Here is a 72,089-nt window from a genome sequence, read left to right as displayed (position 1 = left end):
AACAATCCATCAAAAAATTCTTAAAATTGGTTAATTCAGGATAGTTGCAGGATAGAAGATCAACATAAAAAATCAGTCGCATTTCTATATGTCAACAGTAAACAATCTAAAAAAAATCAAGAAAGTAATCCCTTATACAAGAGCTACAAGGATTGGAAAAATCAATATTGTTAAAATGTCCATACTGCCTAAAGGAATCTACAAATTTAATGCAACCTCTATCAAAACACCAAAGACATTCTTCACAAAAGTAGAAAAACAACCCTAAAATTCACACAGACACACAAAAGACCCAGGATAGTAACAGTCATAGCTATTCTGATAAAAGAAAAAAAACTGGAGTAATTGCATTACATTATTTAAAATTGTACTACAGAGCTATAGTAACCAAAACGGTATGGTGCCAGCATGAAAACAGACACATAGACCAATGTAAAAGAATGGAGAACCCAGAAACAAATCCACACATCTGCAGTGAACTCATTTTTGACAAAGATGCCAAGAAGATATATTGAGGAGAAAAAAAATAGTCTCTTCAATAAATGGTGTCAGAAAAAAAATGGATATTCATATGCAGAAAAATGAAACTAGACCCCTACCTATCACCACACACAAAAATCAAACCAATATGAACTAAAGACTTAAATACCAGGCCTCAAAATATGAAATTACTAAATGAAAACATTGGGAAACTCGCCAGGTCATTGGAATGGGCAAATACTTTTTGAGTAATACAGCACAAATAAGCAATTGAAGCAAAAATGGACAAATGGTATAATATAAAGTTAAAAAGCTTCTGCACAGCAAAGGAAACAATCAACAAAGTGAAGAGACAACCAAGAGAATGGGTGAAAATATCTGCAAACTATATCCATCTGACAAGGGATTAATATCAAGGATGTATGAGGAACTCAACTCTATAGAAAAAAATCTAATAATCTAATTTTTAAAATGGCAAAAGATCGGAATAGACATTTCTCAAAAGAAGACATGTGATATGGTTTGCATCTGTGTCCCCAAAAAATCTCATGTCAGTAGGTAATCCTTAATATTTGAGATGGGTCCTAGGAGGAGGTGACTGAATCTTGGGGGTGGATCTTCCATGAATGGCTTACCACCATTTCCTTGGTGCTGTTCTTATGATAGAGCTCTCATGAGATCTGGCTGTTTGAAAATGTGTAGCACGTCCCCCACCCCCTTAATCCTACCCTGGCCATATGATGTCTGCTTTCCCCCTTCTGCCATAATGGTAAGTTTCCTGAGGCCTCCCCAGAAGTCGAGCAGATGCTGGCATTATACTTTCTGTGGAACCATGAGTCAATTAAACACATTTTCTTTATAAATTACCCAGTCTCTGGTACTTTTGTATAGCAGTGGAAGAATAGACTAAAATAGATAATTAATGGGGCATTGATATAAAGATATCGGAAAATGTGGAAGCAGCACATGTGGGTAACAGGCAGAGGTCAGAACAGTTTGGATGGCTCAGAAAAAGACAGGAAGATGAGGGAAGGTTTGGAACTTCCTAGAGACTGGTTGAATGATTATGACCTAAATGGTGATGGTGATATGGGCAGTGAAGGCCAGGCTGAAGAGGTAGGTCTCAGATGGAAAAGAGGAATCTATTGGGAATTGAAGCAGTGGTCACTTTTGTTACGCTTAGCAAAGAGATTCACTGCATTGTGTCCCTGCTGTAATGGCCCATGGAATTTTGAAATTTGAAGTGATAATTTAGGGTATCCAGTAGAATAAATTTCTAAGCCGCAAACTGTGCAAGAAGTAACTTGGCTGCTTCTAGTGGCCTATGCTATACTTTTGAGCAAAGAAATGATCTGAAATTGAAACTTATATTTAAAAAGGAAGCAGAGCATAAAAGTTCTGAATATTTTAAGCCTGACCATGTAATAGAAAGGAAAAGTCAATTTTCAGAGGAGGAATTCAAGAAGGCTGCAGAGATTTGCATAAGTAAAAAGGAGGTAAGTGCTAATAGCCAAGACAATGGGGAAAAGGCCTGGAAGGTATTTCAGAGACCTTTGCAGCAGCCCCTCCCACCAGAGACCAGGAGGCCTGGAAGGAAAGAATGGTTTCATGAGCCAGGCTCAGGGACTCATTGTCCTATGCAGCCTTGGGGCATTGTTCCCCATATCCCAGTTGCTCTAGCTCTAGCCATGGCTCAAAGGGGCCCTGGTACAGCTCAGGCTGCTGCTTCAGAGAGTGAAAGCCATAAGCCTTGGTGGCTTCCATGTGGTGTTAAGCCAGTGGGTGCAGAGTGAAAGAATTGAGGCTTGGGTGTGTTTGCCTAGATTTCGGAGGATGTAAGGAAAATCCTGGATGTCTAGGCAGGAGGCTGCTTCAGGAAAGGAGCACTCATGGGGAAACTCTGGTAGGGAAATGTGAAGGAAAAACGTAGGGCTTGAGCACCTACAAAAGTCCCCACTGGGGCACTCCCTAGTGTAGCTGTGGGAAGAGGGCCACCCTCCTCCAGCCTCCAGAATGTTACATCCACTGGCTTGCAACGTGTGCCTGGAAAAGCTGAAGGCACTGAACACCAGCCCATGAGAGCCACTTCAGGGAATGAACCCTGCAAAATCACAGGTTCAGATCTGTTCCAGGCCTTGGGACCCCACCCTTAGGATCACTGTGGCTAGGATGTTAGACATGGAGTCAAATAAGATTATTTTGAAGCTTTAAGATTTAATTACTGCCCTGCTGGATTTTGGATTTGAATGGGACCTGTTGCTCCCTTTTTTTTTTTTTTTTTTTTTTTTTTTTTTTTTTTTTTTGGTTTATTTCTCCCTTTTGGAATGGGAATAATTACCCAATGCTTGTACCCCCATTGCAACACATTTTTTATTTTCCAGGCTCATAGGCAGCAGGGACTAGCCTTGTCTCAGATGAGGCTTTGAACTTTGTACTTTTGATTTAATGTTGAAATGAGGTAAGACTTTGGGGGATTATTAAGAAGGGATAATTATATTTTGCAATTTAAAAAGGACATGAGATTTTGGGGTCCAGTGGAGAAATCATAAGGTTTAGATCTGAGTCCCCAGCCAAATCTCATGTCAAAATGTAATCCCCAATACTGAAGGTAGGGCCTTGGATCAGGTGATTGAATCACAGGGTGGATCCTTCATGAATGGCTTAGCACCGTTTCCTTGGTGCTGTTCTCATGATAGAGTTCTCATGAGATCTGGTTGCTTGAAAGTGTGTAGCACCTCCCCACAACTTGCTCCTACTGTGGCCATGTGATGTGTGTGCTCTATCTTCACCTTCTGCCACAATTGTAAGGTTCTTGAGGCCTCCCCAGAAGCCAAGCAGATGTCAGCATCATGCTTGCTGTACATCTTGTGGAACCATGAGCCAATTAAACCTCTTTTCTTCATAAATTACCCAGTCTCAGATGATTCTTTATAGCAGTTCAAGAATGGACTAATAGAACATACAAATGGCAAACCAATATGTGAAAATGTGCTCAATAGCAGAGAAATGCAAATCAAAACTGCAATGAGATATTATCTCATCTCAGCTAATGTGACTTTTATCCAAAAGGCAGAATATAACAAATGCTGGCAAGGATGTGGAAAAAAGGAAACCCTAATACACTGTTGGTGGGAATGTACTTTAGTACAATAACTATGGAGAATAGTTTTAGTTTGCTCAAAAAACTAAAAATAGAGCTATGATATTATCTGGCAATCCGACTGCTAGGTATGTATCCAAAAGAAGGAAATCACTATATCAAAGAGATATCTGCACTCTCACGTTTATTGCAGCACTATTTACAATAGCCCAGATTTGGAAGCAACCTAAATGTCTATCAGCAGAAGAATGGATAAAGAAAATGTGGTACATATGCACAATGGAGTACTATTTAGCGATAAAAAGATTGAGATCCTGTCATTTGCAACAACTTAGATAGAACTAGAGGTCATTGTGTTAAGTGAAATAAGCCAGGCAAAGAAATACAAACTTTGAATGTTCTCACTTATTTGTGGGGGGTAAACATTAGAACAATAGAACTCATGGAGATAGAGAGTAAAACAAAAGGGAAGGGTTTTGAGGTGGGGTGGGTAGTGGGGATGGTTAGTGGTTACAAAAATATAATTTAGATAGTATGGATAGGATCCAAAATTTGGTAGCACAACAGGGTGACTGCAGTCAACAATGGCTTAAAGAGTATAATTGGATTGTTCGTAACACAAAGAAAGAATAAATGTTTTAGGTGATCAATATCCCATTTACTCTGATGTGATTATTATGCATTGTTTGCCTGTGTCAAAACATTTTATGTACCTCATATATTAACATACCTATTATGTATGCACAAAAATTTATAAAAAGAACTGAAAAGTAAGAAACAGACACATTTTTGGACCATAAAATCAAGCCTTCTCTGCTGTTTCTCAGAAAAATTGGAAAAGGAAACTAGGTTGTGATTAGTCTACCTGGTCAGATTAGTGAGGTTACTTGGGGAAAGGAATGCTAAGACTAGGTTATTACGGTATTAAAGGGAAAAGTAACCACTGAAGGTCAGAGATGTTGGAAAATCTTTGTTTTTTAGTAGTAGTTAATTATTCAAAAAATGGAATGAGAAAGAAGCATGGTTTTGTGAACCTCCTGCTAACTAGCTTTTCTGTGACTTTGGACAGGAATTAGATGCAATGAGCCCAAGATTTCTCACTATGCAATGAGGAAATAGGTAATCTTTAACATTCTGTTGCTGTCAGCATTGCTAAAATAAATATTTGTTCTTAAGATGACCATTCTGAAGGGAACAACTCCTGTGTGTATGCTTTAATACATTTTTAAAAAAATGTAATTCTAATATTGCATAGCTCAAATATGTGCCTATATAGCACTTGCACAATTTTATGTTCGTTTTTTTACTTTAGCTGCACATAATTTTCTCCTTGACCCGTATATATCCACCATAATTCTAACACGTTTCTTTTTCTCCCACTTTGTTTTCTTTTGATCACAACTGTAAGTTCTGATCATGATATCAAGTTTAGAATGATATCAATGATGGACCACATATAAATGGTGGACCCATAAATTTATAATGGAACTGAAAAATTCCTATCACCTAATAAAGTCACAGCCATCCAAACATCGTAGCACAACACACTACTCATCTGTGTGTAATCTGTTTGCTGGTGTAAACAAACCTACTGCATTTCCAGTTATAGAAAAGTACAGCACATACAATTACATACAGTACATAATACTTGACAATGATAATAAATGACTGTTACTGGTTTGTATACTTACTACATTTCCTATCATTATTTTAGAATTTATTGCTTCTACTTATTAAAAAATAACTACAGAACAGCCTCAGACATGTCCTTCAGGAAGTATTGTCATAGGAGGTAACAGCTCCATGTATAGTATTGTCTCTGAAGACCTTCCAGCGGGACAAGATGTGGAGGTGGACGACAGTGATATTGATGACCCTGACCCTGTGTACCGAGGCTAGTGTGTGTGTTTGTGTCATAGTTTTTAACAAAAACAACTTTAAAAAGTAAAAAATGAAAATAAAACATTTAAAAATAGAAAAGGTTTAAAGAATAAGGATATAAAGACAAGAATTTTGTCTACTGTGCAATGTGTTTGTGTTTTTAGCTAACTGCGATTATGAGTGAAGATATTTATAAAAATTAAAAATTTTTAAGTCAACAGTTACAGTAAGCTAGGGTTAATTTACCATTGAAGAAAGAAAGTTTTTTTTATATATATAAATTTAGTGTAGCCTGATTGTACAGTGTTTATAAAGTCTACAGGAATGTACAGCAATGTCCTAGGTCCTCACATTCACTCACTAAGCACTCACTAACTCACCCAGAGTGACTTCCCATCTGCAAGCTCCATTCACGTTAAGTGTCCCACACAAGTGTACCATGTTGCCATCTGTTATGCTGTATTTTCCTCTACCTTTTGTGTGTTTCAATATATGTAAATACATAACTATCTGTTTTATTACAATTGCCTACAGTATTCAGTACAGTAACATGCTGTATAGGTTTGTAACCTAGGAGTAATGGACTATACCGTATATCCTAGGTGTGTAGAACACTATACTATCTAGGTTTGTGTAAGTATACTCTATGATGTTCACAGAACAACAAAATCACCTAACACTAGAAAGTATGCCTGTTTTTAAGCATACATACATATATTTCCATATTCTGTGACATTTTTCATTAAACAATTTATCCTAGATATCTTTCAGTGTCAGTATAGATCTACATTATTACTTTACATGGTCTTCAAATTATTCAAACTTATGAATAAACTGTAACTTATAAACTGAGTTTTCTATTGCTGGACACTTACATTGTTTTCAATATTTCAGTATTATAAGCAATACTGAAATGAACAGTATTAAAATTGTTTTTTCTTCACTATTATTTCCTTAGGACAAACTCCTTGAACATTTGTTGGTTCAAAGAGTATGCACATTTTTCAGGTTTTTGTTAAGTATCATTAAACAGTACTCCAGCTATGTGTACTCTTTTACCTTTCCACTTGCAGTATGTGACAGTGCATTGTCATTTTAATTTTTATTTTCTTATTACTAGCACAGGTAATTTTTTTTAAATTTTTCTGAATTACCTATTCCTTTCTTTTACAAGTAGTTTTATATTTATACGTTTTTTTTACAAATGGTGTTAGTATGGTCTTTACTTGCAAATATCAAAACAGATCCTGAAATTGAATGAGGAATGTAACTCAGTCTCTTTTACCTTTCTTTAGGTATAAGTTACCATTAAGAAAACTATCACAAAGCAAGTTGCAAGATACAGAAGACAGGCCAAGTAAAGAAACTTAAACATCAAGAAATTTTGATATATTTTTTAAAAAGTGCCTAATTCATTTTTACTGGCTATAAATACACAAACACTTTGTGGGAGCTATATTTAATACCAAATACATGATTCTTCTCCAAAAAAAAACGATTCTCTCTTTTTGCATATAAATGTTACTCTAATTAAAGTTTGCCAATACCATTTGTGATCTCGTTTCCTCATAAAAATATCTTGAAATAAAAATCAAACTGCTGGGTTAATACTTCTTCAAAACTGTACCTTAATACATAGCATTTGTTTTGTTGGTTCTTGTAAAGTTACTTCATCAGTAATAATTATACAGGAGGAAATACTTACACTATCCTTACAAACCTAATTGCAGCCTTTGAAAAGACTCCTTTCTAAAACTGTTGTTCAGAAAATCAACCAGGGATTTCTCTATGCTAGAGAAATTTTCTGAAGACTTTCCCATGTACTGCTTAAAGGTTGTTCCTTTATTATAAACTGAAACAAGTCAGGGTTTATTTTTCTAAAGCTTCATCATCTAGGTAGATTTTTTAAAACAGCCATGTTCTTTCCCTAGGACTTCAGACTACTTAAATACAGACTACTTAAATACTACTTAAATACATAGAAGAATTTCAATTAATTGACAACCTGCTGACACAATTATTACACTGTGAAAACACATTTCTTCCAATATTCACAGTTATATTACATTTGTTGAAATGCTTTCTTTGTACCCCGAAGCCAGGAAAAAAATTAACAAAATAATAAATAGATGTGATTTATTTTTCCTCGGGCATTTTTTTCATTTACTTTTCAATAAAAAGACTGGAGAATTATATTAAAACTTGAATTACACCTAAATTATTCTGAGTAATGCATCCTATTCCCAGAGTCCTTGTTTTCTATTAGATTAAAGAAACTGTTTTGTTTAATGCAAGCCAGGCTGGTGTGAGTTAATACCAATTCCAGCAGGTCAGCATTATAATATTTGGCCTGAAGTTGTAAACAGTGGTAATAGTTTAAGGAAAATATTTTGAGAAAGACCTCTACTTTCCTCAAATGTCATTTCTCCCTGGGTACAGTGCAAATATTTTAAATAGGTGCCATTTGGTATGTCATTCATTCCCTTTCACCTTTTGTGTCCTCTTAAACTTCCGCAAGCAATGAAAACAGAACCCTAGGACGCTGCTAGTAGGAATGTAACTTAGTACAATCACTATGGAGAACACGTTGGATATTTGTCAAAAAACTAAAAATAAAACTACTATACAATCCAGCAATCCCTCTGCTAGGTATATATCCAAAAGAAAGGAAATCAATATATCAAAAAAATATCTGCACTCCCATACTTACTGCAGCACTATTGACAACAGACCAGATTTGGACACAACCTAAGTGTCCATCAACAGATGAATGGAAAAAGAAAATGTGGTACATATATACAATGAAGTACTATTCAGTCATTAAAAAGAATGAGATCCTGTTATTTGCAACAACATGGGTGGAACTGTAGGTCATTATGTAAAGTGAAATAAGGCAGGCACTGAAAGACAAACTTCGTATGTTCTTAGTTGTGAAAGCTAAAAATTAAAACAATTGAACCCATGGAAATAAAGAATAGAAGAATGATTACCAGTGGCTGGGAAGGGTCAGGGAGGGGCACAGGAGAGTAAGGATAATTAATGGGTAAAAAAATAGATAGCATTAATAAAATCTAATATTTGATAGCACAACAGGGTGACTACGGTCAACAATAATTTATTATACATTTAAAAAATAAAGGATTATAATTAAACTTTTTGTAGCACAAAGGATAAATACTTGAGGTGTTCAATACTCCATTTATACTGATGTGATGCTTATGCACACCTGTATCAAAGCATCTCATGTATCCCATAAATATATACACCTGCTATGTTCCAACAAAAATTAAAAATTTTTAAAAAGGCAACGATTTTGCCCCAGAAAAATGGATTTCCTGATAAAAATATATTTTTTCAAAACCAATTCAATAAATTACTGACTGGTCTCTGAATCCCCTATTAATACTCTGGCCAAAACTAAAAGAGGTTTTGAGGAAAGCATTCCAAACTGGAAATAGTTTTAAAATTCCTATCTTATATTTTCACTGGTGTTATCAATGAAATATAAACATAGAAATAGGGGTCTAGGGTTCTAGAAAGGGTTCCATTATATTCCATATAACTAAGGAAAAAAAGTGTATATACTAGACTTTCACAGGCGACAGATTATGTAGAGTACTGGCCCTTTGAAGGAACAGATAAAAATTCAAAGTGACACTGAAAGAGTGAAGATGTCGTGATGATACAAAAAGGTAAGTGTTTACCAGAAACCAATGAAGAGCTATTGATTAAGGGAGAGAAAAACAGGAAAGGGCAGGAATAATTAAATGAAATACATGAATATCAGGGGAACCTGCCCCTGATAGGTAACAGGGGTTCTTTTCCATTTCCCTAAGCATCGGCTGGTCTGAGAAATAAAGGGAAAGAGTACAAGAGAGAGAAATTTTAAATCTGGGTGTTGGTGTCCATGGGAGACATCACATGTCGGCAGGTTCCATGATGCTCCCTGAGCCGTAAAACAAGCAAGTTTTTATTAGCGATTTTCAAAAAGGGAGGGAGTGTACGAATAGGGTGTGGGTCACAGAGATCACGTGCTTCACCAGGTAATAAAATATTACAAAGCAAATGGAGGCAGGGCGAGATCACAGGACCACAGGATGGGGCAAAATTAAAATTGCTAATGAAGTTTTGGGCACGCATTGTCATTGATAACATCTTATCAGGAGACAGGGTTTGAGAGCAGACAACCTGTCTGACCAAAATTTATTAGGTGGGAATTTCCTCATCCTAATAAGCCTGGGAGCACTACAGGAGACCAGGGCTTATTTCATCCCTTCGTCTTTGACCGTAAAAGACAGCAGCACCCAAAGGGGCCATTTCAGAGGCCTACACTCAGGGGCCATTCTAAGCTATAAATCTTGACAAAGTTACCCAGACATGAGCTACAAGTGGATTCAGGGGGGTACTACTTAATTTTCCTCTTTAGATGGGCACCTCAACCCCTTGCCTTCATTTTGTACTTATTTCTTCTCTGCTCCTTCCGTTGGCCCTATCTAGTCCTGAGTAAAGACAAGGAAGGTACTTTTCTAAGTGGTATAGCACGGTGAAGAGGTGGTATTACATAGCAGTTAAGAATAGGAACTCAAGCCAGACTGCCAAGTTTAAAGCCTGGCTTTGCCACTTACCAGTTGTATGAACTTGGGAAAATTACTTAATCTGTACATACCTGGTGTACTGTAAACACTATATAACCATTTGCTCTTGATACTGTTAAACTTTCATACGTTACAAAGGAAAACCTTGCAATTCTTTTTCTTTTTTTTTGTCCCTGTGGGCAGTTCTGGCCACCAGCAGCGCTACTACTCCCTTTCCACCTGGTTTTATTTCCTATTGAATGGTCACAGATTAGTGGTTAACACAACGGGATATACCACTCAGCAATTAAAAAAAAACAACATCAACCTATTGATACCGGTACAATTTGGATGAATCTCAAGATTATTATACTGAATGAAAACAGGACAATTTCAAAAGGTTACTTATTGTATAATTCCATTTACATAACCATCTATATTATTTTATCATTTAAATAATGAGAACAAATCAGTGGTCACCAGGAATCAGAGAAAGAAAGTACGAGGTAAGTATAAGGGAGCATCTTTGTGGTAATGAAAAAGTTCTGAACCTTGGTTGTAGTGGTAGTTACATAAATCCATGTATGTGATAAAATTGCTTAGAAATACACTCACACGCACATGCACACAAGAGTGCATGTAAAATCTAGTGCAATCTGAATAAGGTCTGCAGATTGTACCAATGTTAAAATATTTCCTGGTTTGGGTATTGCACTATAGTTGTGTAAAATGTTACCATTAGGGGCAGCTGGATGAAGGGTACACAGGACCTTTCTGTTCTATATTTGCAACTATCTGTAAGTATTTAATTGTCTCAAAATAAAAAGTTAAGAAAAATTAGTGATTAAGAATGCTTTTACTTGTGAGTAAACCTGGGCTAATTTACCTATTTGGCCAAAGTCAGTATTCACCAAGCTAGTGTTTCTGGAACACTATTTAGTTAGGAGAGTGGTTGTTAGTTGTGCTGGCGAGAAAGTTTTCTGAGATCAATACAGTTAGAGAATACTACATACTTCCAACTTGAGATTCCCCTCAGTGTTGCTCTATGGCTGTCCATCTTGGCTGTGCCTCAGAGTCACCTGAATAAAAAATTAAAGAATAAAGGATCTTCAATGAATCAAAGAAATAGCCACAACCCTACACTGCACATTGAAAATAATATCTTCCAGTTACAGTGAAATTTGGACCAAAGCAATGCAGGAATCTGAGTCAATGTTTGCTTCCATAGATTTCAAGCAGGGCGTAGGTTCTCTTAAGTGTTCAAGCCCTGATGATTTGATTCAGGGCTGTGTCACACAGTGAAAGCAATAGGAATGACCTCCTAGGAAAACAGTCCTATAACACAGAAGCGGAGATGGAGGAAAGGGGAAATTATACCAAAATATCACCTTCATTTCCCGAGATCCTCCACAGGAAATATACAGGCAACACACAGTTACACAGATGTTGGCCAGTGAGTCAAAAACAAATTAACTAAACAAGATCACATTGTACACCTCTAACTCAAGGCATTTCACTGAGTCATATTGACCTAAAGCTCATTCCACAGATTGCAGTGAGCTGTGGAATGAGCTTCCTCCCCTAAATTAAGAGGAGAAATAACCTCAGTGGAAGACAATTTCGACAATTTAGAGTGAGATGATAGTGAGACAAACCTGAATTAAAGCTTCTGAGATGCCAAAGTTCATTTCCTCCCACCTCTTCGCATATTGCACTTCAGCAAACAGTTACTTCCATTCAAAGCTGAAAAAAATGACACAATGCCTAATCATAGATGATTTAAAAGTAACCAGCAAAACAGCATAGACAAAGGACAAACAAGTGGGGGAAAAACTAAAAACAAGTTTTTGAAAATGATTCAGATGTCATTTAACAAATAAACTTCAAAATTCTGTTGAAGGATATAAAAAAGACAATCAAATGGAAAAGCACACCTTGACCTTGGATAAGAAGACTGAATAATATGAAGTTCCTGAATCTCTGTAAGTTGGTCTATAAATTCAGAACGTACCAATCTAAATATCAGTGGGTTTTGATGGGAGAGGGGATTGAAAAAAAGTAATACTGCAAATCATATGGGGAAAAAAATAGGTGAAAATATCCAAGAAAATCTTAAAAACTAGTTTTATAAGAAACTATTCTTACTAGATATTGAAATGTATACGAACAAATTTATGTTTAAAAAGATTTACACTGCTACAAGAATAACCCTCTGAACAAGAGTCCAAAAATAGGCCCAAACACATACAATAATAAATTAGGTAATAAAGGCAGCAATTAATTATATTGGATATTCAATATTAAATAAACGGTGTTGAAAAAACTGGTGAGTTGTGTTGAGAGAAAAAAATAGTGGTGTAGTTATCTTAATCTTCATGTCAAAATTATTCCAGAAAGATTAAGGCTTTAAATAGAACTATAAGAGTATTGGAAGAAACATCAGTAATTTTAAACAATGATCTTGGCACAGAAAGATTTTTCTGATCAAAATACCCCAATTCCATAATGGGAAAAAAGATAAATATGACTATTAAAACTTCTGTAGGAAAAAATCTAATAACAAGCTGAAAAAGCAATGTTTGTAACATATGCAACATTTTTTCTTAATTCGGTGCTTACAATTACTAATCACATATAAAAAGATGACTATAACCTAAATGACATTATAAGGAACTGATGAAATAAATTATAGGCTATCTATTTGATGTACATTATATAATGTATACATGCTTCGAAACATCACACTGCACCCCATAAATATGTACAATTACTGCCCAGATTGAAGATGGCCAAATAGGAACATCTCCCTTCTGCAGCTCCTAGCGAGTTCAGCGCAAAAGGCGGGTGATTTCTGCATTTCCGATTGAGGTACCCGGTTCATCGCATTGGGACTGGTTAGACAGAGGGTGCAGCCCATGGAGGGCAAGCAGAAGCAGGGTGAGGGATCACCTCACTGGAAAGCACAAGGGGTCAGGGAACTCCCTCCCCTAGACAAGGGAAGCCGTGAGGAACTGTGCCGTGAGGAACTGTGCCGTGAGGAATGGTGCATTCTAGCCCAGACACTATGCTTTTCCCATGGTCTTCACAATCCACGGATCAGGAGATTCCTTCCAGTGCTTATGCCACCAGGGCCCTGGGTTTCAAGCACAAAAGTGGGCAGCCATTTGGGCAGACACCAAGCTAGCTGCAGGACTTTATTTATTTTTCATGCCCCAGTGGTGCCCGGAATGCCAGCGAGACAGAACTGTTCACTCCCCTGGAAGGGGGCCTGAAGCCAGGGAGCCAAGTGGTCTAGCTCAGTGGATCCCACCCCCATGGAGCCAAGCAAGCTAAGATTCACTGGCTTGGAATTCTGGCTGCCAGCACAGCAGTCTAAAGTCGACCTGGGAAATTCGAGCTTGGTGGGGGGAGGGGTGTCCACCATTACTGAGGCTTGAGTAGGCAGTTTTCCCCTCACAGTGTAAACAAAGCCACTGGGACGTTCCAACTAGGCGGAGTCCACCAGAGCTCAGCAAAGTCGCTGTAGCCAGACTGCCTCTTGAGATTCCTCCTCTCTGGCCAGGGCATCTCTGAAAGAAAGGCAGCAGCCCCGGTCGGGGCTTATAGATAAACCTCCCATCTCCCTGGGACAGAGCACCTGGGGTAAGGGGCAGCTGTGGGTGCAACTTGAGCAGACTTAAACGTTCCTGCCTGCCAGCTCTGAAAACAGCAGTGGATCTCCCTGCTGAGTGATCAAGCCCTACTAAGGGACAGACTGCCTCCTCAAGTGGGTCCCTGACCCCAGTGCCTCCTATGGGGAGACTCTTCCCACCAGGGTTCGAGAGATACCTCATACAGGAGAGCTCCAGCTGGCATCTGGCAGGTGCCCCTCTGGGACAAAGATTCCAGAGGAAGGAACGGGCAGCAATCTTTGCTGTTCTGCAGCCTCTGGTGGTGATACCCAGGCAAACAGGCTCTGGAGTGGACCTCCAGCAAAATCCAGCAGACCTGCAGCACAGGGCCCTAACTATTAGTAGGGAAACTAGCAAACAGAAAGGAGTAGCATCACCATCAACAAAAAGGACAATCAAACAGAAACCCATCCAAAGGTCACCAACATCAATGACCAAAGATAGATAAATCCACGAAGATGAAGAAAAAGCAGCGCAAAAAGGCTGGAAACTCCAAAAACCAGAACGCTTCTTATCCTCCAAAGGATCACAACTCCTCACCGGCAAGGGAACAAAACTGGACGTAGAATAAGTATGACAAATTGACAGAAGTAGGCTTCAGAAGGTGGGTAATAACAAATTCCTACGAGCTAAGAAGCACGTTCTAACCCAATGCAAGGAAGCTAAGAACCTTGCAAAAATGTTAGAGGAATTGCTAACTAGAATCATCAGTTTAGAGAAGAATATAAATGACCTGATGCAGCTGAAAAACACAGCATGAGAACTTCGTGAAGCATACACAAGTATCAATAGCCTAATCAATCAAGCAGATTAACATTTTAATATTAAAGGATATCAGAGATTGAAGATCAACTTAATGAAATAAAGTATGAAGACAAGATTAGAGAAAAAAGAATGAAAAGGAACAAACAAAGCCTCCAAGAAATATGGGACTATGTGAAAGACCAAACCGATGTTTGATTGATGTACCTGAAAGTGATGGGGAGAAAGGAACCAAGTTGGAAAACACTCTTCAAGATATTATCTAGCAGAACTTCCCCAACCTAGCAAGACAGGCCAACATTCAAATTCAGGAAGTACAGAGAACACCACAAAGATACTCCTCGAGAACAACCCCAAGACACATAAATCATCAGATTCACTGAGATTGAAATGAAGGAAAAAATGTTAAGGGCAGCCAGAGAGAAAGGTCTGGTTACCCACAAAGGGAAACCCATCAGGCTAACAGCAGATCTCTCTGCAGAAACCCTACAAGCCAGAAGAGAATAGGGACTGATAGTCAACATTCTTAAATAAAGGAATTTTCAACCCAGAATTTCATATCCAGCCAAAATAAGCTTCATAAATGAGGGAGAAATAACGTCCTTTACAGACAAGCAAATGCTGAGAGATTTTGTCCAATTGGATAAAGAGCCAAAACCCATCAGTGTGTTGTATTCTGGAGACCCGTCTCACATGCAAAGACAAACATAGGCTGAAAATAAAGGGATGGAGGAATATTTGCGAAGCAAATGGAAAGCAAAAAATAAAAAATAAAAAAAATAAAAAAGCGGGGGTTGCAATCCTAGTGTCTGATAAGACAGGCTTTAAACCAACAAAGATAAAAAAAGACAAAGTAGGGCATTACATAATGGTAAAGGGATCAATGCAACAAGAAGAGCTAACCATCCTAAATATATATGTACCCAATACAGGAGCACCCAGATTCATAAAGCAAGTTCTCAGAGACCTACAAAGATGCTTATACTACCACACAATAATAGTGGGAGACTTTAACAATCCACTGTCAATATTAGACAGATCAATGAGACAGAAAATTAACAAGGATATTAAGGACTTGAAATCACCTCTGGACCAAGAGGACCTAATAGACATCTACAGAACTCTCCACCCCAAATCAACAGAATATACTTTATTCTCAGCACCACATCACACTTATTCTAAAATTGACCACATAATTGGAAGTAAAACACTTCTCAGCAAATGCAAACGAATGGAAATCATAACAGTCTCTCAGACCACAGTACAATCAAATTAGAACTCAGGATGAAGAAACTCACTCAAAACCGCACAACTACATGGAAACTGAACAACTGCTCATGAATGACTACTGGGTAAATAACGAAATTAAGGCAGAAATAAAGATGTTCTTTGAAACCAATGAGAACAAAGACACAACGTACCAGAATCTCAGGGGCACAGCTAAAGTAGTGTTTAGAGGGAAATTTATAGCACTAAATGCCCACAGGAGAAAGCAGGAAAGATCTAAAATTGACACGCTAACATCACAACTAAAAGAACTAGAGAAGCAAGAGCAAACAAATTCAAAAGCTAGCAGAAGACAAGAAATAACTAAGATCAGAGCAGAACTGAAGGAAATAGAGACATGAAAAACCCTTCAAAAAGTCAACGAATCCAGGAACTGATTTTTTTGAAAAGATTAATAAAATAGACCACTAGACAGACTAATAAAAAAGGAAACAGAGAAGAATCAAATAGACACAATAAAAAATGATAAAGGGGATGTCACCACTGATCCCACAGAAATAGAAACTACCATCAGAGAATACTATAAACACCTCTATGCAAATAAACTAGAAAATCTAGAAGAAATGGATAAATTCCTGTACACACACACCCTCCCAGACTAAACCAGGAAGAAGTTGAATTCCTGAATAGATCAAAAACAAGTTCTGAAATTGAGGCAGTAATTAATAGCCTACCAACCAAAAACAAGCCCAGGACCAGACAGATTCATAGTTGAATTCTGCCAGATGTACAAAGAGGAGCTGGTATCATTCCTTCTGAAACTATTCCAAACAATAGAAAAACAAGGACTCCTCCTTAACTCAATTTATGAGGCCAATATCATCCTGATACCAAAACCTTGCAGAGACACAACAAAAAAAGAAAATTTCAGGTCAATATCCCTGATGAACACCAATGCGAAAATCCTCAATAAAATACTGGCAAACCAAATCCAGCAGTACATCAAAAAGCTTATCCACCACCATCAAGTCAGCTTCATCCCTGGGATGCAAGGCTAGTTCAACATATGCAAATCAATAAATGTAATCCATCATAAACAAAACCAATGGCAAAAAACACATTATTATCTTAATAGATGCAGAAAAGGGCTTCAATAAAATTCAACACAACTTCATGCTAAAAACTCAATAAACTAGGTATTGATGGAACGTGTCTCAAAATAATAAGAGCTATTTATGAGAAACCCACAGCCAACATCATACTGAATGGGCAAAAGCTGGAAGGATTCTCTTTGAAAACTGGTGCAAGACAAGGATGCCCTCTCTCACCACTCCTATTCAACATAGTATTGAAAGTTCTGGCCAGGGCAATCAGGTAAGAGAAAGAAATAAATGGTATTCAAATAGGAAGCGAGGAAGTCAAATTGTCTCTGTTTGCAGATGACATGATCATATATTTAGAAAACCACATTGTCTGAGTCTAAGTCTCCTTAAGCTGATAAGCAACTTCAGCAAAGTCTCAGGATACAAAATCAATGTGCAAACATCACAAGCATTCCTATACACCAATAATAGACAAATAGAGGGCTAAATCATGAGTGAACTCCCATTTACAATTGCTACAAAAAGAATAAAATACCTAGGAATCCAACTTACAAGGGATGTGAAGGACCTCTTCAAGGAGAACTACAAACCACTGCTCAAGGAAATAAGAGAGGACACAAACAAATAGAAAAGCATTCAATGCTAATGGATAGGAAGAATCAATATCATGAAAATGGCCATGCTTCCCAAATAATTTATAGATTCAATGCTATTCCCATCAAGATACCATTGACTTTCTTTACAGATAGAAAAATCTACTTTAAATTTCATATTGAACCAAAAAAGAGCCTGTATAGCCAAGACAATCCTAAGCAAAAAGAACAAAGCTGGAGGCATCACTTTACCTGACTTCAAACTATTCTACAAGGCTACAGTAACCAAAACAGCATGGTACTAGTACCAACACAGATATATAGACCAATGGAACAGAATAGAGGCTTCAGAAATAACACCACACATCTACAACAATGTGATCTTTGACAAGCTTGACAAAAAACAAACAACGGGGAAATGATTCCCTATTTAATAAATGGTGTTGGGAAAACTGGCTAGCCATATGCAGAAAACTGTAACTGGACCTGTTCCTTATGCCTTATACAAAAATTAATTCAAGATGGATTAAAGACTTAAGCATAAGACCTAAAACCTTAAAAACCTTATAAGAAAATCTAAGCAATATCATTCAGGACCTAGGCATGGGCAAAGACTTTATGACTAAAACACCAAAAGTGATGGCAACAAAAGCCAAAATAGACAGACGGGATCTAATCAAGCTAAAGAGTTTCTGTACAGCAAAAGAAAATGTCATCAGCAGGAACCAGTAACCTACAGAATGGGATAAAATTTTTGCAATCTATCCATCTGACAAAGGGCTAATATCCAGAATCTACAAAGAACTTAAACAAATTTACAAGGAAAAAAAAAAAAAAAAACATCAAAAAGTGGGCAAAGTATATGAACAGACACTAGTCAAAAGAAGACATTTATGTGGCCAACAAACATGAAAATAAAAGGGCATCATCATTGGTCAGTAGAGAAATGCAAATCAAAACCAGAGATACCATCTCATGCCAGTTAGAATGGCGGTCATTAAAATGTCAGGAAAAAACAGATGCTGGAAAGGATGTGGAGAAATAGGAACAACTTTAGGCTGTTGGTGGGAGTGTAAATTAGTTCAACCATTGTGGAAGACAGTGTGGTGATTCCTCAAGGATCTGAACCAGCAATCCCATTACTGGGTATATACCCAAAGGATTATAAATCATTCTACCATAAAGACACATGCACACGTATGTTTATTGCAGCACCGTTCACAATAGCAAATACTTGGAACCAACCCAAATGCCCATCAGAGTGGATAAAGCAGTGTGGCACATAAACACCATGGAATACCATGCAGCCATAAAAAGGATGAGTTCACATCCTTTGCAGGGACACTGATGAAGCTTGAAACCATCATTCTCAGCAAACTAACACAGGAACAGAAAACCAAACAGCACATGTTCTCACTCATAAGCAGGAGTTGAACGATGAGAACACACGGACACAGGGAGGGGAACATTACACACCAGGACATGTCAAGAGGTGGAGGACTAGGGGAGAGACAGCATTAGGAGAAATTCCTAATGTAGACGATGGGTTAATGGGTGCAAAAAACCACCATGGCACGTGTATACTTACGTAACAAACCTGCACATTCTGCACATGTATCCCAGAACTTAAAGTGTAATTACAGAAAGAATATAAATATAAAAAATGTACAATTATTACACATCAATTACAAATCAAATACAACTAAAAAGAGTGAAGATTTACATGCACTGATGTAGATAGTACTTCAAAATATAAGAAATGAAATACGAAAAGTATAAAATAGTAGTTATCATGTTTAAAGACATATACATAGATATGTTTTCATATAAAATGTCAAATTTCAAGTAAAGTTTTAAATTATTTTGTACTTTTCAAAATATCTTCCAAATTTTCTATAGTGAACACATTTTATAATCAGAAGATGTAATAAAACAATATGATAGCTTTTAGTGAAGCACAATGCAAAGAAAATATGGTTAATCATCTTCAAACTAAGGTGATTAAGCATAATAATTTAAAAATGACAAATATAATTGAAGAGTAAAAGATGAATGAAAAATCACTTGCAAACAGTAACTTTTAATGACACTACTATGGGAAGCAATAGTCTAAGTATTATTATTTTTTCTTTATAAATTTGTGTCATGCAAAATTCAAAACTATAAATAATCTAGGAGAATTTATGTCAATGGGTTTCTGAAAATTCTTAGCTCTATGTTGCTTTATTTAAGAGGTATTTTGTAATGTACCACTGCATAATAAATAAGTCTATTTGTATAGCAAAATAATGCATGTACACCTGGTACAAGATGACTTAAACCCTTCCTACTTCTGAGCTGGAGGCAAACATACACTTGGATTCATTCTTCAAGTGTATTTTTCCTCAAGTAAATATTAGCTTTACTGAAAATTTCGGATAATTTTTACTGTTGCTCTCTAATAGCTATATGATAAAAATACATCATGAGGACTAAACTACATAGCAATAAATAAAGATTTCCTAGAGAATTTGCTGTGTTCTTCATCTCAAAGAAAGGTATACTTCTAAATACTATGTCTTTTAATACTAAAACATTTCACTTTTGACATTTTGAAAATATAATCTACAAAAAACACAAAATGTAAAATTTTAAGTAATGCATAATTGTAGTGAAATATTATACTGCAGGTTATATACTCTGCTTCTTCAAATCATGTTGTTTTCTGAGTTCAGATGTTCAAAGTATTTTCCAGATATCGAAAACTCAGTTTTTCCGTCTTATAAATAGTTGGATCAAGATCTGTCAGCCTTTCAGTTTGCTGTCATCCTAGGTTCCAACAGACTCTTCTGTTTAGTGTAAATCTCTTTGCTGAATTAGAAAAGAATGTAACTTAAATTCCAGCAATGACAAAGTTACAAATGAACCTGACTTATTTTCTTCATGGGTTCCACCTTCAGGCACTGTGTTTCGAGAGAACTAAAGGAAATAAAGCACTGAAGGAAATAAAGAGTCTTTGGGAACTTCTTCAGTTTGGGTTGGAGTGTCCGATTTAATATGTGATTACCTTACTTTTAGAGGGATGTTTTTTATTTTCCTGTGATCTATGTGACATTCTTTACAGACCTCATTTTCTGAATATTCAAAGAGGAAGGGATCAGGAAATCTCATTTTAACATCAGCTCCTATCTTCTTCAACACCTTAATTTTGAAATATTTTGTTAAAATAAAATATAAATTATAACTTCAAAAAGTCAGCACTTGCTCAGTTCTTTAAGGAGTTTCTTCCTAAATCATTTTTCTCCTTTCCCATCTTTGCCCCTCCTTTTGTTTCTGAGCTTTACCAGTTACCTTAGAATCCAGATTCTCCTTATTCAAAACCTTATCACTTTCAGGACATTCACTTTGTAATCTATAGGCGTAATCCCACATCTTCATACACGTGTTGGTGGGCTCAAACACCTCATAAAGTGAAGATATATACCTTTTCCCAGAGCCTGCAATTCCTGATAAAAAAAAAAATCAGCTTCTATCTTATTACATCACCCTAAAGCTTTTTAACGGCAGATGAACTGGCATTGCCAGATAGTGTGGCACCTCCAGGCTTGGAGCACTCCAGGCTGCAGAACGTGACGTTTGCATCCTTTGACCGTGTTGTCACTTTCTTCGCTCACAGCTCAGGTTCCTTCTATTACCTTTTCAGTAGTCTCTGCTGCTGCTGCTTAGAGATGTCTCTTGTTATCTGAGTCTGCCACATTAAACAAAAAAGACCCAACATTTAGAATGACTAGGTGGATGCTCAGAGCCCAACTCAGGAGGGAAATGAGCTCATTAACAAGGAGGTGGTCTGGACTGCAAAGGAAGATAAAGAGGGGGTGGAGGAGCAGTCTGGAGGAGGAGGTGACCTTTTCCTTGGGCTGGGGGCAGCTGGCCTCGGCTTTGAGTTACAGCAACAAGAAACAACAAACCATAAGGAAGGTGCAGAAGATGACTCATTGAACACTTCTCACTATCTTCTCTTCCCCTTAGCTTAGTTCCCAGCGGGCTGCTCCTTCTAACATCATTCATTGTCTGAGCCAGTGTGATGGGCAAACATGCAGCCCAATACGTGTGCCAGGCCACGAGTTTTCTGGCTCTACCCATCTTCCTTAACATGCAGAGGTGGCTGAAGCATCTACTACTAGCTGATTGCATTTCCGGTGTCCCATTTTACTGATGCATAAATCTTTGGCTCTCTGAAATCCTGCCCCGTCCCTAGATCTAAATTTAAAGTTAAAAAGAGCAGTAATAAAACCTTATCAAGAGATAAACTGGGAAAAAATACACTAATCCACAAAAGAGCATATCTTAGTATAGTGTGCTTCTGAGTGATTTTTATCTTCTGCATTTCTGCTTCTATTTTGCAAATATTCTATAGTAACATGTGTTCCTTTAATATGGAGAACACAGAAAGGGAAGGTGTTAAATACTTTGCTAAGAGTTCTAAGATGCAAAAAGTATATTGCATCCTATGCAGAAGTTTTAAGGGCTCTGCTCTTTGTGATGTCTGGCAAGTACAGTTTTTATCCAATTTGGGTACCTATGCATCAGGAGCCAGGTACACTATATTTGTTACATTCTTCATTTTAGTTTTGGCATATAAGTGAATCTGCCATATCCATTCTTCATGGATGCAAAAATCTCAAAAATAAAATAGGCACTGTAAAAAAAAAAAAAAAATGCAGTGGGCTAGACGCAGTGGCTCATGCCTGTAATCCCAGTACTTTGGGAGGCTGAAGTGGGCAGATCACCTGAAGTCGGGAGTTCAAGACCAGCCTGACCAACGCGGAGGTACTCCATCTCTACTAAAAGTACAAAATTAGCTGGGTGTGGTGGCACATGCCTGTAATCCCAGTTACTTGGGAGGCTGAGGCAGGAGAATCACTTGAACCCAGGAGGCGGAGGTTGCACTCCACCCTGGGCAATAAGAGTGAAACTCTGTCTCAAAACAAACAAACAAACAAAAACAAAACAAAACAAAAAACGCTGTGGTATTGCTAGAAACAATAATTTGCTTCCTCATGTTGTGGAAAATCATAAAGTAAACCTAACTATCTGAACACATGTGGTTGGTTAAATATGACATCGGTTTTAATATTTTTACATTATGGAAATTGGGGAGTGACTATTGTTAAGCAGAATAAAAGATGCTAAACTATATATGGTGGGGTATGGAAGACTATTATAGATCATTTTATGCCTAGAGAGCCAGAAATTCTAAAATCCTGTCTTACTTTGGCTACAGTTTCCTATGAGGTTTTCAAGGAAAACATATGTGGACCCAGAAATGACAAATGTGAAATAAGACACCACTTTATTATATGTTGTGCTTTTCCCTTTATGTCCAGTGCAAACTCCCTGGTAAACTGAGTTTAAGTGTGAGGGAACCTCCTCACACTTATCTCAAAGCAAAATCTTAGGATCTCTCTGTGACCAGCTGCATGGTGAAGAGATGAAAGCCTGGTGTCACCTGTAAGAAAAAATGAGTCAAGGTAGTGTGACCTTCCATAGCTTGTCTTACATATAAGTGGCGTTGTGAGTGAGGTACTCCTGCTCTCCTTCCCCTCTTCTCTCCAGTTCCCTTTGCCCCCTCCATTCCTTCTGCTACCCACCTTCCTCCCTTTCCCTTTTTCACCTTTCTTCTCCATCCCTCCTTTTCCCCTCCTCCCTTACCCACCTTCCTCCCTTTCCCTTTTTCACCTCTCTCTTCTTTCTCCTCCACCCCTCCTTTCTCCCTCCTCCCTTACCCAGCCCCACCCTCTTCTACCTTTCCCTTCCTTTCCCTCCATGCCCTGTTCCTTCTCCTTGTCCCATTGCTCTCCAAAATCTTGAATGAGTGTCCTCCAACAGAAAAGCTAAGATGTGGGAAATACATCAGAATGTTAATAATAGTTATCTTTTTATTAAATTGTCCCCTTCCTTGTGATCCTCTACTTTTTTCTATGATAAGCATCCCTCTTTTATAGTCAGGAGAAAAGGCTAGATTTTCATAGTATAACACACTTTAATATTTATTTATTTTAAGTTGCAATAAAAGAACATGAAAAACAGTATCAAATGAAGTGATCATTTTCAGTGAAAGGGAAGGTAGAACATAATACAAAGAAAACATGGTATCTTCAGTTTACAATTACACAATAGAAGATGAAGAAACTTTTTAAAAAATACTATGTCATATTAACACCTCGGTGGTAAACAGTAACATCATTATCATTAAATTTATAGGCCACTATATGTCACATACACAAGGTCTCAGTTGAATCAAATGTGGTCTTGACATTCTTAAATGTATGCTAATCTTTTTCAAGCAGTCAAACTTCAAAATACACTGTTTTAGTTACTATAAATACTGGATTTCTATAGCAAACTAATGAAGGCACAGCTAGTGCAAGCAGATTTAAACGCTTAGTCTTCTGGGCTGGAAAAAAGAAAAAAATAAAGCACTTGCATTGGTACTTCATGAACTTTTTTTTTTTCAAGCAAATATTTGTTTCAGTTAACAATTGTGACAGTTTCACAGCTAGTCTAACAGAAACATGACCAAAGGACATCACAAAAATCAACACTGTAGCACCAAACTAACATGCTTTAGATAATTGACCACAGCTTACATATTTTGAAGAATATTATACTACAACAGTGTAGATAGAATAAACTGGCACTTAGACACTTTTTAGGACAATTTTTAAAATATAGACTACCAAGAAACCACAAAAACATGACTATAAGGAATAAGAGTGTTCAGGTTACAGGTCAGGGTTTTACTTTTTTCAAGGCTGTATGAATCTGCTTCACTTCTTGAGATTTTAAGATTCTTGAAAAATCTTTCAGATTGACTTATTTTCTGTATTTCCTGTTTCCATAATGTTTGCCAAATGGATAGTAGGTACCATTGACTTCTCCAGTATAGTAATAGATTGATTTCAGGATGACATTATCATGTAAAATCTGCCCAATTTCAAAGTCCTCATCCAGGATAGCATCTTCTCGTGGTTCCAGCTTCCCAATCATAGGAATCTCAGGAGGACTAAAGAAATTGAAGAATGATGCATTAGGAACCACTCTTGGCTGGATTTCAATTTCTCCAGTCGCAGTTGTGCGACTCTGGGTAGTTGTCACAGTAACATCTTTTCCTCTTCTCCAGTCTATCTTGCAGCCTTTGCAATCTTCAATTTCCCATCCCCAAGAAAAGAAGGGATCATTGTGATCTGGTTTGGACTTTATTATATATGTCTTCACCAGCACCTCATTTCTGAAGTATGGATTGGGTAGAAAATGAAATTCAAAGGTGTAACTTACAGGCTGGCCAGGTTTTGAGAACTTCAGGCTAACATCCGACAAGAACTTCAGAATGGGCTCATCATACTTCTGAATCATAGGCCCGAGCTTGTCAACATTCTTTAAAACAATCAGCCAATAGTCAGGAATGCCTTTAGGGTCTTCTCTTTTAGGCTTTCCCCTCCTAGCTCTTTTAAGATCTACACTGTCCTGAAGCCTTTCCTCAGGAACTCTTTTATGAGCCTCTCTTACTGCAGCCCTTGCCTTAGCCTCTGTTGCTTTAGGCTGTTCTTTATCATCTGCCTTTACCTGGGGGGCTTCTTTAGGATCTTCTTTTACTTCAGGGGTTGCCTCCATACAGTCTGCTTTAGAATCTGCTTTTTCTTCAGCCTTTATCTCAGGGATTTCTTTAGGAACTTCCTTTTCTTCATCTTTTACCTCAGGAATTTCTTTAGGAACTTCCTTCTCTTCAGCTTTCACCTCTGGGTTTTCTTTAGGGGTTTCTTCTTCCTCACCCTCTAAGGGAGGCATTTCACTAGGGGTGTTATCCTGCACCTCCTCATCACTGCTGAACTCCTCATCCTCTGAATTCCATTCACATTCTTCTTCTGTAGGCTCGTATTCTGCATTGATGATTTGAAACCGCCTATCATATAGAGGCTTGTTGAGTTCAGCATATTTTCTTTCAAGATCATGAATTGCTTTTAAGAACAGGGTGTCTACCTTGTCACATTCTTCTTGAATGTTTCTAAGCGCTTGCACACGATTTCTAACTGCTTGAGGCAGCCTATCCACGAAATTTGTTCCCAGCGGGGCTCGCCGCGCCCTGCTGGAAGGCTCAGGTACCCTCTTCTTTCTATATAAGCGGCTGCGGCTGCTAGTGCTGCCGCTGCTGCTGCTGCTGCCGCTGCTGCTGCTGCTGCTGCCACTACTGCTGCTGCCGCTGCTGCTGCCACTAGTGCTGCTGCTAGAGCTACTGCTGTCAGATTCTTCCCCAGAATCACTAGTCGAGCTAGCCATCTCCTCTTCGGCAACCCCATGGGCGACGGGTTCCGAGACCATTTTAAAATCTGCTTCTGCCATCTTGCAAGCCTGAAAAACTCTACCGCGGAGACCGCGCGACCAGAGATGGGCAGAAAATGACTCACGGATGCTTGAGTGGCGGCGGCGGAGGCCCGGGCTGCGGAGGTGGCAGCGGCGATGGCAGCAGCGGCGCAGAGCGGAGCTGGAGCTGGGGATGCAGAGGCCGGCGCTGAGGTGGCAGCGGCAGTGGAGGCCTGGGCGACAGCGGTGGCGGCAAGGCCTCTCCCGGCTGCAGCTACACAGTTCCGAGATGTACCGCAGCCGAATGGCGCAGTATGAGACCCCGAGATCTCTTCTCGTTTTAGATCGCGAGCCCCCTCCCCTCGCAGTCAGACCTCCCGTTAATTTCGTTCCCAGTGTGCCTTTAGTTCGCTCCTCATTTGCTGGTCCACCTTAATTGACAAACCGTACGCCCAACGAACGGCCAAACGCCACTACTCCTGGCTCCGCCCACCTTCCCAGACGCTGCTCGCCGGCTGAGGTGCGACCCCCTGGAAGGTGTCCCCGAGCCCCCCAAAAAGTCTATATTTATAGTTTTATAATTAAAAGAGGAAAAAAAAGCGTAGACATGAGGTAAAAATACCAGCCATAGTTCCTAACAAGGGCAGAAGAGGCGTGTCTTCCTTCTCCCATCCGCCCATCCTGAATTCCCGTTTAGTTTGTCACGGGTCTCTTGACAAAAATCTGTAAAAGAAAAAAAAAAAAAAATTGAATGAAAATGGTCCAAATGGCGTCATTGGGTAGTGTGACTGTGGACGATTTAAAAACAAAACGATTTTCTCTAAATATTCTATGAGCAGTATTTTTACACTGGATAAAAAAGGGGAGAGTCGGTTATTGGCAGAGGGGGGAGGGACTAGACAGCAGGCGTATTGCATTCCACGAAGCTGATTTAATAAGTGCTGTCTGTGATGTTTGGCAAGCCTGGTTTATATCCATCTACAAGGTTTGCGAACCCATGTTGCCGTGAGTCAGTTACACCATTTTTATTATATTTCTCTTTTTAGGCTGGCATATTATATACCCCAACCTTGCTGCTAACTTGCCACGTAGCCCTTCTCAATGCTTGCAACAACCTTGTAGATAAAACAAAGAGTGTATTAAATGTTAGGTAGTATTGTTAAAAAGCAAATGATTTGCGTTATACTTTTGTGCAGCAGGTTTCAATTCCAAGAACAGTGGGATGGGAGGGGGAATTTGTGCTAATGAATGTGCATCTTCTGTCAGTGTATGCGATGTCATCTGCCACCAATTTCCTTCTAATGTTGTAAAATTCTAGCCATACTATAGTATGATTTACAAGTCCAGTAATATGTGAATAAACTTTTGCAAAATGAAGTTTAAAAACGGGTATTTGTTATTTTTATTTACAGGATTTTTTTTTTCTGCTACAGAACAACTACCTTGGTACAATAAAAAAGACGAGTATTTACTTTTCATTGAAAGGTAAGGATCATATTTAGCACATTTTAAAGAATGACAAAAATTACTCATCTCCATCTGAATAAAAGTTTACAGGATGCAGTCATTTAGAGATTTATTTTAGATAATAATCTTGATTATTCTATGGAAACAGGAAAATCCACAGAGGTAATTTGGCATACTAATGTAGACAATAGCCTACTTAACCACATTAACTATCTAAACCTGGTCATAGAATACAAGTTGTAAATTAAAATATGAAATATGATAAATTATTCATTTCAAATGAGGAACTGTATTAAAGTTAGATTAATCTTTATAGAATTTGTGCTTTGTCATGTAGTCACGTTTTTTAAAAGTTATGAAACGCTTTTCTGTCTCATAAATGCATTTACTTTTATTGTATATCTCTAATTGTCAAAGTCTGTGAACATTGCAAAGATAAAACCTCAATACAGAAAATTCCAACAGTAGTAAAAACACACAATCTTAACCACCAAATGATAAGAATTACTAGCATTTTGATGCACTTCCTTCTAGAAATTTCCTTGTGCATATACATACCTGCCTATTTATGTATACTGCTTTATCTACGTGATACCATATTATGTTTTGTAGTCTTTTCATTTAATTTATCAGTTACTAATGGCTATATTTTCATGGCAAATGATCAACATCTTATTTTTAAATAAGTGCATATTCCATGGAAATAATTGCCTTAATTTATTTGAACAGATTCCTCTTATAGGGTGGCTATTTCTATACCATCTCTCCCCTTATATACATACTATTTTCCTGCTATAATAAAAGTGTCCCTGGATACCTAAAGCATGTATTTCTATGCACTTCTGAAAATTGGTCATAAGATAAATTCCTAGAAATGAATGGCCTGGGAATGATCATTTCATATTATGGAATTATTATTGTATACATATTGCCAAACTCTCTGCAGAATGATTATCACAATTTACAGTTCCAACAGTGCATAAAGGTTCATTTTTTTTGTCATTCAGCTAATATATTTTTGTGCCTGTCGTATGCTGGGCAAATGTGGTAGAGAATTGTGGTATAATGGTGAATGAAACTTACTAAGTGCATATCCTTTCGTTGAATAATTTTAATCAAAGCATATGTTATAGAAACAATGATTTACATCAATGGTGTTATACCGTAAATATTGTTCTGAGACTCACTATTTCTTTTTAAATTATGGAGATTTTACAAAAAGTATGCTCTTATGTTTTAAACTTTGTAGCATCAGGAATTAGTATTTTAGAGTGAGTCATGAGGTAGGGATCCAGATTTTTAAAATACTTATTTTTATTAGCTAGCTAATTCTTCTAGTACCATTTATTTGGTAATCTTTCTATCTCCTGCTTACTTGAAATGCTGCTTTGATCACATTAAATAAATTGCTTGGGTCTGTTTCTAAATTCTTTTCTGATCCATTGGTCAACTTTTTCTGCAAACAACTAATGAGTCGGTGTTAAGATAACTTTACATTTTGTGAAAATGATATGTGTTCATTGATAAAGTCAGACAATACATTGAAATACAAAGAAGAAATTAAAAGTAACTCAAAATACCACTGAGAAGTAATCACTACTTACATTTACATTTGTAATCAACATCTCCAAATTAATTTATCAATATTAGTATTTGTATTTCTTAGATTAGTGGTAAGATTGTGTTTTCATATGTTTATGTTTATTTGAGAACTGTCTATTCATATTTTTTGTTTTCTACTGAATTAAGCAAGAAGTTAATCAATGGTGAAATCCTAAAGGTAAAATGATTTTGGCCTTGACTTACTTAAGACAACTATGATTTCTTCAGGAAATAATGCATGATATTGGGCAAATGTGACTAAATTTCATATTAAAATTGGTTGGGTTTTTTTTGGGGGGATGCTTGGGGGTTTTTTTGGATGCTTTTCAAGGATTACGGATAACTACTTAACCACTCACACTGATCCTGGAAAAGTTTGGAATGGAACATGGAGATGAAAAATAGAAAAAAGCTTACAAAAACATCATATAAAAATAATGTATTAATCAACAATTGTGATTTTCAATTTGGAATTATTTTTTCCTAGATATAGGCAATGAAAATGTTGAAAGTAGATGACTTTTTCTAATCACAATTCTCTACTTTGTGTATCCATAAGTATCTTGTAATACACTTTTATTTTTGTAGCATTTTTTTTGGTTGATTATTTAATTTTATGTAGTAGGTATCTAAAATAAAATAAGCTTTTTCTTCATAATCAATTTAATTGCTGCATTATATCCTATTTGTTCTACTGTGAAATGTACATATTAGTTTTATCATATCATATGCTTATTTTTCTTAATAAGGTTATATATAAATTATTTGCATAGTGATATGTTCTTTGTTCAATTACTAGATGATTTTTTTGTGGGAGGGCGGCTAAATGTTAATGCTTCTACATGAGATGATACATAACACAGAATCTGATAGTATACTCAGACTGAACATAGTACATTAACATCTGTTGATACCTCCCTTAATATGAATATACACACAATCCCTTCCACCACCCACTCCTGCCACACAAACACACAAAGTGTATAATGACACGTGTAGCAGCATTATCTTTTTTTGTAGGTATCTAAGAAGCGAAGCATTGCAAGTTCATTTATTTTTGAATGACTCTTCCTCCTGTTCTTCTTGGACAAGTTTTATCTGAATATACAAGTTAATTCTTTTTTAAAAACCATTTTATTGATGTATAATAGGCACACAACAAATGTGTCTATCTGTGAAAGTATCACCACAGACAAAATAATGAAAATTGTATCATCCCTGAAAGTTTCCTCATACGCCTTTGAATCCCTCCTCTTGTCCCTAGACAATAGCTAATCTGTTTTCTGTTCCTATAGATGAATTTGCATTTTCTAAAATTTTATATAAGTGGAATAATGTAGTATGTTCCTCTTTTTGCCTGTCTTTGCAGAATTATTTTGAAATTTACCCATGTGGTTGTGTGTATCAGGAGTTTACTTTTCCTGTTTACTGCCGAGTAATTATTCATTACTTGGCAATACTATGATTTGTTGATGGGCATTTTTGTTGTTTTGAGTTCTGGGCTACTACAAATAAGCCTGCTATGATCATTTGTATATAAGTTTTGTATGGACATATGTTTTAATTTCTTTTAGCAAAATACATAGGAGTGGAATGACTAGATCACATGGTAGGTGTATGTTTCACTTTTTAAGAAATTACCTATTTTCCAAAGTGGTTGTTTTGCATTTCCACCAACAGTGCTAACATTTGATATGGGCAGTGTTTTAAAAGTTAGCCATTCTAATAAGTATTCAGTAGTATTTCATTGTGATCTTAATTTATATTTCTTTGAGAGTTCTTTATATACTCTGGATGCAAGTTCTTTGTCAGTTATAACTTCTGCAAATATTTTCTCTCAGACTGCATATTTTCTTTGAATTCTCTTAAGGGTGTCTTTTACTGTTTTTAAAGAGGAAACGTTAGTAATTTTTATATTGATACATCATACATCATATTTTGGGGCACATGTGATTTTAATACATGAATACAATGTGTAATGGTCAAATCAAGGTAATTGGGATAAGAAGTTTGCAATTTTGATGAAGTACAATTTATCTTGTTTTTCTTCTATGGAGCATACTTTGGGTGTCATCTCTTAGAAATCTTTGCTTAACCCAAAGTCACAATTATTTTCTTCCTTTTTTTTTTAAGTTTTATACTTTTAGGTTTTGCATTTAGGTGTGATACATTTTTGCGAAAAGTACAAGGTATGGATTGAAGGTTTATTTCTTTTGATGTAGATATACAGTTTTTCCAGCACTGTTTGTTGAATAGACTGTCTTTTCACTACTGACTTGCCTTTGCACATTTGTCAAAAATTAGCTGTCCTTGTATATGTGGGTCTGTGTTGGACTCTCTAATCTGTTCCTTTGTGTACTGATTTTAATGACACAATCAGTAGTTATCCATTTGTTAGATACATTTGGGAAAGAATGAGAACAAAATTGTGTGATAACAGAATTTCATTACAATGGAGACAGTCACAGGAGCTGGATCTTCATCCTTGACCTTTCACTTCTGCTCCCAACTATGTGACATAGAGGGTCAGATAACAGCAGTAAAAACCTAGAACAGAAATAACAAAAAAAAAATCCATAAATGTTCTTCTATTTTGTGGAGTTGCCAGTGTGTAGATGTCTACAGCCCAGCCACAAGAATGGTAGTTAGCATTATTCAGGAGCACAAATAATGCCCTGTTTTTCTCACATCTGATAAAGAGAGACCTACTTGCTAAAATGGAAATATTAAGTAGAAAGTATATCCAAGCTGTTAATAAATTATGGTTCAAAGAAGAATAATAATAAAACATTGGTTGTTATGATGTTGCTATTATTAATAGTAGTAAATAAAACATTTGCTGTTTTATAACATTTTAAACGATAGCAGTGGTTTTCAAACAAAAATATTTCATTTTATACTTATTCTTATAATATGGATATACTCAAATGAACAGAATATGGTATGTTGTTATAGATTTTTATTTTTTAAGGAACCATTTCTGAATTGCATTTCTAGCACTATACCCTTAACTGCATGGCGTTTAAAAGGGAAGTTAAAATTAATGCAATGTAAGGTAAGGAAAATTATTTCCCAATTTGGATATTTAACATAGCGCTATTTTTTTAAAGAAAATTTAATTGTCATGTAAAAATTACATATATTTTTGCCATATAACATGATGTTTTGGTATATGTATACATTATTGAATGACTAAATCAAGCATTTTAACATATATGTTACCTTAAATACTTATTTTTTTCTGGTGAGAACCCTCAAAATCTCTCTTACCTCCCTCCTGTCTAGCTGAAATGTTGTGTCTTTTTTTTTTTTTTTTTTCGCTTTGTCGCCCAGGCTGGAGTGCAGTTTGCCATCTCGGCTCGCTGCAACCTCCACCTCCCGGGTTCAAGTGATTCTCCTGCCTCAGCCTCCCGAGTAGCTGGGACTACAGGTGCATACCACCACACCTGGCTAATTTTTCTTTTCTTTTCTTTTTTTTTTTTTTTTTTTTAGTAGAGATGGGGTTTCACCATATTAGCCAGGATGGTCTCTATCTCCTGATCTCATGATCCACCCGCCTTGGTCTCCCAAATTGCTGGGATTACAGGCATGAGCCACTGTGCCAGGCCATGTTGTCTTTTGAACAGTAGCTCCTCAAACCCCCAACTCCCAATCGTCTGGTAACCACCATTTTACTCTTTGTTTCTATGAATGTGACATTTTTATGCTCCACATGTAAGTGAGATCACGTGGTATTTGTCTTTCTGTGCCTGGCTTATTTCACTTAGCATATTGTTCTCCAGGTTTATGTATGTTGCCACAAATGACAAGATTTCCCTTTTTAAATTCTGATCAATACTGCATTGTGTATATATACAATATTTTCTTTATCCATTTATCAATTGATGGACACTTAGGTTTATTCCATATCTTGGCTATTGTACATAATGCTGCAATGAAAATGGGAGTACAGATATCTCTTCAATGTATTGATTTCATATCCTTTGGATATATACTCAGTACTGGGATTACTAGATCATATGGTAGTTCCATTCTTAAGGTAGTTTTGAGGAATGTCCATACTGTTTTCCATAATGGCTATACTAATTCACCTTACCAGCAACAGTTTACAAGGGTTAGCTTTTCTCCACATTCTCACCAACACTTACCTTTTGTCTTTTTGATAATACCTATCCTAACAGGCGTGAGATGATATCTCATTATGGTTTTAATTTGCGTTTACCTGATTAGTGATGTCAAATGTTTTTTCATATACCTATTGGCCATTTGTATGCCTTTTGAAAAACCTCTCTTCAGATCTTTTGCCCATTTTTAAAATTATGTTTTTTTAAATTACTGAGTTGTTTGATGAGTTCCTTATACATTTTGAATATTTAACCCCTTATCATATGTTTGGTTTGCAAATATATTCTGCCATTCCATATGTTGCCTCTTTACTCATTTACTTCCTTTATTTTAGGAACATTTTTAGTTTGATGTGATGCCTTTCGTCTATTTTTGCTTTTGTTGCTAATGCTAGTTTTGAATGTACAAACAGCATGTATTTTTCAAAATGTAAAACCACATCACAGAAGAATATTTTTACAAGGGTAATGAAGATTTTTTTGCCTGTAGTACTCATCTGAAGAATTTCTATCCTAAAATTCAAGTAAAGCAGACCTTTTTATTGCAAGTTTGAAAGTATTTTATTTAATTTTACTAAAAAGGAAGGAAAAATCCAGACTTTGAAAAATGAAAAATGCTTACTATATATAGATAGATATATCTTATGTGCATATGATATATATGTATATATCTTATATGATATCTTAGATATATCTATCTATCTGTCTATCTATGCAATGGCTATTTCCCCATTTTGCAATTTATTTGGACAAAGTAGAAGAAGCCCAAAGTGACATTTTCTGCCGAATTTTTTCCAGAATATCCAAATATATTTAATTAATTTCATTAGGTACCTCCTCTGAGAAAAAAAATAGTTCTCCATTCTGGTAGATGTTTCTATGAAAGTATATGTTTAGTATGTAGTATAGACTAATACTTCAGCAAATCTGCTGTTGATACTTTCAAGGGAATGATAGCTAACACTTCACAATTCTCTAAGAAGTGAGTAAACAAACAAGATGTCAATGCACTAATTGTTGCTTTTGGTTAAAAAGTCTGCTTCTCAGAGAAAGAAGAAATAGAGGCATGCATTCTCTAGATTCATTACTTTGATTTAGCAACTCTCTTAAAACAGGTGTAAACAAAATTTTAAAATGATGATATTGACCACGTTTGTCTGTCTTCTCTTATAACCAGCATTTGTCTATCTGAAAGAATGAGTATTTTTGTTTGTTTGTTTAGAGGTAACTGGATACCTTAATTAAAACTGTTTCATTATTTACATCATGAGAATGTGTTATAGCCTTCTTTGTAAGAAAGATTAAATATGACATGAAAAGAAAATTATGTAAATGTTAGACTAGTTGACCAATCTGCTTGTAGCAGCCCCCAAACTGCTCCTTAGCCTCTCAGATATGCTATACATAGTTCTTAGAAAGGTCTTTCTGAAAACACTTATATCCTTTCTCTAATCCTAAACTTTTAGTGATACTCCATGTCTGGAATCAAACCAGTGTATAAGTACAAGCTGTGTCCTTTACCCTCTAGTGACCATGGGCAAATTTCTTAACTCTCTATGCCTCAATTTCCTCATCTGTAGAATGGGGATAATAATAGTGCCCACCTCACAGAGCAATGGTGAGCTTGAAATGACATAGTACATGTAAAATTCTTATAACATGGTGCATGTCCAAACAGTTTTTACTAAACTTATCTTCTCCATGAATAGTTACCCAATGGAACATAGTTCTTTAACTCTGTCTTTCCTTCAGAGCTTATTTGCTTGGGGTGTATTACATTTTTGTGTGCTTTATGATAAACATTATAACAGAGCCACATACATCATTTGTTGCGTGTACACACACATGTTCTTTTCCTATGTATATTTTAAATTTACCTAGGAGAGGGACCAAGATATTTTCTTATTTATAATCCTCTGTCCTCTCTCAGAGAATTGCTCTGCACAAGAATACATTTAGTACTGTACTAATTAACTTCTTAAACAAATGAACTGGCTTCCTTGCAGCAGTACCATTTTTTTTTTTTTTTTTTTTTTTTTGAGACAAAGTTTTGCTCTTGTTGCCCATGCTGGAGTGCAATAGTGTGATCTCGGCTCACTGCAACCTCCACCTCCCGGGTTCAAGCCATTCTCTTGCCTCAGCCTCCCAAGTAGCTGGGATTACAGGCATTCACCACCACGCCCAGCTAATTTTTGTATTTTTGATAGAAATGGGGATTAACCCTGTTGGTCAGTTGGTCCCGAACTCCTGACTTCAAGTGATTCACCTGCCTCGGCCTCCCAAAGTGCTGGGATTACAGGAGTGAGCCACCACATTCAGCCAGCAGTACCATTTTTTACTTGCTGTTCAAATAAAATTTGTTTTAGCCTTTAATTGCATTCTAATTTAACAATTGTCTCTTAATTGTGCCTGATTTACTGATGCATAATTGTTATGCAACAAATTACATTAGTTTACTAAATTTTCAGGTTTTAAAGAATTGGTGTTTTGCCAACCAACTTCTAAATAGTAACACCTCATAAACTATTAACAGTTAGGAGGACACACAGAGTCTTCAGGAGAAAAATTTTGGAATCTAATGATGATCCACACTTAATATTAAATTAAAATGTCTGTTTATTTAACCCTTTTATTTCATTAGTATTTTATTTCTAAAGGACAATATTCCTAGATAATTATTGCAAAATTGCTTTACATATAATGAGCATTTAAAGGAAAATATAGATCAAATTACCAGAGCTTCTTATTTTAATAAACAGTACTCTGAATATCTCATAAAATGGCTGCCCTAATGACCCAATTACTTTTATTCTTATCAGAATCTGTTGCTTGAATTAAGCATAATCAAACTTGCCACATTGCATTTTCCTGTCTCATAAATTACTGAAAACAACTTCCCTCCAATTTCTTTGTTGTTTAAAAGATACTTTTCTTTGGAAAGTCAAGTCATATTTCTATTATAATTATAAAAATAATACATGCTTGTTTTTTGAGGAACCTCCATACTGTTCTCCAGTGGCTGTATTAGTTTACATTACTACTTAAAATGTATGAGTTCCCTTTTCTATGCATCGTCACCTGCATTTGTTAATTTTTATCTTTTTTATAATAGCCATCCTAACTGGGGTGAGATGATATCTCTTTGTGGTTTTGATTTGCATATCCCTGATGATTAGTGATGTTGAACATGTTTTCATATATTTGTTGGCCATTTGTATGTCTTCTTTTGAAATGTCTGTTCAGATAATTTGCCAATTTTTGAAAAAAATTTTTTTTGCCATTTTGAGTTATTTGCATATAACTCAAATTCCCTGTTGGATGAATAGTTTGCAAATATTTTCTCCCATTCTCTAGGTAGACTTTTCACATTGTTGATTGTTTACTTTGCTGTGCACAAGCTGTTTAGTTTGATATAGCCCTATTTTTTTATTTTTGCTTTTGTCACCTGTGTTCTTGAGGTCTTATTCATAAAGTCTTTTCCCAAATCAGTGTCCTGAAGCATTTACTCTATGTTTTCTTCTAATAGATTTATTGTCTTGTGTCTTACATTTAAGTCTGATCCATTTTGAGTTTATTGTTGTATAGGGAGAGAGGTGGGGGAGTATAGTTTCAGTTTTCTGCCTATGGTTATCCAGTTTTCCCAGCACTATTTATTGAAGAGTCTGCCCTTTCCCAATAAGTGTTCTTGGAGCCTTTGTCAAAAATCAGTTGGCTGTGGATATGTGGATTAATTTTTTGATTTTCTGTTCTGCTCTATTGAACTATGTGCCTCTTTTTGTGCAAGAAGTCAAATTTTTTTAAATACAGAAGTCAGTTATTGAAACATTTAGATGGTTGGGAAAATGCCAGAAACCAGAGCTTAAGGACATATCTGCCTTGGTAACTTAGAACAACAGAGCTGGTTCTCAATATGTAAAAAAGATGTCCATAATAGAGTTTCAAATGAAAAAAGTAAGTTGTGAGACAATATCTATTATTTGATCCCATCTATATAAAAAATATAGATGTATATATGTTTGTGCATGTGTGTTTGTTTTCATTTACATAGAAAAATGTCTGACAATATATACATCGAACCAGTGAAATTAGATTGAAGGAAAAGCTTTAACTTTTTATTTTCTATCTGAATCACTTTTTGAATTTTTAAAACAAGCATGTATTATTTTTATAATTAAAAAAACAAACATTTAAGACAATAATGAATAACATTGTTTGCTTAAATTGGGTCATTATTTGGTCAAAGCTTATATAGAGAGCTGAAACAGTGTTTCAATTACTACTTTTGCAAAGTAGGAACTATCTTTCACTTGAACAGCACTCATACAGGCTGCTCTGAGGTATCATCATACATGGGTGCTATGTAAATTGTACCATTTTTAAAGAGTTTATGCTTTATTCTGATAGGTATTTGAAGCTTTTATGTATTGTTCTTTCCAAATAGCATGGTATTTTCTTGGGATGACTATAAAGTTATCAGAGGCAGTACTATCCTCCTCTCCATTATGTTCACTGTCTAAGTTCTGTGAAATTACTTTTATTTTAATTGTTTCTTCTTATTTCAAAACTTCTGTTCTTTGGCTTATTGACTCATACAGCTGTTTTTAATGGAGAAAATGACTATTGCTTCTAGAGACTTTTCTTGCCTGAAAAATGAAGATCGTGAGTTGGCTAATCATTCTTCTGATAAGTTTATTTTTACTCTTGTAGGAAAAACTTGAGCCAATTTCTACAAATGTCTATTTTAATTTTATGATATCTTTTTTCCTATAGTTTTGTGATGATTTGAAGAAATTTCAACCTATAAAATATTGCTTGATCACAAAATCACTGGGCAGATTGCACTTTTTCTGCAAATGATGTGTACCTAATTTAGCTGCAAATGATCTATGCATGCTTATAAATTTATAATATGCTTACCAAGAGATTCTATTAATTCAGTAAGACTTATGCTTACTGGACTGAAATTTGAAGTCATGGGACCAACGTTATTATAAAATAGTAAAAAGAAAAATTAATAGTATGCAAATTTCAGAGAGATAGCCATGAACACTGATAGAATATTCTAATAATTGTTCCCTTCTACACTGTCTTACCTTCCAATCATCATTTCACTGTTTAGACTTCTGTCATTTCCCACATGGATTATTCACCGCACCTTCATTTCTCTTCCAACCTCAAGCTCTCTTGCTTCCCTTCCAACGTACATACTCTGAAATTAACCCTTTTGCCGGGCATGCTGGCTCATGCCTGTAATCCCAGCACTTTGGGAGGTCAAGGTGGGCAGATCACTTGAAGTTAGGGGTTCAAGACCAGCCTGGCCAACATGGTGAAACCTGGTCTCCACTGAAAATACAAAAATTAGCTGGGCGTGGTGGCAGGCACCTGTAATCCCAGCTACTCGGGAGGCTGAGGCAGGAGAATCACTTGAACCTGAGAGGCAGATGCTGCAGTGAGCCTAGATGGCGCCACCGTACTCCTGCCAGGGTGACAGAGTGAGACTCCATGCCCCTGCCCCCGCAAAAAAGAAAAAAATAAAAGAAATTAACCCTTTTAAAATGTAATTTTCTTCATATCATTCCCTTCTCTAAAATCTGCAGTCACTTCTCATTTAAAGCCAGCATGACATAGGGATAAGAACATCAGTTTTGAAGATTTAGAGTTTAAACTTTGGCCTGCCACATAGCCTCTAGTAGGTAATTTTATACAACTTAGATTCCATAGTCAAACATACCCACCTTTGCCAGTCGCTAGCTGTGTAGCCTTGGGAATTTACTTTCACAAATACATAGTCTTCTTTTCAGTGAAACGTGGAAAATAATACATAGCTATGTCAATTAGGACTTTTTAGTTACAAGCAACCGAAATAGACTCTGGCTAACTTATGTAATATTTAATTCATTGGAAAAATATCAGGGTCTCACAGAATCAATGGGAGGCTAGTGAGTTAGGTATGGAAACAGGCAGAAACTGAAGTAGCCCTGCAGACCAAGGAAACAGGGAGTACAACATAGCCCCATAGCCAGAATAGTCTAATCATGATGTTGAGGCTGAGATAAACTGGAACATCAGTCATTTTCAATCCAATTATTTGCTACTTGGCTATAGGAGGATGAGGCTGCTGGTCATAGTCTCACTTGACTACTGTAGAAAGAAAACAAGAGTGCCATGAGACACAGGAAATGGATTTCCATTGTCTAATGTACAAAAGATGCCCACTAGGCATGTGACCCACCAGTCACATAATAGTGCTTAGTAAAGGGCTGTTTTAACAAGTCTAGACTCATTTTTCAGGCATTCGTGGCCATTCACTTTCTGGCCTCAGCCTACTTTTTCAAACTTAGTTTTCCTCTGCATAAGCCCTGAATTTTCCTGTCTGCTCTTCTCACTCAGCCCATTCCCACTGCCTGAAATGCTTTTGACCTGTTACTTCGTAAAAAGATGTATGACTGCACATGCATGTTTAATAGCAGCATAATTCACAATTGCAAAAATATGGAACCAACCTAAATGCCCATAAACCAATAGTGGATAAAGAAAATGTGGTATATATACAACAGCCATAAAATGGAATAAAATGGCCTTTGCTGCAACTTGGATGAAACTGGAGGCTCTTTTTCTAAGTGAAGTAACTCAAGAATGGAAAAAGAAATATCATATGTTCTCACTTGTAAGTGGGAGCTAAGTATGAAGATGCAAAGGCATAAGAATGATATAATAGACTTTGGGGACTCGGATGGAGGGATGAGAAGAGGTGAGGGATAAACAACTACATATTGGGTACAATGCACACTGCTCAGGTGATTAGTGCACCAAAATCTCAGAAATCACCACTAAAGAATTTACCCATGTAACCAAAGATCACCTGTGCCCCAAAAACTATTGAAATATAATTAAAAATGTTTTAAAAGATTAAAAAGATATGTGATTGACACATAATGGTTATACATATTTATGGGTTACAACATGGTGTTTTGGTACATGTATATATGTTGCATAATGATCAACTAGGGCAAGTAACATATGCATCACCTTAAACATCATTTCTTTGTGATGAACATTCAGTAACTTTTCTTCTACCGATTTTGAAATATACAATGCATTGTCGATAACTCTAGTCATCTTACTATGCAATAGAACACCGGAATTTATTCTTCCTAACTGTAACTTTGTAGCAATGACCAATCTCTTCCCATCCCCAGACGGACTCACTACCTTCCTCACCCTCTGTTAACCACTGATCTACTTTCTACTTCCATAAGAGCAACTTTTTAAATTCTACATATTAGTGAGACCATGTGGAATCTTTCTGTCTCTGGATTATTTCACTTAACATAATCTTCTTCAGATTCATCCATGTTGCTGCAAATGACAGGATTTCACTCTTTTTATGGCTGAATAGCATTCCATTATGTTTGTATATCACATTTTCTTTGTCTGTTCATCTGTTGATGGACATTTAGGTTGATTCCATATCATGGCTATTATGAAAATTGCTTCAATAAACATGGGAATATAGATACATCTTTGATATACTGATTTTTCTTTTCTTTTTTTTTTTTTTTTTTTTGGCAGAGGTATCTATACCCAGCAGTGGAATTGCTGGATCATATGGTAGTTCTATTTTTAGTTTTTTAAGGCACCACCAAACTGTTTTTTCAAAATGGCTATACTAATTTACATTCCCATCAGTAGTGTGTAAGGGTTGCCTTTTCTCCAAATCTCTCATATTTTAATATTCAACTTATCTTTTCTAAGGCTTAGTTCTCCTTTTTCTGGTCCCTGAATCACTGATTTTCTGTTTCCTCATTTTCTTTTAATCATGTATTGCTTGTTAATATCTTTTTTCAATGGTAGTCTTGTATCTTTGTCTAACTATTTATGTGCCTCACTTTTCCCATATAGATTATAAACCCCTTGAGAGGAGAGATCATGTATCATTTATTTATTTGTTTTCTTGATAACCCAGTGTTATGTGTGTAGTAGATGTTCATTACCTTATAATAAAAGTTTTTTCATTTCATTTCATTTTCTCGAAATCATTTTTGCCAAATGAACTTATGATGAATGAATGCAAGAATGTGAGTCATTAATTTAAATCAATACTAACTTAATTACCTACTGTATATGTACCACCATATTGATTGCTTTGGGGGGACAGAAAAAACAAACTTGAAAATTGCTTTAGGAGTAGCTCACAATCTGATTTAGGAGAGAAAAAAATACAAGTATGAGACACCCCCAGAACAATTATATAAATAAGTAAAATAAATAATGTAAAAATTTTAAATATCAGTGCTAAGGATATAAGAAAATGTAAATGCATGACTTAACTATATATATACACACATATATACACACACATATATGTGTGTATATATACGTATATATACATGTATATATATAACTATATATATATGTATGTGTGGTATAAGCAGATTGCTTTGTCTGGCATAAAGGGATTATGTTGGAAAATATAGACATGGTATTGGAGAATACAACAGTTATAAATTTAGATTTAATATAATAGGTAACAGCAATCATTTTTTCATTTTTGCTTTTGTTTTTTGAGACGAAGTCTCACTCTTATCCCCGAGGCTGGAGTGCTATGGCACGATCTCGGCTCACTGCAACCTCTGCCTCCCGGGTTCGAGTGATTCTCCTGCTTCAGCCTCCCAAGTAGCTGGGATTACAGGCGCCTGCCACCATGCCCAGCTAATTTTTGTATTTTTAGTGGAGATGGGGTTTCACCATGTTGGCCAGGCTTGTCTCGAACTCCTGACCTCAGGTGATCTTCCCACCTCGGCCTCCCAAAGTGCTGGGATTACAGGCATGAGCTGCTGCACCTGGCCACAGCAATCATTTTTTAATTAAATTTTTAAAAATTTTGGTAAAAGTAATAGTTGATTAAATACAATAAAATCCATATATCCAAAGAAACACTAATCTGCTGTCAATAGTGATAAATATTTATTGACTTAGAAAAATGATCATGATATAGTATTTAGTCATGCAAGCAAGTTACAAAATATTATGTATATAAACTTGGTTTTTTTTAAATAAAGGGTACAAATATGCATTAAAATATCTGGAAGTATAATCAACACGGTATTAACTATGTTTACATATAAGTAGTATACTCCATGGTTATTTTTTGTTTATCTGTATTTTTTTTCAGGAGATATTTTTGGTTGAAAAAATGCATATGTAAATTTAAAGACACTACAAGTTTTCAAGGACTGTGGTGATATGAAGATAGAACATGAGGTAGATTGCTTTAGCACCTATGCATAAGGATATAAAACCAGCAAGACTTATTTGATGAGACAATGGAAAGGGCACATTTAAGAGATGCTTTGGAGAAAATCAGTTTTACTAGGTTTCTAATTTAATATGGGATTAAGATAAGGAGACTGAAGACAACACTGAAGTTGTGAGAAACATGGGAAAATATAGGTACCACTAATAGGTATAGGAAAATTGAGAAAGAAAACAAGAGATGGAGGAGTTACCTTTTGCCAGGAGGAGTATAAGAGGTAACCAACTGTATGAGATGAAAACTGGAAAAAAAAAAAAAAAAGGCTTAGAAATCAGGGCTGGAGATATAGATTTAGGTGTAAAGAGTGTTAGTATAGAAGTAGAAATTACGAAAATCGGTGCATACGGTGAGCCTAATAAAGCTAAGTAAGGACTTAAGAAAATCCACTAAATTGTTTTTATTTACTATATCCCTGTGTGTTTTTTAAAAACCTTTATTGAAATAGAATTACATAACATAAATTTCACTCATTATATGTGTATAATTTAATAATTTTAGTAAATTTATAGAGAGCTGTGTGACCATCGCCATAATTGTTAGAATTTTCCCATCTCCCCAAAAAGTTATCTAGGGCCTGTTAGCAGTCAATACTTGTTTTTACATCCAGGCTTAAGCAAACACTCTTCTGGTTTCTGTCTATATAAATTTGCCTTTTCTGTACATTTTATCTAAATAGAATCATACAGTATATTACCCCTCGTGCCTGGCTTCTTTCACTTATGTTTTTGAGGTCCATCCATGTTATAGCATGGATCAATAGTTTTTCTTTTTAATTGATGAATACTATTCCATTGTATGACTGTATCACATTTTATTCATCTGTTTACTAGGTGGTGGATATTTGGACGGTTTCCAGTTATTTTTGTTATTATGTGTAATGCTACTATACATGTTTACATACATGTATTTGTGTAGACACATGTTTTTGTTTCTCATGGATATATTTCTAGGAGTAGAATTGCTGTATTGTATAGTGTATTTGTGATTAATTTGTTAAGAAACTACCAAAATATTTTCCAATGTGACTGTACTATATGACATTACCAGCAGCAAATGCACTGTGGGCCACTTTCTGTGTGTCCTCATCAACACTTGGTATAATTTGCCTTTTTTATTATGGTCATTCTAGTGTGTATGTAGTAGTTTCTTGTTGACTTCTGATTTGCATTTCCCTAATGACGAATGATGTTGAACATCTTTTCATATCCCTTTTAACCATTTTGTGTATTTTCTTTGAAGAAATATTTATTCAAATTATTTGCCAATTTTTAATTTTTTGGTCTTAATAATTATTGACTTGTGAGAGTTTTTCAAATATTCTGGATATGATCAAATGTATGATTTGCAATATTTTCTCTTATGTTCTTTTAATGATGACTTTTGAGTAACACAAGTTGATGAAGTCCAATTTATAATTTTTTTTCTTCTTTGAAACATGCTTTCAATATTTTACCTAAGAACTCTTTGCCCAATCCCAACTCATGGAAATGTTCTCCTATATTCTCTTCTAGAATTTTATAACTTTAGCTCTTACTTTTAGGTCTTACATTTAGGTCTGTGATCTGTTTTGAGTTAACTTTTTATATATGATGTGAAGTGTCTAATTTCTTTCTTTCCAAAAAAGATGGATATACAAATGTCCATTTGTTGAAAACACTATCTCACCACTGAATTGTCTTTGTCCTTTTGTAGAAAATCAATTGACCATAAATGTATGGATTTGTTTTTAAACTATCAATTCTGCTCCACTTATTTATATTATATGTCAACACCACATTGTCTTAACTGGCTTTATAGTAAGTTTTGAAATCAGAAAGTATGAGTCATCTGATTTTACTCTACTTTTTCAAGATTGTTTCAGCTATTCTGGATCCCTTGTACTCTTATATGAATTTTCCAATCAATATGTCCGTTTTAGGATCAACTTGTCAATTTCTGTGAAGAAGCCAGCTGGTATTTTTGTAGGCATTGGATTTAATCTATCGGTCAAACTAGGGAGAATTGCCATGTTGACAGTGCTGATCCCTCCAACCCAAGAATATGAAATGTCTCTTTAGTTAGTTAGATATTCTTTAATTTCTTTCAGTAATGTTTTATGTTTTTCATTGTATGAGTCCTGATAGAACCTCTGCGCTAAATGAGCTGGGGGTGGGGAGTATGGGAGCAGCTATAGGTTACAGTTACTTACTATTCTTATCCAAAAGTCAGAGATTTTTCAAGCATAAATGCTTCTCAAATGGAGGTAGGTTTTTGGTTAATTTCCAGAGTACCAAAATGGTTGCTTTGTTAATTTTGTCCACGCTTATACAGGTAAGTATTTGCATTATACTTACCGATTCCATAACCCTAATCGAAAATTCAAAATCCAAAATGCTCCAATAAATATTTCCTGTGAATGTCGTGTTGCCACTCAGAACCTTTTGGGTTTTGAATCACTTTGGATTTCTGATGTTCAGATTAGGTATACTCAACCTGTAATACTTTTGGGGGAAAGGATTTCCTGATCTTCTCATCTAGTCATAACTGGAAGTTCTGTCATCTGTGTATGTTTACGAGAATTTATGTTCCAAGTGCTTCTAGCTCCAAATGCTCAGTAACATAATATGTATTGAGATGCCAATTCAGTCAAAAAAACAGTTAAACTACCACTTGTCTTATAAAGACAAAACATTTAGGTTACTGAATAGTTTCCTTTTTTGTATTGAATAGACTCTATGTTTTAGCATGGTGATAAAACAGTTACTGAGATTGGCTACATAATTTAAGTAAACAAAAGATATATTCCAGCACTTCTTATGTGTTCAATACCACAGGAAATAATGGATGAATAAATCATCATTGCTGCCCTAAGGATCCTGTAGACTAGGCAGTAGTAATGTGCTGCCATTGAACCTTTATGGCACTGTCATATTTTTAATTATGTAGTTACTTGTGATTTATTTAATATGAACATCCATAAAATCTGTGAGGTTAGGAACCATGGTAGTATTGTTTACCTCCGTGTTATAAGCATTTCCTAGCACAGTGTTTGGAACATAATAGACATTCCATAAATACTGTTTGAATGAATGAGTGAACAACATGTCATGGAAATATAGGGTAGAAGGAAATTATTTCCTACTAAGAGGACCAGAAAAGTCAGGGATTAAAGGAAAGGTTTCCAGTGAAAGGAAACAATGATGATTGTTTAAAGTCAAAGAGTTAGAAAAGACCCAGAAATATCTGAGGAACTGTAAGGTATTTTCTAGGGCTGTAGCATAGGAGTCATAGTGATGAGTCAAGGAAGAAAAGAGAATAAGAAGAAGAAAGTTAAGGGGAGATGAGTTTGGAGAAGCAAGTGGAAGCCAGGGTCTTTCTGACAAACTAATGACATTTTAAAAAGTCAGGGTTTTATTTTAAAGTAGGTAACTAGAGTTGGCAGTATGGAAGATGGACTGGACACAGAAAAGAGTAAATAATATGTATGCAAGCTGGGCAAACCCAGTGTACAATATTTGCATAGCCATCTGTATTATGTATAGGATCCTCCTAAAAGCTGACCTGAGAGAGAGAGAGAGAGGGAGAGAGAGTGTAATGTCACTGAGATATATATTCTTTAATTTCAAAATTTGCTTTGGAATTTTTGTTAAATAGAGCCACATGGTCCTCCCTTTATATCCTTGTGACAGCATGATAATTCTTAATATTAACAATTCTAACAATATGAAATTACATCAGTATGACACATTTGCCTTTTGGAAGTGTGCTCATATTAGTGCCATATTTGATTTTCACAAAAACTCACAAGATAGAGACAGCTTTTTTCATTGTACCAATGTGAAGACTATCCTAATAAAGGCTAAAAGATCAGCCTGTGGTTTCATAACCAGTACAAGTTAAGATGCAACATTAGAACGCTTTTTGAAATCCAAACCCCTTCTAAAGGTAGCATGCATCCATGCATTTTAGTAATAATTTTACTGCTTTTGCTTTTTGTAACTAATGTTTCTTATAAAAGTTTTATAAGAAAGTTTTAACTTTGAAATAACAACAAGGTTAGCATTTGCTTCTTTGAAATTGCTCTTTTGAAGTATTTCCACAGTGTAAAAAGTTGAATAAAGAATTACCTAGATAATAGATTATGAATATAATATTTGTTAAAGTTAAAATGTTGGTTATTATCCAGTACAATAAAGCACCTGTATTTTAGACCTTTTACAAAACCCAAGGTACATTTTTTTAAAGGGAAAGAACAAGTGAGCACAGAGAAAAAATAATATTGGGTTGGCAGCACAGGGATCATCTTATATGTTTAGAAGGTGAGAGTAAGATCAAGAGAAGCACAGGTAGAAATGCAAAATGCAGATGAAAAATGTCAATATTACTGAGCATCTTTTGAGAAAGATGTTACATGCTTGTTTATAATGGTTTCATATGGAATATCTTTTGATGCAGTAAACCACATTGAAAATATTCTCCAGTTAATATAACACAATGAAAAACTTCTGCCATGGGATTTTTACAATAATAAACATTATACTAAACATTCTTGAGATCTCTTTAAAAGTTGATTGCTTGTACTTTAAAATTCGATGTATTGTGTGAAATCAATTCAAAGGGTCAGAAATTCAAGGTGAAATTAGGAAAAATTTAAATCCCCAGTAAGATAAAACACCTGCAAAATTAACCCAAGAGATGACTGGTGAGTAGATAATTCAATTTGGAAGCACCCAGAGTTTTGATTGAGTCTGAAGGAGACACAAATAGACCGTGATTATAAATTGAAAAAGTGAAATCTAATCATTTAACAGGAGAATGAATTATCAGAAAGAAAACTCCATTAGGGAAAATCAGAGAGCTGGCTGCAGGTTTCCAGCACTGTCTAGGAAAGAGAGTGTCCTGATTAGTAGATTGGAATATTCCAGTCCCCATCTCAATAATGGAGATGGGTAAGTACATCAAATTAAACCTTGAGGCAGTGATCATTAAAAAAATCTACTAACTCCCTTTTTAATGATTCCAGGCTCACCAAGGAAAACTCTGATTATGATTTTAATGTATGATATCCATACAAAAGTATGTATATGCTCTAATAGAGACAGAATATGCTGGTTATTAAACTAAACATTCCTGTGTTTATAATATTTACCAGTATAAGCTATTGCACGGGCATTCTGATTTATACTTAAATATCTTATGACTTTAGATAGGGAGAATTAGCCTCACTACTCCCGGTACTACTAGGACACTGACAGAATAGCAGTGTCTAACTGAAAGGAAACAAATATGTCTATATAGAAGGGCATGTTGGTGACAACATCCATCTGTTTGCAATTGGTAAAAGAACTAGGTGATGATAGAGAATATGCATATTTTTCCTATTCTCTGTATTGTTTTAATGTGAAATTTTTCCTATGGCAATGGTTTTCAGACTTTAGTTTCTGAAGACTTTTTTTTTTTAAATTTATTTATTATTATTATACTTTAAGTTCTAGGGTACATGTGCATAACGTGCAGGTTTGTTACATATGTATACTTGTGCCATGTTGGTGTGCTGCACCCATCAACTCGTCAGCACCCATCAACTCGTCATTTACATCAGGTATAACTCCCAATGCAATCCCTCCCCCCTCCCCACTCCCCATGATAGGCCCCGGTGTGTGATGTTCCCCTTCCTGAGTCCAAGTGATCTCATTGTTCAGTTTTTTTTTGTTTTTTTTTGTTTTTTTTTTTTTTGAGATGGAGTCTCAGCCTTGTCACCCAGGCAGGAGTTCAATGGCACAATCTCGGCTCACTGCAACCTCCGCCTCCTGGGTTCAAGCGATTCCTCTGCCTCAGCCTCCCAAGTAGCTGGGATTACAGGCACATGCCACCACGCCCGGCTAATTTGTTTTTTTTTTTTTTTTTTTTTTTTTTTTTGAGATGGAGTCTTACTCTGTCGCCCAGGCTAGAGCGCAGTGGTGCGATCTTGGCTCACTGCCAGCTCTGCCTCCCGGGTTCACGCCATTCTCCTGCCTCAGCCTCCCGAGTAGCTGGGACTACAGGCGCCCGCCACCATGCCCAGCTAATTTTTGTATTTTTAGTAGAGACGGGGTTTCGCCGTGTTACCCAGGATGGTCTCGAACTCCTGGCCTCAGGTGATCTGCCCGCCTCGCCTCCCAAAGTGCTGGGATTACAGGCATGAGCCACCATGCCTAGCCCCGAAGACATTTTTAAAATTCCTATGTCTTATTCCCAGAGATTCGGATACACTTGGTCTGGGATGAAACACAGGAATCTGCATTTTTAAACATCGCTCTGTATAATTCTCATCCTGAGGGTTAATGAACTATGAGCAGCACTCTTATACAGAGGAAAACTTTCTTAAAAGGATGGTTCACTGCTGGGCAAAATGTCATGGGTTTCTGTTAGATTTCTGTTAACTGACTGAATTGAAACATTCTAATCAGTTCTAAGCCTGTGATTGGTCAGAACTGTGTATTCAAACCACAATGAGCATTGAGGAGGTAGCAGGCAGTTTGATTAGAATAACTGATTCGGGTTGTGGCTAGGGCAAGACAAAATGGCTGCCGTCTTCACCGCCATCTGCTTGTAGGTGAAGAACAGGAAATAAAATCCTTTGAGGGGGCCCTTGCTGTTCTATAGCAGAAGCAAATAGGTAAGTGTCAATGGCAAGGGGTAGCCTGGGAAACAGAATCCCACTAAAATCGCCATCATCTTCTCATAGCCACCTCAAAACAATTTAAGTAAAAACAACGTGCCTCTTACGGAAGTACAAGTGTCCTTTCCAGTGTCCTTTCTCTCAGACCCAGATTACTGCCTCTAAAACTTCTCTGATACAAAATCTTGGAGCTTCTTCAAGAGATGAGCAATTATTTAATTGAATATATGCAGTTAGAATAGGATTCCGGACATAGGGGGAGGGGAAACTAAGAGCTGGAAATTGCTTAAGAGTAGTATAGGGGGCCGGGCGCGGTGGCTAATGCCTGTAATCCCAGCACTTTGGGAGGCCGAGGCGGGCAGATCACGAGGTCAGGAGATCGAGACCATCCTGGCTAACACAGTGAAACCCCGTCTCTATTAAAAATACAAAAAATTAGCCGGGCATGGTGGTGGGCGCCTGTAGTCCCAGCTACTCGGGAGGCTGCGGCAAGAAAATGGCGTGAACCCGGGAGGCGGAGCTGGCAGTGAGCCGAGATCGCACCACTGCACTCCAGCCTGGGTGACAGAGCAAGACTCCGTCTCAAAAAAAAAAAGAGTAGTATAGGCTAGGGTTGCAACCAGGAAGTGTCCGAGCTAGAGTTTGAATTAATCAGACGTCAAAGTCTATATACCCCTTCCCTTGATTTTTCTAATTTTAATGTGTATAACAATCAACTGGAGTCCATTTTGAAAATGTAAAAAAAAAAAAAATATATATATATATATATATATATAAAATAGGCAAGTTAGTATATTAAAAATAAAAATATGTTTTGAATAAAAAAAGGCAGGTGGTCAGTGGGTATTATTTGAGAAACATTTTTTCAGAGCGAAGTTGCTCAAACTTTTTAGTCTCAGGATTCCTTTACGCTGTTACAAATTACCAAGAACCTTAGAAAGCATTTGTTTATGTGGTAAATAATATCTGATATATAGTAGCTACTGATATTTGTGGTATTAAAAGTAAAACTGAGAAATGTTTACAATATTTAACCCGTTTGAAAATACCAGGAATAAACACATTACCTGTTAATCAGGTAACATTTTATAAAATATAATTTTATTTTCCAAATTAAAAACATTTAGGGAAAACAAGATATACTATTGCATATTTTTAAAAATCTCCTTAATGCCTAGCTTAATAATTCTCTTATCTGTTTCTACATTCAGTCTGTTGTGATATGATATTTTAGTTGAAGTATATGAAGAACATCAGACCTTACAAAAATACATGGTAAGAAAAAGGAGAACCTTGGAGACTCCCTGAAAGGATCTTGAAGATCCCCATGGTCATGGGACCATACTTTGAGTCCCTGTTTTGTAGGAATAGCTGTTTTTACTGTGACAGAGTTCTATATTCATCAGTTTTTTTTTTGACAATCAAAGTTTAGAGAAACTGAGGATCATTAAAAATGAATTTATTTCTTAGATTACTTAGGGTGGGGAAAATTATTTTATAAATATTACCGCAGTCACTCTTTCATTAATTTACTTTATTAGGTTTAAAGTACTATTGAAATATAAAAAAGAAGTGTAGGTGATGGGGAAGAATTTTGTTTAAAGAAATTGGGTTTTAGAACAATGATTAGATTGAGGGTAGAGTGGTTTCAATAGGCAGTGAGGAAGGAATACATTAGGTAGACAATTATAGGTAGAAAAAATGGGAGAGCAGGGACCAATCTATAGTTCTTTATAGTAGATAGTTGTTTACGATTGAATAAATAACAATAATGGTAAGAAAGTGCTAATTGTAACTTTCTAAAAAGGATGATTAATTTGCCTGATAAAACAATATTTTGTTCTGGTCACGTACCTCTTCAAATTTTCTTACATTTTTTGTTACTCTAAGTTTTAGTTCTGTAACCTAAAATTTACTGCCATGTTAGTGCAATAACTTTGACAAACATTATCTTATTTCTCATTTATCTGTCGTAAAAGTGGAAGAACCTGAAAAGGAACTTAGAAAGAAGCAGCTGGGAAAGGTGAGAGGAAAACCTAGAGTGTGTGTTATCCTGGAAGCCAATTGAGGTAAGTGTTTCAAGAAAGAGGGAGTGATCCACTCTGTGAAATTACGCTAATCCATGAGGTTAAAATGAAGAATAATCATTGATCATGAGATTTAGTGACATGGAGGTCATTCATAACCTAGACAGGAAAAATTCCCATGGAGTGGTTGAGGTGAAAGTTGCATTGCTATGAATTCAAGAGAAACTGAGAAGAAAGGAGTTGAAAACTTTTTGTAAGTAGCTATTTCCAGGAGTTTTGCTAAAACAGTAAGCAGAGAAATGGAGCAACAGATTTTAGAGGAAATGAGGTTAATACAGGTGGTTTCTTTTGGTTTATAAATGAGATAAATAATAGCATGTATATTTGCTTATTTTTTTGAGAGCTTCAGTGGTGAACTCTCAAGACATTAATCCTTTCCTCATAGAATCCATTATCTAGTTGGGGGAAATTATATTAAATAAATGATTACACAAATAATTAGAGTATAATTACCACACCTAACTTTTTCAAGGACATCAAGAAAGACTTCCCTATGTAAATGATACTAAGGTTGCACTTAGGGAGGGAATAGTACTTGAAAAGGTCTTGGGCAGAGGGAATATGGCCTATCAGGGATACTGACAGAAAGAAGCTACTGAGCTTGAAGTACAGACAGAGGGGAGAATGAATTTGGCAGAAGATAAAGAGGAAGAGTTAATCAGTGGCTAAATTATTTAGGTTGGAGTTCATAGATTTAGTTAAGGTCTTTGGTTATTATGCCATGTACCTTAGGGATTCTTGACTTTTATGTTTTTGGCGTAACAAAAGTAAACTAGCCAAAACTGAAAGGTAAAAGATGGGACAGAGAAAGCAGAAAGGAAAGGTGAATTGCATTACCACTATTCATAATGCCACCCAGATGACATTAGGCCAAGTCTATCTGTAGTTTCATCATCAATTATTTTTTCTAATAAATACTAAATGTATTCAGTATTCACAGCATTGAGATATTTCTGTCTAACTGATCAAATCATATAGTAAGCAGGTCCAATTTGTTTGTTAATATGACCAGTAACAACAGATTGTCATTCCCTACCTAATATCTTCCAGTGACTTTCTTTTAATCTCTTAAAAATAATATATTTTCCAACTTTTTCTTATGAAATTTTTAAGCACTTGGAAAACCTGAAGACTAACACCTATATACCCATAATCTAGAGTCAAGAACTTTTATCATTTTGTTCTATTTGCTTTCTCTGTTTTGCTGCATAATTTGAAAGTAAGTTACAGACCTCATGATGCTTCATATGCACATATTGCAGCATATTTTGCCTAAAAATAAAGGCATTCTCTGTAATCTCAGTATTATCATATTTAAGCTACTTATTTTCCTATCATCTAATGCCTAATCAGTATTAGATATCTTCGATGCCTGCACCCAGTTTTTAACAGTTTCATTGGAGTTTTTATACCATGAGAATTATTTATTTTAGGTGTACAGTTTGATGATTTACTGCAAATTTGCAAAAGTTGTACAGCCATCATCTTAATCTGAAAACATTTCATCATTCTAGAAAGAAGTCTCTGATACATGTTTTTTTTTTTTAATTGAACTAGGATTAAATCACACTTATATCTCTTTAAAGTTTTTTTCCTAAAATAATTTTTCTTTTATTCCATGAAATTGATTTTTAGAAGAAATCAGCTGTTTGTTTTATGGACTCTTCTACATTCTAGATTTATCTGCCTGTTTTCTCATTATGTCACTTAACTTTTTCCTCTATCCATCTCCCAACTGCCACTCCCAATATTTTCTATTAAAGTCCTGGTTAGACTCATTCTGATATATTTGGAATAAAACCCAAATTTGCTAATTATTTTCCTCCTCTAAAAAGTAAGCCCCATAAAGCCTTCTCTAATACCAGTGTGTGGTTCACAGTAGGATCTCAGTAAAAATTTGTTGAGTGAATGAATGAATCACCTACATTCAGATTATATATTTTTGCCATCCAGTTTCAACCTCAGCTTAAGACATTTTTCCATTTTAAATTTTCTCCCTCTGAGGATGAATACTGAGTGATCCCTCCACTTGGTTTTTCAAATCATGCCAGTTATGGAAATGTAGTCCTTTTTGATTCCAGTATGATAATGATAATATCAATTAGCACAGTTTTTGATGCTTCTGACCATTCCATGCTATTATTTTCAGTAGCCATCTATAATTTAGTTATGTTAACAAATGTACTCTGGCCTTTGGATTTTAAGGACATGTACATATACATAGACATTTCTAATGTGAGACAATCTAAAACTCATATAAGTATATCCAGCTTCAATAAATAACTGTATTACTTTTGGCTGTTTCTCAGCCAGTATATTTGCATCAAATTCTCTATTCTGTTTTCAGAAATACATTAAAAAATTTATGTGGGAGTGGCAGTTTGCAGAAGGCACTGATACATGTAAAACCAAGTAATGCTATTTAAAGCCATGCACAAATAGATATGTTTTGAATTATGTTCACTGGGAAAAATAGTAAAGAACTCCCCTGTCATTTTGCTTCCTATGCTTAAGGCCTTATCTTTGATAACTTGTTAGATGAGATGACAAATGTATCTTGGCACTAGATGCTAGGGAATCGTTGACATATTTTAGATTGCAAATCAGTTTGTATGCACAGTGCATTGCCTCAAAGGGTGTATTATGGTCCTCTACTATAAAATATATTGCTTTAGTTTAAAACTAAAATGTAGATGAAATTATAAGAAATAAATGGAAAATCCAGTTTGAGCTCACCATGAAAGTTTGAAATAATTTTTCATTTGCATACTGGTCAAATCAAAATAAAATTGATTTTAGGTGTTCAGTGCTGAACAACACTAGCTTAATAAGATTGTAATTTGAAGAACCTTGTCAAGGATTTCTACAAAACTTACAAGACATTTGTTAAATAGGAGCGAGGACAATGGGCAGAGAACATAGGGCAAACCTTATTTGTTTGGGGTGTATTTTTATATGAGTAGTCATATCACACAGATGGAAAGAAACTAGTATTTTATTAGATTTGTTTCATGTAAGGTGACCCGTGGAATAGAGGGGCTGGAATTTTCAGCGCTCTAAGACATTTTGGTTACTTCATGTATAGTCATGTCCCACTATATATGAACATAGTGCTCTAGAGCAAAATCTGTTGTCACGAAAGAATCAAGAAAGTTGCTAGTGAGTATCCAAAACATGAAATGCATTTTCAAAACAAGTACCTTCTTGGAAAATGCATATTTGAATTTGGTATTTATGTATATAATGGTTTTCTACAGAGGATTTCCTAAAGCATTGACACTGGAACTATAGAAACTGTTGTTTTTTAGTTCATGACTTCTTGACTAGGGTAAAGTGCTAAAGGGACAAAGCTTGTGAATTTACTTTCTCTGACGGCCTTTACTCTTTTTATTAGACTATACTCTTAGACTTTCAAATAATTTCAGAAGTATATACAGGACAGATCCATTCCTGCTACTTGAGAAATAAATGGACTTTGTCGATGGTAACTCAGTCATATCACCTAGATGTCCGTTATAGTCAACACAGTATTCTATATATCATCTTTAAATAATTCCTGTCTGGTGCCAAGTACTTAATTTAAACTTAATATGTGATTGAATGAATTGAAAACATTTTATATATTTTGTAGCTCTGTCCATTGAGAAGGCCTAGAAGAAACAATACCCAATAGCAATGAGCACACCCAGTGCCAAGGTCTTGTTTCCTATTATAGTTCTACAGTAAAAGGAACCTGGGCTCTGTAGAAATGGCTGATTCTAGGGCTAATGCAAGGGTTATACAAAATTATACTGGAGCATCTTGTAAGAGCCAGCAAGTAAGGGAGTACTTAAGAAACAAAATGAGGGAGTTAATGTCAGAGGGACACAGGAGCTAACTAAAAGAGCTTTCCATGGCCAAAGCTGGAATAGTTTAAGCAACAAAATAAAATTGTATTGAAATATTACCCAAAGTATAAAATTAATAATCATGAATCCATACTCGTATAAATAAGTGACTTAACACATGGGGATGAATGGAAAAATCTCCTGTAACAGATGAGTTCCAGAAAATTTATGTGGGCATATCGCCATCAAGAAGTTGGAACGTAACTTCCCATTCTGTAAGTGTGGGCTGCACATAGTGACTTTTTTTCCAAAGAGTACAGTATGGAAATGGGAGGAGAATAATCTTAGAGTGGAGAAAGCTGATAAATACTACTTTGGTCAGGTGATCAAGGTTAGTAACCTTAGTGATAAGTTAGTAGTACATACCCTTGATATGATGTGATGAGAATGGTACTTTGCCTTTGTGTTATTTCTCCCAAAAACTTACAATCTAAGTATAGCTATGATAAAAATAATACTAGACAAACCCAAATTGAAAAGCATTCTAGGCTAGGCACTGTGGCTCACGCCTGTAATCCCAGCATTTTGGAAGGCCAAGGCAGGTGGATCACTTGAGTCCAGGAGTTCGTGATCAGCCTTGGTGACATGGTGAAGCCCTGTCTCTACAAAAAAATACAAAAATTAGCCAGATGTGGTTGCACGTGCCTATAGTCTCAGCTACTCAGGAGGCTGATGCAACAGAATCGCTTGAGCCTAGGAGGCAGAGGTTTCAGTGAGCCGAAATGGTGTCACTGCACTCCAGCCTGGGCAACAGAGTGAGATCCTGTCTCAAAGATAAAATAAAATAAAATAAAATAAATATAAAATAAACACTCTATAAAATAAATATCTGATGATTACTCCTCAAGACAGTAACAGTCATCAAAAACAAATTCCTCTGCCACAGTTCAGAGGAGTCTAGGAGACACGATGCCTACTTGTAATATGGCATCTTAGATGGATTCCTGGGACAGTAAAGGACTTAGCTGAAAACTAAGGAACTTTGAATAAGTATGGACTTTAGTTAACAATAGTGTGTCAGTATTGGTTCATTAGTTGTGGTAGATGTTCCATATCAATGTAAGATATTAATGGTAAGAGAAACTAGATGCAGGGGATACAGGAATTCTCTGTACAATATTTGCAAATTTTCTGTAAACCTAAAACTATTTTAAATAAAAAGCATGTTTAAAAATACATATCACTTGATTGGCATAAAAGCTAAACAATAGTGATGATGTGTTTTTCTGAACACAAAATTCAAAATGTCCTACTATATTAAGGTAAATGAGAGGGTGAAGTGCTCATTTCTTCAAAACAAACATTTGACAAAAATTTATACTTGGAGCTTCTACCCTCTCACATTATGCTTTTCTATCTTATCACTTCCATCTACAATATTTTGTTGCTTCTATAAGCTTTCAGATATCATCCTTAAGATGGCAGAGATTGACTGTTTGTCACTTGACAGTTCTGTAGAGGGAAGAAAGAGGAAGACATATTTCAAATTCTCACATTTTCCTTAGAATGACTAATGCTCCATGACAGAACTATGCTGGAGGGAATATACATGAGAAGAATTGTTTCCACACTGCACAGTTTTCTACCATGTTGATTCCAGTCAGGATAAGAGTGATAATTTCTGCTTCAGAACAGTCATGTTGACAACTAGAATAGGATGTGCTCATGCTTGGCTTTTATTTAGGAAAAAAAAGATATTATATTACACACCATTGCTAGAGCTATATATTTCATGGAAATTATGATATATGATTAAATTTTCCAAAAAACCCTCTTTATTTTTCATTTATCCTGTGACTTAGATTGCACTATTGTTATTTTCTATATTATCATCCAATGTGAAATGGCCAAACATATTGTGGTAATTAAAGATATTGTTATATGTGAAGATTATTGTCATTTTATAATTTGACAGACCCATGCCTATCTTAAATCCTTTCAGAAACTTTCTAAGATACATTTGTTTCAGCAGCATGGTAACTTACATGAGCTAGTGTGAACAAAGAACATTAAGGATTTTTTATAATAGGAGCCTCATCCAAATGCCCAGATATTTGCAGAAGAGTTGAATGTTTCAGATTAAGGCTTAGAGGAATTGCCAGCTACTTTGAAAAAGATGTTTCAACTCAAATTTATGTATCTGTGAAAATTTATCTACAATTTTGCATCTCAGTGAAAATTCATTGGAATTATTTGTAATCTTCAAATGATGTAGAGGTGGCCTTTGAAATAACTAGTTTTAGTGATATTTGTGGTAGAAACTACATTGTGAAACATTAAAATATCTTTTCTGTGAGCTTACATTTATATTGACATTTACCTAAGTATGTTTCATAACAGATGGTATAATCATTTTCAAAAAGGAGAAATTGAGATGATTACTAGTTTATAAAAGTAATATGAATATTTTGCACTGTATTCAGCTTGTCCTTTGTACCTCAAGGCCTTAGCATCTGATATTCCTTCTGCTTGGGGCATTGAATCAATTTTGGCTCTTTTATTACTCCCATCCTGTTTAACTGCTTTTTCTGGCTAGCTCTGGTTTATGCCACAGGTCTCAGATGATATGTCAGTAATTCAGACTTGACCTTCCCTTCTGAATTATGTCTCTGTTTCTTTCATAGCATCCTGTACTTTTCCTTCATCTCCCCAATCATGATTATGATTATATACTCATTTGTTTCATATTTGTGTAATAACTATTACCTTTACTAAACTGTAATATCCATTGCATAGTATCTGGCACATAATATATGATCAAAAGGGAATTGTAAGAATCAATGAACAAAAATTATTATAATATCCAGATTACTAGCATGATTGTCACAATTTACATCTAACCTTTATAGGATTTTACCATATTTCATGAAAATAAGTAGACGTACAGAAAATCAAGTTACTCTTGTTCTATAATAGAAATAGAGAAGGTAAGCCACAATGCTTTTAAAACAGAGTATTTGAGCAAGAGACTTTGTTGGTGTTACTTTTTCTCTTTTCTCAATATGATTTATCCTCTAGGAAAGGATCATACAGATTCTTCAGTTCAGAATAACTCCAGCAACACTTACATGGTGACAACACCCTCTCCCATTCTCTGCTGTTACTCCAAATTTTAATTACTGGTCTCAAAACTCCTATCCTGTCTTAATCTTAGCAGACAGACGACCTTGGCACCTACCACTGAATGAAAATGAAGGCTATTATGTGAGAAATACTTCATCTTTCTCCCTTTTACCTCCTACCACCCTCCAAAAAATCCTGCATCCATTCCCTTTCTTTATTCTTTGCCTCTGCTCTTGGGAAAAGAAATTCTTTCTACCTCTGAGTTTAATTTCATTCCTTTCTGTTTTCTCTGTGATATTGCCACATTAGCTATTTCTTCTCTTACCTATGTTTTTAAAACATGTTTTCTTTGTACTTTATCCTTCTAGATGCCCTCTGAATATGCTCGTTTCTTCATGTAAAAAAAAAAAAAAAAAACTATAAAAGAATTGTAACTCCACATCTTTCATGGTTGCCTTCTTATCTCTTTACTTTCCATATCGACTCTGTCTATGTACTCTAGGTCTCTACATTCTCCTTTCAATTCAGTCTTTTAACCCACTGTCACCTGGCTTCTGCCTTTACCTCTTAGTTGAGATTGCATTAACAAAGGTTACTAATGACTTCTTAATAGCTAAGTATAATGGACATTTTCAGATCTGAATTTGACTGATCTGCTGCATTTAATACTGTTGTCTGTAACATCTTTTCTATTTTTACGAATTTTTCAAAGGTAAGGATACTTGCTTTTTGTAGAAAATTTAAACATTACAGAGTCATAATGATTCTTACGCTTACCTTGAAACTTTATTCTCCCTGTGTTTCTGTGACTCTTTTCTAATACTGGTCCTGCTCTTACCACTCTGGCTAATTTCTTAGCGTACACTTTGTAGGTTTTTCATTCACTGCCAACCCCTTGCATGTTGGTGTTCAATTGGATCCAGTGCTCAAACATTTTTCATTTGAAATTTCCCTGCAAAGTAATTTAGTTTTCTATCGTGACCCTAGCTATCACTCAGTGACAGCCAGCTCAGTATCTCTAACTCAGATCACTTTACAAAGGGCCAATACCCACACATCCTCTTTTTTACATGCATAATTATTCATAAATCTCAGAGACACTTCAAACTTCAGGAGTCCAAAATGGAAACTACAACCATTTCTTGAAGTCTGTGCCATTTTCTCTATTACCTAGTCATTGTCATTGCCTTTGGTCTAATGTGTCAAGCCAGAGCCTTACCCCAGATTCCTTTCTCTTTTTCACCCTTTGTATCCAATTTGTCACTAATTTCAATAGAATCTTCTCAACATATCTCATATATTTCTCAGTATTATCATTCACAGCGTCGCTGTTTGAGTTCAGACTCTTTCATTTCTTGTCTACATGAAAACTTAAGTGATCTCATTGCCTTCTGTCTTAACCTGACTTCAGTCCATCTTTTACTCTGTAAATAATTGTCCTTAAACACTCAAATATGACCATATCATTCTTCTGCTTAAAATAATGTCTCCCCATTAGCTTCACTGTAAATCCCACGGGAGAGATTCCAACCTCCTTAGCATACCACCCAAGCGTTTGTTAACTGGCCTTTGCCTATCTTTCTAGCTGATGTCAGGACTAGGTCTCAAGGAACTGAAATTAGAATGGATTATTCTATTGTGTCAAGTAACAGAAAGAAGCTGCCAGTTGAATATGAACTGAAGTATTTAAGATTTTCAGATGGTCAAATCAGAGACACGATGATATTTGAGAGTAAAAATGAAAATTACAGAAAGACCTAAAAGGGCTGCCTATAACTAAAGAGGAAGGAGCATAAGATCAAGAATACAGAAAATAAGATGTTGGAAACTATCATCAAGAGTCACTGAAATGTCTATAGCATTGAGCTTATGATGGATCGGTATGCTAGGTTGACTTAAAGGTTCACATTTAAGATGGAGACTGATAGAAAAATCTGTGATATGTCTGATCATCTTTCTCTTCTATATAAAAGACTTTATTGGCTCCCTATCAACTATAGGACAAAATCCAAGATTTTCAAATGACCTAAGAGGGCCTCCATATTTAGGCTTCTTTTTATCTCTGCAAACTTACCTCCTTCCCCCTGCCCTCTTGATCTTTAGGTTCCATCAACACTAAATATCTGCTGCTCTTTTCTCATGATTCTTCTGCCAAGATTGTCCTTAATTTCCTCATTTTCTGCGTAAACGCCTGTTCATCCTTTAAGACCCTAAACAGACATCACCACCTCTAGAACGCTCCCCCTGAATCATCCTCACTCCCAGAGTTACTCATCCATCCATCCATGCATTTATTTGTTTGTTTATTATTGAGAAAATATTTATTGAGTGCTTAATATGGGCCAGATTCTATGTCATGTAATGGGAACACCATGGTGAACAAGATAGGCCACACATGACCTTTAGCAGTGGTTACACGTATAACAGAATAATCAGAAATAAAATAATTACCAATTTCATAAATGTTTTGAATAAAAGAAACAATGAACTATCATACAGAAAAATGAAGATGAGCGTTAGACAGAGAGGCAAACCACTTTAGTATAAGGTTAAGCCATAAAAAGTTGTTGCTCTTTAAACTGTTTGTGTCCCATAAAATAGTTTTACATAGTTTAACCTAATAGTTGACTTTCTGAGGAATTGACATTTAAGCTGAAACCTGAAGGATGAGGTGGAATTGGCCATGCTGGCTAAGCCTATAATTCAGCATGTTTCAGGAACCAAATGAAAAGAATTGAGAAAAAGAGTGAGTGAAACAAGACAAAAGTAAGAGACAGAAGTAGGGCACATCATGTAGGACTTTATGGGAGATTGGATTTGATTTTCATTAAAATGTAAAGCCACTGGAGTTTTTTAAGATCCCTCTGTTTACAGTGTGGGACTAGAATAAAAGGGAGTAAGGGTGGAAAAATGCTATTAAGAGGTTGATGTAAGGAGAAAATTTGGTGTTGCCTTATTTGTGCAGAGTTTGGAGTCAGACTGCCTTCGGTTAAATCCTGGATATGCCATTTATTAGCCATGTTACTTCATGTTCAAATTTTGAGTTTTACTCGAATTCTCTAAACCTCGGTTTATCTATCTGTGAAACAGAGACAATGATAGGACCAACTTCATAGGTTTGGCCTTGAGATTGAATGAGATAATCCATTGCAAACACTAAGCAGTCCTTGATGGAGAATAAACACTAACTAGGTACTAGAGATTAATAGCCCAAGTGAGAGATGATAATGGCCTGGACTAAGTTGACAGTATATTTGGAGACAAGTGAATGGATATGAGGCCTATTGTGGAGGTTTAAATATCTGGGTTTAGTAATGTATTGGATTTGACAGTTGAGGGAAGGATTTTTCAATTATGACTCCTGGACTTCTGTCAAAAGGAGTGGAGAGGGTTGTGTTGCACTTTCCTGAATTGGCAAAGGTCTGTGTGGTACAGATTTTAGTTATATGAATTTCTCTATGAATACTATATAAAGCAGGAATGAAATAAAGGAGAAAGGTAAGTATACAATGTGAGAGAAAATGGCTGTTAAATATTTTAAGGGTCTGTCAGAATCTTACATGAGGTACATGAAACACTTTTAGTTTATATTATGTTTATACCACAGTGTCTGTAATATGTAAAATTTTTAAATGTATATATTGTTTGTTCCCATGGTATAAGATTTTGGAAATTTCTACTGTACTATGTGATAGGCAGTGAACAATTAAGCTTATATGTTTCTTTTGTCTTTATATTAAAGGTGATTTGTAATCATTCCATCTGCTTCTCTTACAGAGTGGAGCTTGCTTAATATTTCTCTAGATAAAGAATTTAAGGAGAGCATCTATCTTTGTTCTCTTTGGCAACTGAGAGTCTGCCCTTGGAAACATCAGGCACCATGGGGAAGCGGGATAATCGGGTAGCCTATATGAATCCTATCGCAATGGCCAGATGGAGAGGCCCAACTCAATCTGTGGGCCCAACAATCCAAGATTATCTAAATCGACCCAGGCCCACCTGGGAAGAAGTAAAGAAACAATTAGAAAATAAAAAAACAGGTTCAAAAGCATTAGCTGAATTTGAAGAAAAAATGAATGAAAATTGGAAGAAAGAACTTGAAAAAAGCAGAGAGAAATTATTAAGTGGAAATGAGAGCTCATCTAAAAAAAGAGAAAAAAAGAGAAAGAAAAAGAAGAAATCTTGTCGGTCTTCATCTTCTTCGTCAAGCTCTGATTCTTCAAGCAGTTCTTCAGATTCTGAGGATGAGGAAAAGAAACAAGGAAAAAGAAGAAAGAAAAAGAAGAACCGTTCATACAAATCATCCCAAAGCTCTACGTACGAATCAGAATCAGAGAGCAAGGAGTCTGTAAAAAAGAAAAAGAAGTCAAAGGATGAAACCGAGAAGGAAAAGGATATAAGAAGCCTCAGCAAGAAGAGAAAGAAAAGTTATCCTGAAGATAAACCTTTATCATCTGAGTCCTCATCTGAATCAGATTATGAAGAGGATGTGCAAGCAAAAAAGAAGAGACGGTGTGAAGAGCGAGAACAAGCAAAGGAAAAAGTAAAGAAAAAGAAGAAGAAACAGCACAAGAAACGTAGTAAGAAGAAGAAAAAGAAGTCTGGATCAAGTCACAAGTCAAGATAACATCAAGAAAAAAAGCAAGAATGAGTTTGCCGAGTTTCCCTGTGTTAGTAGAATTATTTCTGGACTTTGAGTTGCCTATCAAATCCCACTGTGCCAGAAAGGGGCATAATGGCTGCTGGCAACTTAAATATACATTTTTCTTTGTTTGCTTGTCCTTCCTTCCAATGGTTAATTCCTCTGAGAGCTAAAATTCTGTTGTCATACCAGTGAATAAAATGTTTGAAATTAAAGTAAAATGTGTTAGATAATGAATAACTTTGACAAAAAAAAAGTGTATCTAAGGTTAAATGTATTTAATTTGAATACATCTTTGAAATATCATCATAAGTGAAATATAAACGTAATTTCCAGACAATTGTAGTTGGTGTTTTTGATGCAAGGATTTAATATTGATGTCTCAAATTCCTTGCTTTTGTAGATAAGTTTAGTTCATTTTACTTTTTTCTTTTATGAATCTTTGTTTACATGGGGAAAGAGCATGTGGGGTGGGAAGGGCAAGTGTTTGCTAATCACTGTGGCTAGCTGAATAGTGTGCCTTTGACTCTTACACATCCTATTTTTGCCAGAGCAGCAGCCATCCTTTTCTTACTTTATGAAATTCTGGGGTGTTGTATGCTGCTTCAAGTGAACAAGAAGGACAGAAGTTTACAGCATAAGTAAGCCCCCATATCTATGAAATTTACCTCTTCTTCAGCACTGTTTACTATACAGTACTGAATAATATTTAGTATTACAATATTACATGATTTGAAATAACTTTATACCCATTTTGTATGGGAATCATTCTAAACAGACCCTGATGTTTTTTGATTAAGAAATATTCTGAAAATTTTTTTGCATGTTTTATACTGTTAAGTTTTAATTATCTGACCATACTCTATATAACTGGTGATCCTTTTTTAAGATATGATTTATGCTTAGGATATAAGTTTCAAGTTTGTAGTTTCTTAACCTTGCTATATTAATTTCATTACTGTATTTAATTGCACCCTTGCCAAAATATTTAGCATGTGAGAAGGTTTTTTTAAAAAAAAATGTAATGCCTTCATATTGAAGCTGGTTACTGTACGCAAGTTGAGTGCCAGACCTCTAGTACGCCGTGTGTTACATGAAACTACTGCCAAAATCTTAGTAAGATTGTTGTTGAAAAGATTGTTGTCTTAAGCATTAATATTGAATTTATATAGAAGTTAAATGTAGGTGATAATGACATCATTGATCTTCCTGTGTCCATATTTTACTACAATTTGGTGCCTTGTATCTGTTGCTGATTCACTTTTACCACTAGTGTAAAAATAAGTGAAAAAATATTTTTACTTTACATTTTTATATATCAGAGTAACATAAATTATAAATTTGTGTCTCAAAAACCACCTGTGATGGAGGATGTGCTAATTGTAATGTCATAGGTACAAAGTATTTTGGCATGATGAAAGGCTCAATAGCTATTGTTTTTAAATAGCAGATTTTATCTCAGCTACTTTCAATCACAAGTAAAATTATAAGGATAAAAAACATCTGCTACATAAATAACATGTTGGCTTGCCAAATTTTTTGCATTGGAAATACTGGAATCTCTCATTAATGTTCTTGGAACATATAGTGATGCCATGTTAGATCACCTTGGAGCTTCATAACTTTGGCTTTTTCCTAAGAATATATGTTTATGCTGATAAAAACTATTACATTTATGGGATATTTTGTATCCATATAGAGTTTTTCAGAATTGTTCATTAAAATGCTTTTTATAAGCTTATATTATTTGTAGAATATGGCAAAAGCATTTACAGCTCATCGTATATCTATCTGCTCCCATTCACTTCCAAACCTCTTGTAGTTAGGCAATGCCATTTGACTACTTCAAGCAGAGGGATTGTAAACGGAAGTGATTTTCTATTTCTATTTTGGACTGTAAAAAGTTCTGCATGACCCTCCAGTTTTCTTTTGCCTGTCATGGTAACCTGAAAGCAAGATGTTCCAAATGGCATACTTACAAGACGGATGCAACCTGGATCCTTAGGTTGCTATTTAGAAGGGACCTGACTGGAGTGCTGATGGACTTGCAGTACATTTTTTAAATGTAAGAAATAAACTGTTATGTGTGAAACCACTGAGATTTGGGGTCTTTTTATTACTGCAGAATCACCTAACCTAATCTGACCAATAACACAGAACTCTAGAACATCTATTTCATTATTTACGTAAAATATCTCACCTCCTTGTATCACATTCTTCCGTAGTCTACAGATTGACTCAGAAGTGATATTTATGCCATAGTAGAAGGAAATACTCATTTTATTTGCATTGGTTTTTGTGTAATGATTGAGGGAGAGAGTGGTCTACCATATTTCATGCTTATCAGAAATGCTGCCTAGGAAATAAAACTACATTATTCTGTTGATTGCAGTAAAAAAGTTCCAGTAAAGTGTTTGAGAAGGAAATTTTAAAAGTACTTATGAGGACTTGATGAAGAAGAGGAATGGTATTTTTTATATTAATTATAGAACTTATGGCAGAGACAAGTGCTATAGAAATATGGAGGATAATAGACTGAATAGATTTAGTTGAACATTTAATATGTAGCCTCTAAATTAAGAGCAACATAATTTTGTCCCTATTTGAAAAGCACTAAAGTGGTTATTAGTGATCTGCCTTATGTGATTAGTAAGGAGTATAGCTTTAGCTATAACATTCAACTCGCTTTGGCTATGGAAAGGGCAGCAGTGAGAGAGTAAATAAGAAAGAAGATGGCAGATGGGAAAAATCGATACACTCTAGATTCGCAATTTAATTTTGATCACAAAAGGAATTTGAAACATCTCAGGCTTCAGATGAAGATTTAGATTCGAGATAAGGAAACAATAAAATTTAGAGTTCTTATTTTTTATCTTGTGACAACTCTCTTGATAATTATAAATTTATTTTGAAGAAAAGTTTCATTTGACATTGTAACATTTCTGTAGTCATTTCTGTTTGGCCCTATTTATTTTACAAAAAAAGACATATTTAATCTGAGATGTAGGTTTGTAACTACATCATGTCTCATGAAAATATAGACAACCATTCAAAATCATCTACGTAATTTAATGTTGAACTGACTTTCTCATTCCTGCCTGAGCTGCAAACAAAGTGTGTTCTTTCATCATATGGCTCTAGCACTTTTTCTTGACTCTTCATGCCACTTAAGTTTAATTTGCTTTATATTATGTATTTTGTAGACTTATGGACTCTACGCGTTATGAGCCTCAGCTCTCAGCTCAGCACAAGGTTGAAATTTTCATTCTGCCATTTCTTGACATGTGACCCAAAATAAGTTATTTCACCACCTCCATGACACAATTTCTTCATATACAAAATCAGAGAAAATGGGATCTGTATTAAACCATTTTTGCGTTGCTATAAAGAAATACCCGAGGCTGGGTAATTTGTAAAGAAAAGAAGTTTAATTGATTCACGGTTCTACAGGCTGTACAACATGGCACCAACATCTGCTCAGCTTCCGGTGAAGGCTTCAGGAAGCTTACACTCATGGTTGACGGTGAAGCAGGAGTAGGCACCTTACATAGTGAGACAGGCAACAAGGGCAAGGGGAGAGGTCTCAGACTTTTAAACAACCAGATCTCTTGTGAACTAACTGAGTGAGAACTCACTTGTCACCTAGGAGATGGTACTAAACCATTCATGAAGGATCAACCCCCATGATTCAATCACCTCCCATTAGGCCCTACCTCTAATATTGGGAATCACTTTTCAGTATGAGATTTGGAGGGTACAGACATCTAAACCGCATCAGTACTTATATCTAGGATTGTTATGAAAATAAGATAAAATAACATTGAAAGTATTTAAACGTTCCTGGCACATAGTAAATGCTCAATAAATGTGTTTTTTTCATCCTCCACCTCTAATTATCATCATTATCACATACGACATAATAATGATGATTTCATTATTATGATATCACCACCTCCTATGCTGCATTTTAACTTTTTAAAAAGTAGCTCCTGCTTCATCTTTTATCTCTAACAATGATAATACATGGCATTTTGCATATGATGGGTGTCTCCTAATTTTCATTAAATTGAATTAGTTGATCAAGACTTGGGAGAAAGAAAACTCTGAATGAATGTAGTGTACTAGATGTTGTGTGTAAGCTCCTTGCCTTACGTTTTACAGCAGCTGAATTGAGATATAATTCATATACCATAAAATTCACCTCTTTAAAGTATACAATTCAATGGTTTTTAGTGTATTTACAAATAAATGGAGACATAATCAGACTTTATAAAAGACATACTAGGGCGATTAAACAGTCACTGCTCCTGCTTTATGGACATATATTTCTGGACCTAAACAAGAATTCCATATAACCACAATGTTAGAACATGTAAATCATCTCAAAAAGAAACTTTGTACCTTTTATCTTCCCTACTCCTACCCCACCCATTCTCTCAAGCCTTAAGCAACAACTGACATACTTTCTGACTCTGTATATTTCCCTCTTGTGGACATTTCATATAAATTGACTTATATAATTGTGGTCTTTTGTGACACTTCTTTCACTTGGTATATTTTCAATATTCATTCATTATTTGGTATGTATTAAGAGCATTTATAGCAAGATAAAAAGAAAGAAAATCTAATGCAGTCCATAGAATTTCTGCTAGAACCAAGAGAAAAAAAAATCTTCCATATTTAAATATGCCAGACATCATTAATCCGACTTGCACTGATTTAAAAATACTGATTATACAGAAGGCTATTGAGAGTTTATACTTCTTGGATGTAAAAATATTCAAATATGAATTAATAGAGAAATTGGGTCAATTTTTATGATAGATACAGGTAACATTAACCCAGCATGAGTATGATTTGTGTTCAGAAACTTGGCAAGTTAAAATTGATTTAAGGAGAGCACGGATATGCTTATTTTCCCTTCAATAAGCTACTACTCTGAATGATTTAGTCAAGAACTCTAGTGTTTTGAAATGTCTTTTCCCAGAAGCTGTTTACAAAGATCAAAGACACAGATTATCTCCCTTCAAAGAAGTCGTTGTAATCCTTTTTTCCTTTAGTGCCCCCAAATAGCTTTATTACTTAGTATCTCATTTTCAACCCATCCACCCACCGTCCCATCTTCATTCAATTACTTTAACTAAATTTGTTTTTAAGATGTGTCCCATTTACCCACTACTCAAACCTTCACAGGATTAATTTATCTAGACACTATTCAGATATAATACACAAGAATATATTTTCTCTATTGTAGTCTCTTTACTGTCATAAATATTTTACTAGTACAACAAACATAATACGAAGTAAAGAACCACAGCTAAGGCCCTATTACATCTATTACAAATGAACAGGGGGAAACCAGTGGATGAAATCCACGAGCTAGTGTAACTCAAAATGATCTTAATAATGTTCCAGTACATAAAAATAAGATAAAAATAGAGATAAATGTCAACCAAAAAAATGGAGACTTTACAAAAGACATACTATGGTCATTAAGCAGTTACTACTCCTGCTTGATGGACATGTATTTCTGGACCTAACCAAGAATCCTATATAAATAATTTCTATAAGTCCAATGGTCTTTTGTAATACCACATAGATCTTTATCTATCATATTCTAGAAGTCATTGCAATCAATTAGCAGGACAAGATTTGATTATCCCCAATATATAACCATATATGCACATGTATAAACCCTTTAAAAAATTTCTTGTAAATATCTGTCATATACCTGCCCAGCCACTGATAGCAGGCTGTAGGCTGTACCAAGAGCATTCCCTGGGAGATTGCATCAATCAGAGATCCAATCATTTAACAGATGGCACACTCCAGATAATTTGAAAAGGGTTTATTTACAAAAGGGCTATTTACAAAGGTGTTGGTAGAGTATAGGAGAACCGCAGGGCTAGTGCGGTAACCTTGAGGGTAGTAACAATGAGCTATCACTACTTTTAGACCCAAAGAGACTAAAACTGAGCTGTCATTTAAACAAATAAATACTCTGAGTTCACTTCCTTTCTTTCTTCTGATCTTTTGCCCTGCTTCCCCATTAGCTGATCCCAATTGGAAATCAGAAGTCATGGGATCTCATTGATGTTATCTATACAGGTCAGCCTCCTCAGGCACGGGGAAGGTGAAAGAAGGATAGAGAGTGGAGCTGGAGGGGCAAATGAAAGGTATACCCAGGACTGCACACCTTTTTTGCACTTCAGCATTCATTCTTGTCCTTCGACTGAGTGAACATTTTATGTCTCCAGCCAAGAAGTTTCATGAAGTCACACAAGTTTCATATCATCTCAAGGTGATGTCAGTTTGATCACACTGCAAGTAAAATATTAGCCACCACTGACATTATTCATTAAAATAGTGATGGGGTATGGGAAGGTGAGAGGAAAAGGAACATAAAACATAGTGCTACGTCTTTCTCTTCTGTAACTGTTCATGAGGCTAAATTGGTTTCCATAGCTACCTTTCCTCTCCATTCCATGCTCCCCTTACCCGCTGCCAGCACCTGGATGGATGGGGTTCTGTACCTACTCGGGTATAACAAACCTTTATTCCTGATGGATCTGAGACTTTGTGGTCCTGCCTTTATTGGGTTGTTGCAGTTTTCAGTTGACAAGGACAATTGGACAAGGGAGTAAATAACAAGAGGTGCCCCAGTGGAGTACTTGGATTCTAAACATAATCCTCTTGCTGTCATTGTGTAGCGACAACCCAATTTTCCCCTAAAAATACAACCAATTACCTAGTCCGATACAGTGACTCCCTTCTCTGCTTGTTGGTTTAGTGGCATCAGGAGCTCAAAAAAAGGCCATGGGGGTAGTCTCAGCTTCCTACTCATCAAACACGTGATTTTTTTTCCTTTTTTTCTGGTAGAAATATTCTTCCATTTTGTACACTAGGATTTCCAAACATACCAAGACCAAGACTGTGAAAACGGAAAAAAAAAATGTTCAAGGAAATTATGAATTGTACTAGTAAGAAGAGCCCCTCCTACCTACCTTTTAATTCTTTGTTATGAAAGAAATTGCACCACTTATTGGCCACATGGTTTAAGCCACACGTTGTATTGTTCAGCATAGCGTCCTAACCTTGCAGGTTTTTTTTTTTTTTCCAATTTGGAATAACAAATTAATCTTTAGTAGGCTATATAAGACCAGTTTATTCTGTGGGTGTGAACTCATTACTATAAATGTGTCCTATGGTTAAAGACAATATTGTGTGGGATGCCACGGCAATGGATAAAGGCATTCTGTAAGTCCAAGAACAATTGTGCTGACCTATCGCAGCAAGGACAAAGTTTTCTCCTTAATAAGGGAAGGGGTCCAATATAATAAATTTGCCACATGCTAATGCACGGCAAATTATACCATAATAGGAGTTCAACATTGGCCTTTGCTATTAGCAGGTTGGGCAGTCAGAAGAGTTGGTAGCCAAGTTAGCTCTGGCAATGGAAAGACCATATTGCTGAGTCCATGTACACTTTGTATGTTAACCCATTGAATAAGCATCAAGGTAACTGGGGAAAGGTTGACTCATTGAAAGAACAGGTCATCTTGCCCAGCTGATTATTGAGAGCCTCCTCGGATATGGATACCCCCTGGCTGGCATTTGCATGGGCTATGAATGTGTTTACACTATTCTAAGAGGAACCATTCTAAGAGGTTCATCCAAGTACCTTCCCCCATTCCCATGACTTCTTTTTACTGATTTCCCAATTATGATCTTTCCAAATCCCTAACCAACCTGTTAGCCTTTGTTCATTAATTGATCTAAATCTATATGTCAAGCTATCTTTCCTTCCACTGATGTGTAAAACCACATATACTGCCAAATATTCTGCTAACTGGAAGGGTTTCCTTTCACCACTGTTTTTCACAACCATTTCTTCTTGGTCATATTGGCATAGCATGCATATCCATAGGTAAATCAAACCCACATTTTCTCCTCCTCTTTAACTACTCATGAGGAACTCCTCATGGGGTAATAGGTGTGGTTGAGGGCAAGTGGCAAAACAATATAATCAAGTAACATTAAAGCCTGAGATAATTGTCCATAATTTTAATATACTATTTTTAGAGTGATTTTAGGTTCACAGAAAAATTAACCAGAAAGTATATAGAGTTCTCATATACCTTTTTTCCTACACATATACAACCTCCTTCACTATCAATATTCCATACGAGAGTGGTACATTTGTTACAATTGATAATTCTTCATTGACAAACCATCATCACCCAAAATCCATAGTTTACATTAGGGTTCACTCTTGGTGTTGTACATTCTACTGATTGTGACAAATGTATAATGGCATGTATCCACCGTTATAATATCATACAGAATGGTTTCGTTGCCCTAAAAATTCTCTGTGTTCCATCTAATCATCCCTTGCCCCTCTATAACCACTGACAACCACTGAAGTTTTTATTGTCCTCACAATCTTGCCTTTTCCATATATCATATTGTTGTAATCATATGGTAATGTAGCCTTTTTAGGTTGGCTTCTTTCACCTAGTAATATGGAGTTAACGTTCTTTCATATCTTTTCACAACTTGATAGCTCATTTCTTTAGAGCACAGAATAATATCCCCTTGTCTGGATGTACCACAGTTTATTTGTCTATTAACCTAATGAAGCGCATTTTGGTTGCTTCTAAGTTTTGGTAATTATTAATAAAGCTACTATAAACATCTGTATGCAAAGTTTTGTGTGGCTATCAGTTTTCAACTAATTTAGTTAAATACCAAGAAGTGCGATTGCTGGATCATCTGCTCATAATTTTTATGTTGCCTCTCAAATATATTTAGGCCAGGTATATACCATTTCTATTTTATAATGAAAAGTTTCTGTGCACATCCAAATTCATGGTTATCTGAATCAGATATCACCAATTAATGATGAGCAATACAGTCTTTTCTAGGGCCCATTCATAAAGCAGGAGCTGCTTTTCTAATGGAAATAGGGTAAGACTTTTCTCTTAAACCCAGCAATTCTGTGCTATTTTTGTCCAGTTGGAGTTACCAGAGATCGCATACAACATCTCTTTCTGCCACAAAACTTTGCATACCTTCAGGACCTTTGGCTCATAAAGCCTTAATAGTCAAGCATGTTGCACTGCAGCCTGGAACTGAGGGAGAGCCCATTCTTTTCTAGCACTCACTTAAAATTAGAAGCTCTACAGATCACCAAATAGACTGTCAGAGCAGCATGCCAAGTGTATTATATGTTGCCTTCCAAATTCAAAGAGGTCCGCCAAGCATTATGTCTCGTGTGTGTGTGTGTGTGTGTGTGTGTGTGTGTGTGTGTGGTGGGTGGCTGGGTGGTAAAAGGTAAAACAACTTGTCTCTCATTTTGAAAGAAATTTTCCCAATATACCCTAGACCACTGGACTCTTCCCTAATGTGGCAGGTCTTGAACTTCTGTGTAATTTATCTTCCACTCTCTGGCATTCACATGTCTTACTAAGGCATCTATGGCAGTGTTATTGAAAGTAATGGATTCATGTCGATTCATGAACTGCTTGTCA

At 35.8% G+C, this 72,089-nt stretch overlaps 2 protein-coding genes across 4 annotated transcripts; one reads left to right on the top strand and one right to left on the bottom strand.

The window, feature by feature from the left end:
* Nucleotides 1-23,393: 23,393 nt before the first annotated feature.
* NAP1L3 (nucleosome assembly protein 1 like 3) lies at nt 23,394-26,148 on the bottom strand. Its single transcript, XM_003917957.5, has one exon. It carries the CDS (start codon nt 25,768-25,770, stop codon nt 24,247-24,249), a length of 1,524 nt encoding a protein of 507 aa, XP_003918006.1. The 5' UTR covers nt 25,771-26,148; the 3' UTR covers nt 23,394-24,246.
* Nucleotides 26,149-26,297: 149 nt separating this feature from the next.
* Nucleotides 26,298-64,651, top strand: FAM133A (family with sequence similarity 133 member A). Of its 3 annotated transcripts, none has more exons than XM_009197906.4 (4): nt 26,298-26,716; nt 27,144-27,216; nt 50,860-50,949; nt 61,695-64,651. In XM_009197906.4, exon 4 carries the CDS (start codon nt 61,798-61,800, stop codon nt 62,542-62,544), a length of 747 nt encoding a protein of 248 aa, XP_009196170.1. In that variant the 5' UTR covers nt 26,298-26,716; nt 27,144-27,216; nt 50,860-50,949; nt 61,695-61,797; the 3' UTR covers nt 62,545-64,651. The 3 variants fall into 3 exon arrangements, with proteins under 3 accessions (XP_009196170.1, XP_003918007.1, XP_009196171.1); XM_003917958.5 differs by having other exon boundaries at nt 26,298-26,736; XM_009197907.4 differs by lacking the exons at nt 26,298-26,716; nt 27,144-27,216 and adding an exon at nt 48,389-48,877.
* The last annotated feature ends 7,438 nt before the right edge of the window (nt 64,652-72,089 follow it).

This window comes from Papio anubis, chromosome X (assembly GCF_008728515.1).
Source record: "Papio anubis isolate 15944 chromosome X, Panubis1.0, whole genome shotgun sequence".
NCBI classification, from domain to species: Eukaryota; Metazoa; Chordata; class Mammalia; order Primates; family Cercopithecidae; genus Papio; species Papio anubis.
The sequence above is the reverse complement of the archived record's forward strand: the minus strand, read 5'-3'. Positions and strand labels throughout refer to the sequence as shown.

Coding starts and splice junctions, on each gene's coding strand:
- NAP1L3 (XM_003917957.5), bottom strand. CDS start 25,770: ATGGCAGAAGCAGATTTTAAAATGGTCTCGGAACCCGTCGCCCATGGG.
- FAM133A (XM_009197906.4), top strand. CDS start 61,798: ATGGGGAAGCGGGATAATCGGGTAGCCTATATGAATCCTATCGCAATG.